This window comes from Paramormyrops kingsleyae, unplaced genomic scaffold, assembly GCF_048594095.1.
Source record: "Paramormyrops kingsleyae isolate MSU_618 unplaced genomic scaffold, PKINGS_0.4 ups29, whole genome shotgun sequence".
Taxonomy (NCBI): Eukaryota; Metazoa; Chordata; class Actinopteri; order Osteoglossiformes; family Mormyridae; genus Paramormyrops; species Paramormyrops kingsleyae.
In genome coordinates, this window is record NW_027325967.1 from 237,952 (window position 1) to 298,899 (window position 60,948).

The 60,948-nt window shown below is 43.1% G+C and overlaps 1 long non-coding RNA gene across 1 annotated transcript; it reads right to left on the bottom strand.

Moving 5' to 3' along the window:
* Nucleotides 1–32,174: 32,174 nt before the first annotated feature.
* Nucleotides 32,175–41,565, bottom strand: LOC140584004 (uncharacterized). The gene is made up of 4 exons (XR_011986055.1): nucleotides 41,345–41,565; nucleotides 39,760–40,679; nucleotides 32,945–32,992; nucleotides 32,175–32,763 (listed from the first exon to the last, which is right to left on the bottom strand). It is a non-coding gene; the product is annotated as an uncharacterized lncRNA (long non-coding RNA).
* Between the last annotated feature and the right edge of the window lie 19,383 nt (nucleotides 41,566–60,948).

Here is a 60,948-nt window from a genome sequence, read left to right on the forward strand (position 1 = left end):
ACTAGTGACATGGTGAATTGCAACAGCAATAAAGGGAATCAATCAATCAATCAATCCAGCACATAGTAATAATGCACCACCAGTACATCCATGAGTTCATTCAGCCTGGTGCACACCTCCAGCATCTGAAGAAATCTGTTGCTAATAGGTCTTATCAAGCTCTTGGAAGGAAGATGGAGCAGACTCTGAAAGTCTGAGAAAATCTCCTTCTGTTTTGGTGACTTCTCAATATCATAATAGACATCGGAGCAGAAATTTTCCTCTTCTGTGCTGAACGGACTCATGAGGGCCTTGGCAGCATTGGAAACCATGTGCACGGTGTCTCCAGATACATCAAGGAGGTATGGGTTCGCCTTCCTTGCTTGAGTTTCAAGGCCAGACTTTTTTCCTCTCATGACTGCACAGTTGTCAAGGAGGATGCTGGTAACTTGTCTCCACTCAAGACCATAAGTCTGCATGACATCTTTAAGTTCCAGCATAAGGTTTGGGGCATTTGCAATGTTGACTTTTCTGCTTGCCAGATGTTGTGTTATTACTCTGTTGCTTTCATTATCAAAAAAGCGAACAAGCACATTGAGTGTTTTATCCATATTCAAGGTTGTTGCTTCATCAACATTGAGTGAGAACATGCATTTTTTTAGCTTCTCAGACAAACATTTTTTGAACTGTAATGCAATTCCATGAGTGTTCATGTAACTCGCATGTTGATTTGAAACCGACAGGCTAGTTAACGCTTTTTTGTCTTCTGCCAGTTTTTTACACAGGGTGACCAGTGGATGCGAAATTCTGAATGCCAAATCATGTTCTGCTATAAATGTGCACAAACGTATTTTTAAATCGCAGACACGGTCAGTCATAGACAACGGTGTGTCAGCTGTAACAGTTGCTCCCGGCAACGTCGTGGTAAGTTTGAGTGCACGGGCAGCGGCTCTATGACCGGAGTCTAAATCATGACAAGCAAGCACTTTCTTACCGCTGCTGGCATACAGTAGCTTCCTCCAGCAAATCGTGCAGAAACAAGCCCCGGGCTCTCTCAGTTTCTTGCACCAACTGCCAAAAGGCTCGCCATTTCTACTTTCTTCAATCCACACCCAGCACCATTTATTTTTGAGTCCTTTATCTATTGCTAGGACATCATCCCCAGGCTTCATAAACTTGCGCTCCATTTTTTTTTCTCCGACAACGCTAACGTGACATTGACGTATGGGTGTCAATCATACCGTGTTGCAAGGACCCGCCCTTCTCTGCTTCTGATAGGCTTGTAACGTTAGTTAAAGCTGCGTTCCTCTCATATGATTGGTAGGTGAAATAAATTGGCTCGAAAATATTAAACCGCATGCGCAGGCTCTAAAATATTATTATTTTTTTCCCTCACGGCCGCACGCCGGAGATCCGGCACGGTGCCGGAATACTTTAAGCCCTGCACTAAGGATCTGGTCTCAGTTTCGTAAACATTATGGCCTAGCCTCCATGTCTGTTTACGCCCCTGTCATGGCCAACCTGCTATTTCCAGCTTCTCTATTAGATAATGCATTCAGACAATGGTTTAAAAATGGAGCGTTGAATATTAAGATGTTATATAAGGATGGCGTCTTCATGTCATTTGATCAGGTTAGACAGGAGTTTGCTCTGCCAGCAAATCACTTTTTCAGATACCTACAAGTTAGACATTTCACACAGAATAACGTCAGTCATTTTCCTTCACTACCTCAGACATCATTTCTTGATTCAATCATAGAAAGTCAGCCAGAGCTTAGGGGAACCGTCTCAAAGCTGTACACAAATATATTTGACATGGAAGGTTCTTCACTGACAATAGTAAAAGAAGGATATGGGTACAACTATTAATGATGGTCAATGGTCTAACATACTTCAAAGAATCCACTCCTCCTCTATTTGTGCGAGGCACTGCCTCATTCAGTTCAAGATTGTACATAGACTTCACATGTCTGGGGTTAAGTTATCCAAGATTTACCCGGGGGTTAATCCTATTTGTGACAGATGTAGACAAGCACCTGCTACTCTCTTTCACACTTTTTGGTCATGTCCAAGTATGACTGCATTCTGGTCTTCAATATTTGAGGTGTATTCTGTGATTTCGGGGGTAACCTTTGACCTTTGTCCTTTTATCGGACTTTTTGGCGTACCATTGAATGATCTCCCATTACGAAAGACACAATTAAATTGTATAGCCTACTCCTCCCTTTTGGCTCGGCGACTCATTCTTTTAAATTGGAAAAATGAGAAACCCCCCCTCCTTTGTTAGATGGATATGTGATGTCATGTTTTTCCTTAAGATTGAAAAGATTAGATATGCATTGCATGGATCAGTAGGAAAGTTTGATATGGTATGACATCCTTTTATTTCTCATATAGAACAGCTGACAATGCACCTTGACTCTCGATAATGTGTGATGTGTACAAAGTAACTGAGTGACTACTTTTTTTTTTTTTTTTTTTGTCTTGTGGTGTTATGTTTATTTGTCTTAATGCTTGTACCTGTGGGGGGTTTTTGTATGTCTGAAAAAACCAATAAAAAATACATTGACAAAAAAAAGAAACAATTGCATAACATAGGATACCATAAAATCAAGATAGGATAGGTTAAAAGAAGAAGTTTAAGATAAGATTGTATAAGATAAAGGATAAGATTAAGATAATGATAAGTAGAGATAAGGTTAAGATAACATTATATAACATAACATAGGATACGATAAAATTAGGATAGCTTACGATAAGCATAAAATAATATATAATAAGGATAGGATAGGTTGTATAACATTAGATAACATAGGATATGATAAAATTAGGATAAGATTGTAAAAATCGAACGCGAGAAATTGTGAAATTTACGTGACGTCCCCTTGTCCGCATCTGAAAACGAACACGGAAAAGTGAAGCATCAATTGGCCTTAAGTGTCACGCCAGATGCGTTAGTTGGCAACCCTGTTAAGCCCCCTAGACCCCATCCATGAAAGAATCATGATGGCCATTGAAAGGATGCAGGCAGACACTGGAAACAGTATTGAACACCTGGTCCAGACCATTCAAAAAAATCCCCCTGGCCCGGCGTCCATGGAGAACATGTGTTTTGAGAAGCCCTGCAGGACAGTGCAAGAGCTTGAGGGATTCAAATTGCAGTTGGAGGGCCCAGAACAAAAACAAAAGATGGAATGTTGATATGCTATATTGCTGTTTAAAAGGGTTTGTCTAATTGCAACACTAAGAATTGTTTTTAAGTATTTATCTTCATATGTTGTATAGATCCGTTTTTTTAGTCTGATGGGAGGCTGCAGCATTGGGGACGTTGTGAGGAGAACCCTCAGAAAGATGGCTACAAACGAGGTCTGGTCACAGTTACAGCCTGAAAGGCCGAAAAGGAAAGCTGTCCTTCTTGGGAACAGCACTCCACCATGTTGTTTTAAATTACCTAGTATGTTAAACGGTTAGATTTCACAAAATGTCCATTACATTGCATAGACCCATTGTTTAATATTTATTAAATACTGCATTTTTTCTAGGAGCTTGTGCTGCACAATTTCCGAGGGTTAGCGAGAAGGACATTGAAAATTATATAGGGGATACCCTAAAACACGCACCTCACCGTGCAAAGATCCACCCAATACCTGTAAGTTTTTTTTGTTTTTCTTCGGAGCAGTTAACACTTAAAACTGCACTGCACATTGATGCCATTTTTAAATTCGTAGTACCTGTTCACTTAAATCGGACAAGCCAAGGTCGTCACGCCCAGCTCGTCCGATCCTCGTGTGTGCCACGTCCCCTCATTACTCACGTGCACTACCCTGATTGTGATCACCTATTTCCTGTTATTTCGGCTTGTCTTGTGTGTTTCAGTCCGCGTTCGAGTCTGTTTCCCCAGGTCTGTCATTGACGTTGTTAACCGAGTGCTCCCCTGTCTGCTTGTTCTCCATAATAAACCCCGTTGCCCTTGGATTGCGGTCTCCCTGCTCCTGCTTTTCCACATCCCACTCGCTCGCCCGTCACCCGGTCGTGACAAAGGTGCTGTAACATTTTATGGCAACACAGGAGGACATCCAAGATATTAGTGTAACTGGTTACTTTAATTACCCTTCACCTTGTCTCTCTATTAAACCTTTGTTTCTGTCACAAATTCATGGACACCTACTCATAGTCTAACCACTAATAATCTCAGTTTTGTCTTATATTTCCACACTTTACATGGCAAACACATTTGGTTAATATGCTAAGTTACCTCATAGCCTGTACACCTAAGGGTAATCAAAAGCAATTAAAAAGTAAACGAAGTGACTGGGAAATATTGTTATTTATGATTTTCAGGCAGCGGAAGAAGAACCTGGGCCATCTACACGATATCAAATTGAAGACAGTGACGGAGTTTTCTCTCAAACGTTTCTTTCTTTTTTATTGATAGTGTTTTTGGATGGTTTCAGCTCAGTTTGAGAAAAGAACATTTTAGATGTTACTACAGTGACTGAAGTAATTGTTTCATGTAAATAATTTGTTTAAATAATTGTTTTACATAATCTGAGTCATTTTTGGTCCAAAACCAAAACATCTCTCTCTCTCTCTCTCTCTCTCTCTCTCTCTCACTCGAATTATGAACAATAAAAGAAATAATAAGAACTGAAATGCATTGGATATAATTGTTTTATAGTGTAAACACGTTTTGGTATTGCATATATTAAACTTTAAGTCACCTAAATGTTGTGCAAAAGTCCCTGTAATGTTACTAAAGTTCTGCAAACGATCTGAGTTGTGCTGTACGAAAAATCCACCTCCGCATCATTGCGATGTGCGCATGCACAATATTACTCATTGGATTAGGTACTGTTTTGTGTCTGTTGTTGCAGCTCGGGGTAACACCACTAACCTATTTGTCACACTATGTTAATTGGTAGATAATAACAAGTCCTATTTCATTACAGGTTATTTTGGGTAATCTCTCCTTTTCTGTTGCATAAAAATCTCAGTATTACTCGTGGAAAGATCACATATGGTGATGTGATCGTACAGCCCTAGCTTTGAGAAGGTGGTGCAAGGACTAAAAAATAACATTCCAGGTAGGTCCCCTAAAGGTTATTGTAATTGTCACTCAAGATCTATAAAAATCCTGGGAAAGTGATGAAAAGACCACATAGGACCCGAAACGTTACCAACACGTCCTGAAAGTTCCCCGAATTTTCCCAAAATGATGTTCCCCGAACGTCTAAAGAACTCCACATCGTGACATCCCGGGAACATTCTGGGAAGGTTACACAGCGACGTCCTTTACACCAATGGGTACGTTCTCTGAACGTACAGGGAACGTACAATTTCCAGCTGGGTAGACTCCATTCCTGTGTTTGTCCCTAAAGAGAACAGCCAGGATAGGAAATGCTGGAAACCCATCCTGACCGGAGTCCATCCCTTCCCGGTGGCACAGTAACCCGAAAGTGTTTGTGAGTGTGGTTTATGTCAGATTAGGAGAGCTGAAATGAACCTTTTGTTGGATGATAGCCGGCGACCAAAACAAGAGCTAGATCACAGAAAAAGTGTTTCAAAAGCGACAGCGTCAAAGTGAAATGCAACGCTGGATGGAAGTTTTCTAGTACTGATGAAGGATGTAGAATCGGAATCCAGATATGTTTCCATACAAGGAATTTGCCTTGGTGGTGCTTTTACATGACATTACAAAGAACATACCACGTTTAGCAAAGACATATGCAGAAAGGTAATAAACAATAGATTGGCAATTAGGTAATATGATAATTACATGATAATTAATTTTATAAATGGCAGTGATGATGGTATTATGATATTTATATATGTGTGTACATAGTAATAATTGTAGTATGAATATAAACTACATAAATGGCATAATAATTTAAAGGGCTCTTAAATGGTGCCGTTATTAATTAGCAGCCAAGTCAACTATATGTGCAAGAGTGCAATATGTATACAGAGTTTGCAGTATGTGTGCATAATGTGCAAGAGTGCAGAATATAATCATAGAGGAAGTTTATCAGTTGTTCACTGGTTATGCTGGTGGATACTTCACTGCAGCTGACGATTAATTGAACGTCCATTCAGAGACTGGTTTGGTTAATGAGAGAGACTACCTGAGGGACTAAGGAACTTAGAAGCTCTTGGCGTGTCTTGTGGTCTTGGTTCTGATTGCCATGAGTCTTCTCATGGAGGGTAAGGCTTGAAAGATGTGGTGAGCAGGGTGAGATGGGTCCTCAAAGATTTTGTATGCCCGTTTCCTGGTTCTGGTGATGTAAAGTGTCTGGAGGGTAGGCAGGTTACTGCCGATTATTCGCTCTGCTGAGTGGATGATGTGTTGCAGTCTGGCCTTGTCTCGTTCAGTGGCTGATCCAAACCAGGCTGTGATGGAGCAGGTGAGGATGGACTCAATGATTGTAGCGTAAAACTGGGCCATCGTGGTTATAATATGTTATTTTGGATCAGGCACAGACAGTTGTGAGAGTTCAGTCCGCATTAGCTCCGATAGAATAGTATTAAATGCAAAGCTAAAGTCCACAAACAGAATCCTAACATATGCCTCAGGGCACTCCAAGTGTCGGAGTAAGAAATGGAGTCCAGTGTTAACTGCATCGTCCACAGGTCTGTTGGTTCTGTAGGCAGACTATAGAGCAGGGGTGTCAAACTCCAGTCCTGGGGGGCCAGAGCCCTGTGTAGCTTAGTTCTTTCCCTGTTCCACCACAAATGATTCAGCTCAAGAGCTGTGTGGTAATTAGCACAAGGAGTTGAATCAGGTGTGTTAAATGAGGGGAAACCCAAAAATGTGCAGGGCTCCGGCCCTCCAGGACTGGAGTTTGACACCTGTGCTATAGAGGGTCAAGCGAAGGGTCGATGAGGACACCATAAACAGTGGTGTCCTCTCACTGTTCTTCGCTTTCTCTTCGCTGTTTAATTTTAGTGACCACTCCTTTTCAGGATTATGTAGTATATGTTTAACATTAGTTCAAAGTGTGGAAGGGAAATTTAAAGTGATGGTAGGCCAGGGTTGGGAGGCATTGTAGGATTGTTCTTGTGTCTCAGGTTTTGTTGTTTTGGGGATGGTGCCGTGTGTCCTTGCCTCGCAGCCACCTGCACGGAACCAGCTTTGCAGGCCACAGACCTTGTAGAACTGGGCTGAAGGGAACATCGCCGGGGGGAGAAAGGGGACCTGCAGGAGGGTAAATGTAGCTGCTGTACTATGCTAGACGCAGTTTGTTGTATGGTAGCATTTGAACACACAAGCAAGTTATGTACCCATAAGGGTTGTATATGTTTACGCTGAAGTCTTTATTTAGGTAATATAGGGTTGGGGTTTCCCTTACTGATAGCGTTGTGAGTCATGCCAGCCATGGACACCGAAGGGGGGGTTGCACCTTTTTGCTGGGTTGGGAGTGGAATTTCCCTAATGTTTAGGGTTTTTGCCCTCCTTCCTAGGCTGGATAGACAGGCTTATGTGTGGGACTCATAGGAGGCCTAGGCCTAACGAGGATTGGAAGTTGAACATCCTTGAAGTAGACCAATAGAGGTGGCGTATTATGTTTGTTGTATGTTCGAAACCTGGTTTGCAGATGTTTGGTAACCAATCAGGACTTAGAAGTCCATATAGAGGAATCCGTCTTATAGTATATTAACCTGCTGATTTCTGGGTGCGGGGTGCATTGCGCATTGTACTCGAGTGTGGCTGGAACACTATGCTGGATTGCTGAATAAAGAAGAAAACTTTGCTCATTACATGCGAGGTCTGGAGTTTGATTCAAGTGTGACAGAGTGAGAGTGATTATAGAGGATTATAGAGTCATAGTTGTTTGGGTTAATTCTGAGTACCACAAAAGTTTACAAGCCCTATTTTGGCAAGAGCTAATCATAAGAGGTAATCCTAATCATTTTCATCCTTGCCGTTTAAATCACTCATGAATAGATGTGTTTGTGAGAAATTGGTTTGTTTTAAGCATTTTCAATTTAAATAAATACTGCAATACTCATTGCAGAAATACATCTTTTCCAATATTGTGCAGCCTAATAATGAAGTACTTACTACTACGAAATATCTAACAACATACGATGCAACATTCAACAGGGGGTAGTGAAGTGATTCGTGGCTGATCAAAGTGCCAATTCGATGTGGGGCAGTGATTAGCATGTGGAGAATGCTGCAGCAGTATTACAAAATCAGCAACTCTTTTAAAAATAATAGTGATATAAATATATTATTTATTAATAAGTATATAGAATCAGTACACAAAGTATAAGTATATAAAGTTTAAGTATATAAAGTATATAAGTATAAAAATCTTAAGTATAAAAATGATATAAGTATAAAAATGTTATAAGTATAAAAATGTTATAAGTATAAAAAATTTAAGTAAAAAAAGTTTAAGTAAAAAAGGTTTAAAGGCCTCAGAGGACTGCTGCTCTTACTCATCAGAGTGGTTCTGATGCTTAAACTTTTTCTTAAGTGCTTCTGCTAAAATGGCAGCAAAGTCCTCTGAGGGCATGGGCGTCCCCTGCGTCGGTCCCCTCCTGGTCACTGGCGTCCCACCTGGCGACCTCTGCACTGGGCGCAGTTTAATGTGCGGCAGCTCCGCCAGAACATCCACCACGCTGGGGCCATTGGTGGGTCCTGTGCCACTTCCCTGAGGATGACTCCTCTTCTGCTTCGGGCCCTGGATATTAGCAGGCGGAGGAGGAGGAGGCGGCGGTGGAGGAGGAGGCGGTGGAGGAGGAGGAGGGGGCGGGAAACAGCTTGGAGCTGAAGTGGGGACTATAAGAGTGGTCTCCGAACTGCTCCGGGGCATATTTGGGTGAGTCAGGGCACCGGCAAGCTGGGAGATCTCGGACCGTAAACGGCCCACCTCGTCTTCGAGGGCTGTAATTTTCTCCCAAACTGCCGCCCACTGATCCCCGTGATCCCCGTGTCCACTGGGGAGGTGGATGCCACTCCCGACCGTTGCAGGGGCGTTGCCATTTATAGCAACCCCCGTTGCAACACTTGAGCATGGTGCAGTGGATTTGCCCACACGAAAGTTGGAACGCTTCAAGCTTCTCAGACAAGTGCGTAGAAAACTACGCAAGCGACTGAAAGGAGCCATTGCCGAAGTTATTTAAAGGAATTGAACAGGAACAGTAATCACCAACCAAGCCCAAATCAAGACTGAGAGAAATAAAAAAAATTACAGCTTCTGCTTCCAGATATACGTAGCAATAACTATAAATTCTAGAATCTCAATGAACCTTCGCTTGACGTCACTCCATTGGCACGCTGATTGGGTGGCTTCAGTTTCTTAAAACAAGAAACGAAAAAAAAAAAAAAAAAAACAATGAGTACGCAGAACCGTTCGAGGTCAACTTAGCCGACCATTTCACATTCTAAAATTTACAGGATATTTGGTTTTGTTATTATTATTATTGGTATTAGTATTATTATTTTAAGAATGAAGCTAAATAATATAGCCGCCCACTAATATGTCATATATGGGTTAAAATGCAGAGGACACATTTCGTCGTTGTGTGATGTGCCAAGAATGGCACTTGATCACAAAGTACAAATACTTTTTACTTGCCAACATTCATAAGCAACGTTATTTTTCAGTACAGTTGCGGTTTTTATAAATCTTGGTGATTAATATTCGCGGAGAGCGTGGGGTTTCCATTTTTCTATAACATTTATATTATTAAAGGAAACACAACTTAGCAAGCTGATTAATTTTAATGACTGATTGTTTTCAGACTAGTATTTGTTTAACATTGGTTTAAAGTTGACTGCTGCTACTTTAGCAACAGCTCGGCATGGGCTCTCTGAGCTGATCCTAATCACTTTCATCCTTGATATTTCAGTCAGTCATGAATGGAGGTGTTTGTGAGAAACTGATTTATTATTATTATTATTATTTAAAAGATCATTTATAAACACTCCAATACTTACTGCAGAAAATGATTTTACGCAATGTCCTGCAGTGCAGTTATGAAATACTAATCTAACTACATACCATGTGCAGCCCACAGAAACGCTGTCTGTGCGCAGCCTGCTGGCAAAAAGCGGAACTACAGTTACAGCAAATAAGGCAGAACGGAAACATCGGCGTCACTCCTTGGACTGATGATAGCTTATAAATAGTTATAAGTAATCGCTTGTGTGATTATAAATGTGCTGTGTGTTATGTCATGTATAGTGGTTAATGTTTATTGTTGTGTGTAGTGTGTGTGTATGTGTGCGTGCGCCCACCGTGTGTATGAGGAATAAACGGGGCGACGTGCACGGTGAGCAGTGCCGGTGTGTGGGTTGTAGTAGTGCAATTGTAATAAACGCATGCATCTGATGATTAAACCCCGAACTATCCCTGCTGTTTTACCCTCTGGGGTCGAGTGCATCGTCGGCGATGCAACGTACTTTTCGCGTCTATTTCAGTTTATATCTCGCTGAAATCTGTTGGAGTAAGTAATCTCCACCGGGTCCGTGGATGAGAAGAGATTCACAGCTGAGACGAGGAGTAGTTGCAAGTCACCAGTTTATTCTCTGACTGATTACAATCAGGGAGCGACTATCTGACATACATTCAGCATGTACAGTAAGAAGCTCGAACAATAGTTATCGGCTGTCTTTTTATAGCCCTCCGGGTACGTGTTCCCCCCTCTTTTGGTATTTTCCCAGCTACGTGACATCAACATGTTTTTACATTTGCTTCTGTTTGTCAGTTAGCACATGTTCCCCCTCCCAGCATCTTATTGTGTCAGCATTTTTGCAGCCCCCTTTTGTTAAGCAAAAGTTAAAATAAGCATCTGTTCCTCTTTTCCAACTGTCTGGGACGAGGTCACCCTGCCCTGCTCGCACACTGTCAGTTCCTGATTTCTGTTAGTTGTATTATTTTAGAATCAACCCCCTCCTTTCATCATGCCCTGCTTTAAGCTATATTCTCCTTTTCCTCTATTCATTGTATGTTCTTTATAATTCTATTGAATCCCACAAATCTTAATGTAGAATCATGAAAAATCCGTAATCTGTCTTCTTTTCAAAACATCCATTGACGGAAGTATTAAAGTTTTTTAAATTAGGTTGAATCGGCAAAAAAGTAAACCATGTCACCTTACTTTGTTTTACCTGCATCGGGGGCGTGTAGCGCGTATTCAAATCGCATTCGCATGGTAATTTGATTAACAGCGCAATGGTGAAACGCGATCCAGATACTGTACGTCCCCATCAGCGCCATAAAAGGGGGGTAGGGACGTGGCCAGGTGACAATGGTTCATTCATACACATTAAAGTTGCTACATATTCAATGAAAGGAGCCAGAAATAGTTACATGAGTTAGGCTTTTCTTATTTATTTATCCAAATGAATGTTGCAACTACACCATTTAGTCATCTTCATGTAGCCAGCATTGCTTACTATGTACTTTTATAATGTTTCTGCAAGTGTTCCAAACTGCATTTTGCAATGTCTTTACTTTGAATGTCAAATTACAAACTTCACATAAATTTGACATATTTACAAAGTACACTAAGATTAAGATGAGTTTGTTGCCAAACCAAATATATAAGAAATAATTTATTTGTCATGAATTAAGTTTATGATATTTGAAGAAATGTGTGACCATGCCCCAGTCAGTGAAAGTGTGTTTCCTACCCCTAGGCTGCAGAGGGTTAATTATTGTGAGCATGGCTCAGCGACCCACTATTAAAATACTTTATTAGAAATATTATAGTGTGTGTGTGTATGTGTGTGCGCCCGCGCCTGTTTGCTAGCCTGGCGCCGCTGAGTCATGTGACAGCTGGGAGCAGCAATTGAGAGCAGCAGCGCGAACACACAGCTGCGGTGCATTCGGGAGAGAGATTGAAACTTATAAGTATCGATCTCATTAAACTGGTATTGATCAATATAAATACCAACATTATTATCGATATTTGGATCGATCCGCCCACCACTATCGGACAGTATTGCTGTGTTATAATCACTTCAGCATAAATGTTAAACCTAGTGTTTCTGTTTCTGTCATGTTGTCAATATCAAACAGTAAACGTTGTAATGGATTGTTTCTATATATGTGCTTTTAAACAGTATGCCTGCATGTGGGGCTAACAGAACACATCTACCCTATAGGAATACATATATACTATAAACCTGTTGTGGGTTATAAAGCCAAATAAGGAAAAATAACAGTGGGCTATAGGTAGCATAGTGAGCACATTAACGTCGCCTCGCTATTGAGAAACATGGCGCAGACATCGGGGGAATGTCGAATCAATGTTCGGTAGCGATGTTTCTGCAACAGAGATGCTTTGACGATGGATTTTCAAGGATCGCGGAGACAATGCCAATGCCTGGTAGTTATATCATTTTAGTGTTGCAGCTGTGACAGTGCGAAACAATACAACTGACAAATTGTCAGTAAGGTCGGATGGCGTTAGATCATAAACCGGAAATTAGCGGAACAGGACGCATTTGTAACTTAATATTTTAACGAAAGACAAAAGTAACAAGTCCATTTAAATTTCGGTACTGTTAATTGTGTTATTTAACTTGAAAGGGTATTTAGCTATATTACTCCTTACAGCCAAACGTAGTGGAATTATAGTAACGTGTTACTTCCAAAGATTACTAGGCAACTGTTTGCTAATGCTAACGTTAGCATTGCGTCATTTTGCTTCTTCCACTCTCAGATAAGATAAAGATAGCTTTATTGTCATTGTGTAAATGAAATGAGATGTCTTTAGAGCAAACCCGTGGAGGCTATGTTAAGGATAAAACTGTAAACATGGGTAAACAAAACATAATATCGGCATAAGTGCATAGACCCACCTCTGTATTTTTAGGAAGATTAGCAATACATGAAAATTTCCTTCAAGTGTGGTAAATATTCAGTTTTAAATGAAAACCACATGTGACATATTATCTGTCCCATTGCATTAAGCCCTCCATCAAACCCCCATGAATCCTAACTGAATGGGTCGCTTTTCGCTGTGAATTCTGGGAGTCTGTACAACGTCGGGACCGCAGCTCTCGCGTTACTTCTAAAAGGGGAAGGAATTATATTCAAAGTCTTTAATAGCGCCCGATTTTAACAAACGACCAAATTATGTCGATATAAACTGTATTGTGTCCTCCTTTATCTGGTTTTGATAATATATCGATATTCCGTAAATATCCGATAAACAGCCCAGCACTAATTGGTCCGTCTTAATTGTTTCATTGTCACCCCGAAACTTGTGTGGATTGCTCCAGAAAACAACCCTGGTTCCATTAGCCCCGGTAAGAATGGCAAAACGATGGCCGGAGTAACTCAACACTTGAAGAATGAAAGTCAGAATAGGGCTGTCTGGTGTTGTTGAGTCTTGTATTCTGTGACAATCATATTGTTTTGGAAGTGTGTGTCTTGGAATACTTAAAAATAAAATGTTCATAAGGGATGGATGGAGTTTTACTTAGAGTAATAGATCGTGTTTGTTACCATGAAACGGTAAACATACGGGGCTCTAATCCACATGGTTACTGTATTGTATAATGGAATCGGTAAATTCTGCTGCTGTGATGTGTTTAAACATCACAGATAATCATTGTGAAATAGTAAGATAACAGGTGAATATGTCCCCATAATGTAAATCAGAAAAGGCAGAATTCTTACTTTAGGTACCCTGAGAGTAAAGAAATAATGGAATTTATGGAAGGCGCAAGATATATGTATATTGGTTTGTATATTTAGTGTCTGTCCTGTGCTGCCTTATGCTGTCTTACACAGTCTTAATTACTTCTGTGTAAGAAGTGAAATTTTCTTTGTGTTATCCATATGTTGACTATGTGCACCTGTCTTTTTATGTCTGCACATTGAGCCTGGAGGTATGCAATTTTGTTCAGCTATGCTTCCGTTGTTGTACTGTTGTATGGTGTGAATGACAATAAAGTTCACTTATATACAGTAAATGATTTGATTGAATAGTCAGTTCCTGATGCCAGCATTTGGATTGAGTGGGCTGTTAGCCTTGGTGCACATGAACCTTTCCAGCGTTGCTATTCTCTATAGTAAATGCTGTTCTGCATATCAGGCAATCTGTGCACTGACTGGTGTGTTTTTATAGGTGAAGTACCCCTACGGAAATGCAGGCAGCCCAATCCGAGACCAGCGCGTAAGTCTCCCAAGCATTCGTTTCCTGTCTCCAATGAGACAATGAGACGGCAGTATTTTTCTCAATGTGCAGTACTGACTGCCAAGTGTGCTGTCTGTCTGTCACTAACAGCCATCAATTGATTTGACTCTTGTATTTTTACACTTTATTTTGCATAATTGTACCGTCATTCTTTTATCAGGACGAAGGAGGAAACCTAAAGGACGGAAGGGGGCCATATACCAAGAACTTACAAAAGCTGCTATTCTCCAGTAACCCCTTCGATTCAACCCATGTGGGATCGCTACCATCCTGCATCGAGTCCCAACAACGTCGCACCCTGAGCCCTACTCACCAGCCTTATCATCAACTTCCTTCTTAGTTCCCTCACCAGTCCCATCCTCTTTTGTTTTACCTCCTTCTCCATCTCTTTTTATGGACTCCCCTCCTTCATCCCCATGCGTAGCCTCACCAGTTAGCCCAGCTCCAGAACCATCTTCAGCCCCAGCCGTAGTTCATCCCACCCCTCTGCCTCACGTTCTGGTGCAGGCCCCCTCATCTCAGCTGGTCATGGGTCCAACACCACCGTTTTTGTCCCCTTCTCTTGTTATTGAAAAAATGGAAAAATTCAATAATTACGATATAAGCAACTACAATAAGATGACCTATGATGCCAAGTGCTATGCTCATTACTGGTGCCAGCAGTTCTGGAACGACTTCATGAGCTCAGCTCACATCTGCAAGCAACAGAGGAATGGAAACTCTGAGGCTCACTATTCGTACGGGGATAATGAGGGTGCCCCTGCGACCGAGACTTGATGAAGATGAGGTCAAATTTCCTAGTGATGTGCTGGACCAGCTGAGTGACATCCCTGGGGTTCTGGAGACGGCTGTGGAGATGGGCTATCTGTCAGATGTAAATAGCGACATTTCACATAACGTAAGATAACATAAGATAAGATAAGATAGGTAAAGGTATGTTTAACTTCATATTATAAGTAGGCACTGTAATAGGCCTACCCTTTGTTGTCTGTATTTAAATGCCAGGAGTATTAGGAATAAAATTCATGATTTAGAGGCTCTTATCTCATCGGACTCTTATGATATTATAGCAATAACTGAAACGTGGTTGAGTGATAAGGATGGACAAGAATATAATATGGATGGTTACACATTGTTCCGTAAAGATCGTATAGGTAAGAAGGGAGGTGGTGTTGCAGTATATGTAAAGGAAAACTTGCAGGCAAGGGAGCTTACTGATATAAGTAAAAGTACGGAAGCTATATGGGTAAAATTAGATGCTACAAACTCAAATAGCCTAATTGTCGGTGTTTGTTACAGAGCACCCAATGTAGCTGCTGAGGAAAGCAGATTGTTATACAGTGATATTAGGATTATGAGCAATAAAAATGATGTGGTAGTTATGGGTGATTTTAATCTACCGGGGATGCAGTGGGACATTGTTGCTGGCTCTTCTGAAAATGAACTTGACATGGTGGAATTAGTACAGGATTGTTTTTTTACTCAGTTTGTTAACACCCCTACCAGGGGAGATGCCATTCTTGATCTTGTTTTGTCTAATAACCAGGACAGGATTGGTAAATTAGATGTTTTAGAACCACTTGACAGTAGCGATCATAACATGGTTAAATTTGAGGTTAAGTTTAGTGCCCGAAGAGCAAAGTCCAAATCAAAAATATATAATGTTAGGAAGGCTAACTTCAATTGTATGAGATTAAAACTAGAAACTGTGAACTGGATGGAGTTAAATAACAAAACTGTTGAAGAGGCATGGGAATTTTTTAAAAGCACATTATTGCAAGTACAAGAGGACTTCATACCTGTTTCTAGCAAGAATAAATCTAGGAAATTGCAACCTAGGTGGTTTAATAGGGACATAAAGTATAAAGTAAGGAGGAAAAGGGCTTTGTTCCAGAGATGGAAAATAACTGATGATGACATAATAAAGCAAGAGTATCTAAATCTACAGGCTGAATTAAAAAATGACATTAGACGAGCTAAAAGGAATGTCGAAAGGAAGATCGCATTGGAGGCTAAGGATGACGTTAAAAGTTTCTTCCAGTATGTTAACTCTAAAAGAGCTCTAAAAGCTGAAATTACTAATCTGCAGGATAGTAAGGGTCTTATAATTGAAAACGACATTGACATAGTAAATGAGTTCAATGATAGTTTTGCACGGGTATTCACTGTCGAGGACACTAGTAACTTACCAGTTCTTATTACTAATGCAACATCGTCTATAACTAATATATATATAACTGAAACTGATGTTTTGCAAAGCCTAGCTAAGCTCAAAATAAATAAATCACAGGGCCCTGATGGCATCTTACCTATAGTGTTAAAAGAGATGAGGGATATTATTTGCCGACCCTTAACATTACTGTTTCAAAAATCCTTATCTGAAGGTGTGGTACCTTCTGATTGGAAGCATGCCAACATAACGCCCATTTTCAAAAAAGGGGATAGAAGTAATTTGTCAAACTATAGGCCAATCAGTCTAACTTGTATAACTGGTAAAGTTATGGAGGCTATAATCAAAGAGAAAATGGTAGATTACCTGGACTCAAATAACATTTTGAGGGATAGCCAGCATGGATTTAGGAGAGGTAGATCCTGTTTAACAAATCTGTTGGAGTTTTTTGAGGAAGCTACTCAGGAAGTTGATGATAAGAAGGCCTATGATGTCATCTATTTAGATTTCCAAAAGGCTTTTGATGTTGTTCCCCACAAGAGGCTCTCACTTAAACTCAAAGCGACAGGTATTTTAGGAACTGTAGCGACTTGGATTGATAACTGGTTAACGGATAGGAAGCAGCGAGTAGTTATAAGAGGCTCGATGTCACAGTGGGCCTGCGTTCATAGTGGGGTACCGCAGGGTTCAATTTTAGGACCACTTTTGTTCCTAATTTACATAAATGATATAGACACCAATATATACAGTAAACTGGTGAAATTTGCAGATGACACCAAGGTGGGTGGTGTAGCAGATACTGAACTAGCGGCTCAGCAGCTACAGCGGGATCTTAATTTAATTAGTGACTGGGCTGACACCTGGCAGATGAAATTTAACATAGACAAATGTAAGGTACTCCATGTAGGGAGCAGAAATATAAAGTACAGGTATTTTATGGGACCTACTGAAATAAAGGTAGCTGATTATGAGAAAGACCTTGGTGTGTATGTTGATGCTTCCATGTCTCATTCTCGCCAGTGCGGGGAAGCAATAAAAAAGGCCAATAGGATGTTGGGGTATATCTCCAGGTGTGTGGAGTTTAAGTCAAGGGAGGTAATGCTAAGATTATACAATTCCTTGGTGAGACCTCACCTAGAATATTGTGTACAGGTTTGGTCACCATATCTTAAAAAGGACATAGCGGCCTTAGAAAAGGTGCAGCGTAGGGCCACAAGAATGATTCCTGGTCTTAGAGGAATGTCATACGAGGAAAGGTTATTTGAGCTAAATCTGTTCAGCCTCAAGCAAAGGAGACTGAGGGGGGACATGATCCAGGTCTATAAGATTCTAACAGGTTTGGATGCTGTTCAACCGAATAGTTACTTCAGCATTAGTTCAAATACAAGAACTCGTGGCCATAGGTGGAAATTAGCGGGAGAACATTTCAAACTGGATTTAAGGAAGCACTTCTTTACACAGCGTGTAGTCAGAGTATGGAATAGTCTTCCTGATAACGTAGTGCAAGCTGAATCCTTGGGTTCCTTTAAATCAGAGCTAGATAAGATTTTAACAACTCTGAGCTATTAGTTAAGTTCTCCCCAAGCGAGCTCGATGGGCCGAATGGCCTCCTCTCGTTTGTATAGTTCTTATGTTATCTGCCTGGTGTCATGAGACTGACGATTTGTTGGGTGAGGGGTAGGCAGTGTAGACTACAGACAGTGTAGGCTTTGGTGAGCCTCCTTAACCAGCCACTCCATGGTCTTTAACCAGTTTAGATCCTAAAACCAGTTGAAACAAGCAAAGCACATAGGCACAGAAACACAAAGTAAGATGGCTGAACAAAGCCAAGGCGGAGAGGGAGGGAGCAAGATGCATAGGAAGCCTCACACTGCATTGCTTGATATGATGAAGGGCAGCCCTGCCCCCTGTTGGTGGGATGGCAACAGCTGTTCAGTGTTTTAATTAAATTTTGCATCATTTTCATTCCAGTGCTGTAAATGCTAGGAAACATGGATGGGTGATATGTAGCTTAATTAATTAAAGTAAGTTAATTCATGTCAAAAGTAAGAAAGCTGAATTTTACACCACTGCATATAGTTAATTAAGTTTAACCTTTTGCATGACTGGATAGGCCAGCTTTACAAATACCAAACTAAACTTCACTAAGATGATTTCGGTCCAACTCGCAATATGCAAGGCTCATTTCAGCAGCATAGACACATGGTTCGAATTACGGGGGGAACTGGGGGGTACAGTAACCCCCGCCAAGACCCAGACTCCCCCAAAGAGACAAAAATAGCAGTTTGGGGGGTCTTAAAACTTTTCTTTTGCTGTAAAGAAAAAAACAAAAGCTAACTTCACCTTGTAGGAAAATTTCTATGTAAAACAATTTCAGACACCGCTAATGTGGACCGTACCATTTTAACCACCTCGGCGCTAGAAACTGCTTAGCCAGTCGGTTGTGCCAGAATTGTGGGAACCCTGATCCAGGATGCACCGGACCCGCGCAGCGCGCCCTGAAGACGCTCCTGCCACTCACTGGCCGTCAAGAGCTCCCTGCTCGTCAGTGAGGAGAATCCGCAGCGGGCGGGGGCTGCTCTGTTGGAGCGGGAGGAGACGTGCTGCAGCTGGGAGGCCCGGCTGGCTGCAGAGCGCCGCGGACTTGACAAGCAGCAGGAGCGGGACCATCGTGACCGTGAGCGGCTGCTGAAACCTGCGGAGGAGCAGGAGCTGGAGCAGCTCAGCGGTGAGTTGACCAACTGGGAGAAGTAGCGCGACCGCCAGGGGTGGCTAGCCGAGGCAGCGGAGGCGGCATTACGGGGCTAGGAGGAGGCCGCACTGCCGGAAGTCTCCAGCAGCCCCATGCGCTGTGTGTCCCCGGAGAAGGGAGCCTGGCTGTGGGAGTCGCTGGGCATGGTCACCCCTGGAATCTGTGCTGGGAAGAAGGTCCAGCGCCGGTGTTCTGGGCAATTCAGTTTCCCCTGTCGCGCGCTGATTAGTACACGGTTTCGCTGTTGTTTTCATGCGGGTGAGGGTAAAATGCGGATTCCGCCGGACTCCGCCGAACGTAAACAAAAGGAGGAGCTCAGCATTGCGGTGCAACTGCGCAGTCAGTACAATACGGATGTCCGAAATCGTATTGTTCTTAATGTTAACATTAATTTCATTGTTAATTTGTTAAACATGTGAAAATGTTCTATATATTATCTGTTGAGCGTTCTCTGGTCGAGGATAATCTGCATTTTTCCCCTCTCTTGTCCCGTCAGACAGATGTGGATGTCCATGGCTACCAACGTCACTGTTCATGGATGCCTGTTCCTGACGAATAAAATAAATCATAATAAATAAATAAATAAATATGTCTTTCACCAAACATGTCAGTATTTTATTGTAATTCTGTATTTCTGTAGATCTCACATCCAAGCACTATTGAACTGTTTTGGTGTTATCTGATTAAATTTTCTCATATAAGTACAGCTATACTGTACAGCTTGAAAGCACTCCTGTGAAATATCTACCTAGAAACGTGGTTGCCACTCTACAAGCCATTTTATCAGAATTAATACACGAAATAAATAAAATAAAAAGGATATTGCAATTAAAGCATTTGTTATATTGAAACATGGAAGTGGCACGTAGAAATCCTGCCCTGGGACATGTGATATATTGCCGGAAAGCTGGCAATTTGTACTATACGAAAATGCATGGAAGTTCCCAGGGCAGGATTTCTAAATGTGCACTTCGCCCTGTACACTGTAACCGTGGGGAAGCTGCCATCCATAATCTTAAACTAAAAGTCCACGGAAGTGGCACGTAGAAATCCTGCCCTGGGACATGTGATATACTGCCGGAAAGCTGGCAATTTGTACCATACGGAAATGCATGGAACTTCCCAGGGCAGGATTTCTAAATGTGCACTTCGCCCTGTACACTGTAACCATGGGGAAGCTGCCATAAATAATCTTCAACTAAAAGTCCACGGAAGTGGCACGTAGAAATCCTGCCCTGGGACATGTGATATTGTGGTGAATGGATGAGACTGTCCAGGAGTAATAAGGAGATTAGCCACAGGTGAAATCAATAACTAAGTGGGGGAGGGGCATGTAGCGGAGTGTGGTGATAAGAGGGGAAAGGTTGGAGACGAGGGAGAGGAATGCCGGTCAGTGTTGCGTGAGGGGCTGATTAGTGCTGGTCGCGGTCATTAGGATCGCTGCCGGCGAAGATAGGTAGGGGGGTGAAATAGGTAGAGGTTGCGCGGATTTATTAGGGCGAGACTGTTGCCGGCGGGTGAGACTACTGTCATTCCAGGAGGAAGTTGGTTCCCAGCCTTGTTTAATCCCTGGGGCTTAGTTGATTAGACCCCGTGGGTGGGTCTGGTAGAGGAAAGGGAAGTGTCCTTTTTAAGATTCTTCTTGTGTATGTTTGTGTGTGTGTGTATGTGTTTTTAGGATGGTCAGCCGATCGGGTCTGTGCAATACGGTGGGTTAAGGGAGGGCTGGATGGGATGGTGTACGCTGCCGCCTCGGAGGGGGGTGTTTGGTGTAATCGGGTGTGAATTACGATTTTGCTTGGCTTGCTGTGCTTCTGTGAGGGGGGTGCTGGTGAACCTACTGAGTTGCTGTGTGACACACTCTGGCGGCGGGGTTACAGCCTGTTTATCTGCTCCCTAGCTGGTTGTATTGTGCTGAGGGGTGATGAATTAATTAAATAAAGTATTTGATCCCTAAATTGGTGGTGTGTATCCCTTGGGCTTGCTGGGTGGGTAACCTGTGGGGAGCGGGCTAGGATAGCTAAAGGATAGATCCTTAATACCCACAGAGGATTTATTACACTGGTGGCAGTGGTGGGATGATGTCTGACCCAGAAGTAGTGGAACAGCCACCGAGGGGGGAGGGTAGCTCCGTTCAGGGTTTGCCAGTAGCAACTCGTCCGGTGTTTATGCCCGAAACGTTTACTGGTACTAATCGGGAATGGTCTGATTGGGTTGCCCAGTTTGAAGTGGCTGCCGAAGTGAATGGTTGGGATGATTCTTTAAAAATGAAATTTTTGTCACTTCTCTTGTCGGGGCGTGCAAGAGAGTTGTATTCCGGGTTGCCTTTGGCTGCTCGCAGTGATTATTTAAGTTTAAAAGAGGCATTAGGCAGATGTCTGGAACCATGTGATAGTGATGACTGGAACAGAGCCAATTTTTTGTCCCGTAGACGATTGCCAGACGAATCGGCTCGGGATTTTGGTATGGCATTGCGCCGGCTTATTTATAAAGCTTATCCTTCTGCCGATAATGTGACGCGTGATATGTTTGCTCGAGACCACTTTGTAGAACATGTTGGGAGTGGCGATTTGAGAATATATCTTCGCGGTCGGAAGCCTAATACATTAGAAGAAGCCATTAATATAGCTGCCGAGTTGGAATTAATAAAGAGTCTGGAAAGGTCTCAGATTAGTTATGATGCCCGGGTGTGTGCTGTTACGGAAAAATCACCTAGGGATCAACAGATGGAGCTCTTGTTGGGGGTGGTGGAGGGTTTAAGGCAAGAGGTTAGAACGCTGCAGCAGACGGTGGCGTCTTTGCCGTCCCCTATCGTGACTGAGATGAGCAGGGGGAGTAATAGTGAGGAAAGGAGGCGTGGTCAGCAAGGTAGACCTGAACGGGCAGCAATAGCAACTGCTAGAGATGCATGTTGGGAGTGTGGATGCACTAGGCACCTGCGTCGTAACTGTCCCTATGTGCAGGGAAACTAGAGGGGGTGGGCACAGTGGGCCAAATGCCCACCCCTTTCTGCAGACTGGCCAGACTGGCTCACAATTCCCCGGATAGCTCCGGTATCTACCTTAATGCAAAAATAGGTGGGTGTTTTTCTCATGTGTTAGAGGCTTGCGCCCCTGTATCTACTATCATCCCCAAACAGAGGTGGTTACAGTTTACGAAGGGGATGGGGGAGTTAACAGCGTATCAGGGTGTAGCATCAGCAGCAAATGGGGGTGATATGCAGGTGGTTGGGAGGTGGCAAACCATTTGTCAATTTGGACCTTTGGCCTTGGTTGTGGATTTCTTAGTGGCTGATGTGTCTACCGAAATTTTGCTGGGGATTGATTTCCTGTCAAAATATGGGGCTGTGATTAACCTTGCTAATAAATGTTGTAGTTTGATGGGGAAGGAATTGCCTCTAATTTCATCATCTGAGGCTAATGAACCAAAACTAGTTACTGTACAGGCAGATACTGTAGTAGGGCCACGCACGGAGGCCATTGTTGCTGGGGTTGTGGAAGGGTTGTTGGCAGGCCGTGCGGTAGGCCTGCTCGAACCGTCTGACTCCCTGTCTTCACATTGTGACTTGATGGTGGCGCGGGTGGTTTGTAGCGCACAGCAAGGGGTGGTACCTGTCAGGGTTATAAATGTGACCGAGGGGCCCTGTGTTTTAAAGGAGGGTATGAAGGTGGGCACCCTTTATACGGACGTCACTGTGGAACAGGATACCATATCTGCAGAGACCGTACAGTGGCCTGTAGATGTTGTTTCACAGCTGGGGTTGGCAGAAAAGGGTTTCTCATCTTTAGAATTGATAGCTATTCGAGAGTTACTTCAACGCCATAGTGGCGTATTTAGCTGGAATGATAGTGATTTGGGGAGGACACACCTGACTCGTCATGAAATTGATACGGGGGGTGTTAGGCCTATTAAAATGCACCCCCGTCGGGTGCCTCTGCATTTGCAGCAGGAGGTCGCGGACCATATTAAACAGATGCTTGAGAATGACATTATACGACCCTCATGTAGTCCTTGGGCAGCTCCGGTAGTGCCAGTACGGAAAAAAGATGGTAGCCTCCGATTTTGCGTAGACTACCGTAAGCTTAATGAAGTTACAGTGAAAGATGCTTATCCATTGCCAAGGATTGATGATGCCCTAGACAGTTTAGCCAATGCGCAATGGTTTTCAACCCTTGACCTGGCCAGTGGTTACTGGCAGGTTGAGGTTGACCCTCGGGACAGGCCAAAGACTGCATTTATCACTAGGCAGGGATTGTTTGAGTTTAATGTTTTAAGTTTTGGCCTATGTAACTCACCCAGCACCTTCCAGCGTTTAATGGATTTGGTTCTGGCTGACTTGCAGTGGTCAACCTGTTTAGTGTATTTGGATGATATTATTTGTTTTGGTCGGACTTTTGAGGAACATTTACATAGGCTGGATGAGGTGCTTTTGAAGTTGGGGCAGGCAAATTTAAAGGTGAAGCCTGGTAAATGTAACCTTTTTGCAACCGAAGTGCGTTATCTGGGGCACATTATTTCGGCTCAGGGCATTATGGCCGACCAGGATAAGGTGGAAGCTGTGAGGAGTTGGCCGGTTCCTCAAACTCAAACAGATGTTAAGAGTTTTCTGGGGCTGGCCTCCTATTATCGCCGTTTTGTTAGGGGCTTTGCGGACATGGCAAGGCCATTGCATCAGTTAACTGAAAAGGGACGGAAATTTAAATGGGATGAGTTGTGTGATGAGGCGTTTCGACAATTAAAGACTACTTTGATCACAGCACCAGTTTTGGCGTACCCTGACCCTCATAAACGTTTCATTCTTGATACAGATGCAAGTGACTTTGGCATTGGAGCAGTGTTATGCCAGGACGGTGAGGAGGGTGTAGAAAGGGTTGTTGCTTATGCGAGTAGGGCACTGACAAAAGAGGAGAGGAAGTATGCAGCCACTAGGAAGGAATTGTTGAGCATGGTATTTTTCACAAAGCATTTTAAACATTACTTATTGGGGAAGGAATTTACCTTGCGTACTGACCATAGTTCACTGAGATGGCTACATAATTTTCAGGGCCTAGAAGGACAATTGGCTCGGTGGGTGGAGCAGCTGGCCGCATTCCAGTATAAAATCATTCATCGCCCTGGGAAATTACATACTAATGCAGATGCTTTGTCCCGTAGGCCTTTGTCCTTACCTGAGGCATTACCAGAGGAAGTGGCTGTGGCTAGCTCCCCTATCCCCTCTTCAGGGCAGAAAGGGCCCTCTGACAGTATTTGTGTAGTAAGGGTGGAGGCCCAAACTCAGACTGGTGGGGTGGAATTTGGGTTGGAGGATGAAGTAAGTAAAGCACAGAGGGAGGATGGTGAGATTAGTGTAATTATTAGTTTAATACAGGGGTTGCAGAGTGGGGTGGATATATGGCAGCAGTATCCCGAGTTGAAGAAATACCAGTGTGTGTGGGGCCAGTTGCAGTTACAAGGCCAGCGGCTGGTCCGGGTCCCACCGAGTTATTCTGATGCAGCCCCCGGGGCCCAGGTGGTGCTTCCTAGGAGCTTGGTACCGGCAGCTTTGCAAATGCTGCATAGTACTGCCACAGGGGGGCACTTAGGAATTCAGAAATTACAAGCTAATATTTCAAAATGGACGGAGGCTTATGCCGTGCCAAACCAGGAAGCAGAATCGTTGGCTAAAGTCCTGGTAGAGCAGTGGGTGTGTAGGTTAGGGGCTCCACGCAGTATACATTCTGACCAAGGGAGAAATTTTGAATCTACATTGTTCAGAGAGATGTGCCAGTTGCTTTGTATACAGAAGACGCGAACATCTCCCTACCATCCTGAATCTAATGGGATGGTGGAAAGATTCAATCGAACCCTGTTGTCTATGTTGGCATTGTTCGTGGAGGACAACCAGATGAACTGGGATGTTCTATTACCGTATGTCCTTATGGCCTACAGGAGTAGTGTGCATGCGTCCACAGGGTTCACACCATATAAGGTGTTATTTGGTCGGGAGATCATTCTCCCTGTGGATGTGATGTGGAATATGGGTCATCAGGAGAGGTTTTCAGCGGTGTCAGAGTATGTGCAGGCACTCACTGATACGTTGTCTACTGTGGTGGGGGCAGTGAAGAGACACCAGGAACGGGCCTCTGCACAGCAAAAAGCGGTTTATGATTTTAGAGTAACTCATCAGCACTATGTTGTGGGAGAGCAGGTATGGGTGCAGAATAAAGCGAGGAAGAGGGGCCGTTGTCCCAAACTACAGAGACGTTATAAGGGCCCTTTTAAGGTGTTGGAAGTAATTTCTGATGTCCTTTATAGAGTGGGCCAGCCTGAAGGGGGTTCGGACACAATAGTGCATTTTAATAGGCTTAAACCTTTTGTCTGTTTGTCTGGTGCAGGGGAACCATCCAGTGTGCAAAAGGAGGATCCTCTGGACAGTAACCCATCTATGGATTCAACACCCCTGCCAAGGTCGTCCGAGCCGGTGGAGGTGGACAGGGAGGTACCACCGTGTATACCAGCAGCTGCGGCCAGGTTGCAGGAGGTGGAAGTAATGGGAGCTGATCGAGGGTTACAAGCAGCAGAGGGCCAGCCAGAGGGACATTGGATCACTGGTGGGGATGAGAGAGTCGGAGACCAGAGTGAAAAGGACAGCAACATGGAGGCCGAGGAAATGGTGCGGCCACTCCTCTCAGGACGAGGACATCTGCGGCGGGAGAAGCGGCGGCCGGTGTGGACGAAGGATTTTGAATTGGGGTTGGACTGACTCGGGGACGAGTCTTTTTTTCCTGGCAAGGGGGAAGTGTGGTGAATGGATGAGACTGTCCAGGAGTAATAAGGAGATTAGCCACAGGTGAAATCAATAACTAAGTGGGGGAGGGGCATGTAGCGGAGTGTGGTGATAAGAGGGGAAAGGTTGGAGACGAGGGAGAGGAATGCCGGTCAGTGTTGCGTGAGGGGCTGATTAGTGCTGGTCGCGGTCATTAGGATCGCTGCCGGCGAAGATAGGTAGGGGGGTGAAATAGGTAGAGGTTGCGCGGATTTATTAGGGCGAGACTGTTGCCGGCGGGTGAGACTACTGTCATTCCAGGAGGAAGTTGGTTCCCAGCCTTGTTTAATCCCTGGGGCTTAGTTGATTAGACCCCGTGGGTGGGTCTGGTAGAGGAAAGGGAAGTGTCCTTTTTAAGATTCTTCTTGTGTATGTTTGTGTGTGTGTGTATGTGTTTTTAGGATGGTCAGCCGATCGGGTCTGTGCAATACGGTGGGTTAAGGGAGGGCTGGATGGGATGGTGTACGCTGCCGCCTCGGAGGGGGGTGTTTGGTGTAATCGGGTGTGAATTACGATTTTGCTTGGCTTGCTGTGCTTCTGTGAGGGGGGTGCTGGTGAACCTACTGAGTTGCTGTGTGACACACTCTGGCGGCGGGGTTACAGCCTGTTTATCTGCTCCCTAGCTGGTTGTATTGTGCTGAGGGGTGATGAATTAATTAAATAAAGTATTTGATCCCTAAATTGGTGGTGTGTATCCCTTGGGCTTGCTGGGTGGGTAACCTGTGGGGAGCGGGCTAGGATAGCTAAAGGATAGATCCTTAATACCCACAGAGGATTTATTACAATATATTGCCGGAAAGCTGGCAATTTGTACTATACGAAAATGCATGAAAGTGCCCGGGGCAAGATTTCTAAATGTGCATTTCGCCCTGTACACTGTAACCATGGGGAAGCTGCCATAAATATTCTTCAACTAAAAGTCCACGGAAGTGGCACGTAGAAATCCTGCCCTGGGACATGTGATATATTGCCGGAAAGCTGGCAATTTGTACTATACGGAAATGCATGGAACTTCCCAGGGCAGGATTTCTAAATGTGCACTTCGCCCTGTACACTGTAACCATGGGGAAGCTGCCATAAATAATCTTCAACTAAAAGTCCACGGAAGTGGCACGTAGAAATCCTGCCCTGGGACATGTGATATATTGCCGGAAAGCTGGCAATTTGTACTATACGGAAATGCATGGAACTTCCCAGGGCAGGATTTCTAAATGTGCATTTCGCCCTGTACACTGTAACCATGGGGAAGCTGCCATAAATATTCTTCAACTAAAAGTCCACGGAAGTGGCACGTAGAAATCCTGCCCTGGGACATGTGATATATTGCCGGAAAGCTGGCAATTTGTACTATACGGAAATGCATGGAACTTCCCAGGGCAGGATTTCTAAATGTGCACTTCGCCCTGTACACTGTAACCATGGGGAAGCTGCCATAAATAATCTTCAACTAAAAGTCCACGGAAGTGGCACGTAGAAATCCTGCCCTGGGACATGTGATATATTGCCGGAAAGCTGGCAATTTGTACTATACGGAAATGCATGGAACTTCCCAGGGCAGGATTTCTAAATGTGCACTTCGCCCTGTACACTGTAACCATGGGGAAGCTGCCATAAATATTCTTCAACTAAAAGTCCACGGAAGTGGCACGTACAAATCCTGCCCTGGGACATGTGATATACTGCCGGAAAGCTGGCAATTTGTACTATACGGAAATGCATGGAACTTCCCAGGGCAAGATTTCTAAATGTGCATTTCGCCCTGTACACTGTAACCATGGGGAAGCTGCCATAAATAATCTTCAACTAAAAGTCCACGGAAGTGGCACGTAGAAATCCTGCCCTGGGACATGTGATATATTGCCGGAAAGCTGGCAATTTGTACTATACGAAAATGCATGAAAGTGCCCGGGGCAAGATTTCTAAATGTGCACTTCGCCCTGTACACTGTAACCATGTGAAAGCTGCTATCTATAATCTTAAACTAAAAGTCCACGGAAGTGGCACGTAGAAGTGAGGCCCCAGCACATGTGATATATTGCCAGGAAGGTCGGAATTTGTACTTTACGAAAATTCAAGATTGAAGATTCAAGATTCAAAAGGTTTATTCGTCACGTACACAGTTGTACACATACAACATGCAGTGGAATGTAACCCTGGTCACTCTGAGCAGCTGTGCATGATAAGAGAGTAACAAAATATAGAAAAAATAAGAAAAATAATAAGATAAAAAATGAAATGTTCAGCTGTACATAATCTATACATAAGTGAAATGTGCAAGAGGCCTGAGGAATGTGCCAATGATTTGGACAGGGTGAAGCAGCACCTAGAGGCATTGAGTATTGTCCTGATTTAGGAGCATTATGACCTGGGGGAAAAAGCTCTTCCTTAACCTTTCCGTTCTGTGGTGCATTTCCCAAAACCATAGTTCGAAGGAACGTTCGCAAACACTGTCCTTAAGTTGCGTATTTCAAACAACTCACGAGCTGTAGTTAGAAGCTTAGTCCCGGGTAAATACGTCAGCGATGGTGGAAAATGCAGTCTAATAAGGGTATAGTCACCGTGTAAGTAAAAAATTGTATAATCTTTCATAACTAATAGGGAATAATTTAGCTCTACGATCACATATAATGTGAAGTTGTCTGAAAATGTTTGAAACGTAATTGTTGTGTGGGTCTCTGGTCATAAGTACGGTAACTGTCGGTAGTGAGCAATAGGGACACCTTGCTGGGTGATGCGGGAAGAATCCTCTGTGTGACCCATCTGTACGTTGACGTCAAACTTCAACTCACCAGTGGCACTTGCACTCTCATCTAGCACATATTGTATGTTCTAGTCACTCTTTGCCTTCTTCTCATGTTTAGAAACATGTGTGAACAGTTTTGAGTCATTGTGTTTAAATGATGACTGGTGGCTGTGCTGAACTTCTGCAGCCTGTGTTTTCTATTTTGCATCAAAGTTCACCACAGTGCAAAATGTGTTTTGATGAATGGGAATGTGTTTAGAGTTTTGCTCAAATCTGCAAATTGTGTTTAAAGTTTCACCAAAAGAGTGATTGATTCAATAAATTAGTTTTGGCAATTGGAAGTTTTGTTCCAAGAATGAGGTTTAGTCTTTTAGCAATTCAGAAAAACTGTAATAGAAACATAAGGCAAGGTAAACTTTAACTTACCAAAGCTCTTTGGGGCGGTCAAACCAGATGTGTCCAGTTTGTACAGATACTGCACAGTTAGAATAGAATAGAATAGAATAGAATAGAATGCCTTTTATTGTCATTATACATTTTTTACATATACAATGAGATGAAAAGCATCTCCTTGGGTCAGTGCTCAAACATATACATATAAAATATAAAAAGAGAAGTAGTATCTAAAGTATGTATAAAATATGTATAAAAATAAGCAATGTAAACAAATAGAAAGTATTAAAGTGACAGTGTAATATATCTTATTGCACTAGCATATGTATATAAAGTGAACGAATGCACAATTTCACATTGACCGGATTATTACACAGTGATAATATATAATAAATAGATGTGGTAAGATTTTTTAGTGTGTGTGTGAAAGGGAGAAAGGGGAGGAAGACCATAGTAGGGGGAGTGATTGTTTTCTGTGTGTATTCAGTGTGTGTACAGTGTGTGTTCAGTGTGTGTTCAGTGTGAGTATGGCTCTAGGGAAAAAACTGTTCCGGAGCCTGTCTGTCCTAGTCCTGATGCACCTGTAGCGTCTTCCTGAGGGCAACAGGTTGAATAGATCAGAGCCAGGGTGGGATGTGTCCTTGATAATGTTCCTTGCTCTGCTGAGGCAGCGGGAGGTGTATATGTCCATAAGAGAGGGGAGAGGGCAGCCGATGATCTTCTGGGCAGCTTTGACAACTTTATGAAGCCTCTCCTTATCTGCCATGGTGCAGCTGCCGTACCACACTGTGATGCAGTACGTCAGGAGGCTCTCAATGGACGAGCGATAGAAGGTCAGAAACAGATCCTGGTTGAGATTCAGCTTCCTGAGGACTCTCAGGAAGTGGAGCCGCTGCTGTGCCTTCTTGACGACCTCTGTGATGTTCTCGGTCCATGAGATATTGTCCGAGATGAGGACCCCTAGGTACCGGAAAGTATGGACCCTCTCCACGCGTTCACCGTTGATGTATAGGGGGGTTAGGTCGGTGCCGTGCCTCCTGAGGTCAACAACGATCTCTTTAGTTTTCTTGGTGTTCAAAGTCAGATTGTTCTCTGAACACCAGGCCTCCAGCTTCAGGACCTCATCCCTATAGGCTGCCTCGTCTCCCTTAGAGATGAGTCCGACCACCGTAGTGTCGTCGGCAAACTTGACGATGAGATTGTTGTTGTGGGTCGGACTACAGTCGTGGGTGTAGAGGCAGTATAGGAGGGGGCTCAGCACACAGCCCTGTGGGGATCCGGTGCTAGTTAGGGGTAAAATGCTGTTATGGGCAGGGTTAATCAATTGTACAGTTGTGCTTAAAATGGGGGTATAAAATCCTTCAAATACTACAAAAGTTATGTAAGAGAACTTTTGTTTTTTGTTTTGTAAACAAGTACACCTACTCTTACAGTTTTAGACTTAACAGGTTTTAAAGAATTTTGTATTATATTATATTATATTATATTAAAATAACATGACTATAGCGAATGTCTGTCAGCCCCTTTTGACAAAATGGCCTTATAGCTATGTTTTCATAGAATCTGAGCCGGAAAAGTCAGATTGCTATGCCAAGAGTACAACTAATTTGAAAACAGTGTTAGTGAAGTCATTTGAAGACTGAATTGTGTTACAGTGGAAAAAAAACACAACAGCACAATAAAGGGCAAGTGACTCAGGCAAAGTCAGTCAGAAGGGTGTGTGAACATGATTGGCAAACTGGGTGATAAGTATAATGATGAATGCCTGCTCACCAGTAAGTTTATGCTTTTTTCCTTACAGTATCTCTTGAGGAGGCCTGCCAATGGTGTGGACAGTTTCAAAATAAAGATGGTGACTGGGTGAGGAAAATTACTGTAGTCATTTGATAGATGTGAAAATATGGCTACTTGTCCTATACTGTATGTTGTTAATCCCACTGTAGATACTCTGTGATGGATGCCAGAGGTGGCAACACCGTGTCTGTACTGGCATGACCAAGAGCCAATTCAAACACATAACAAATGTTAAATGGTATTGCACAGCTTGTGAAGAGGAGTCTTCTTTATAAAAACGCAGCCACACTACAGTAGTATGCAAAAGTCTGCAACCGCTTGTTAATTTAGAATTTTTTCCAACTTTTGACCTTTTACTTTTAACTCCTTCGTTGAGCCAATATATTTATTTGAAAACAGTGTTACAGGGGACACAGTAATAAAAATCAAGTTTTTATTCTAGCTTGGATTTACTTTTCTGAGTTTGTTTGTTAAAGCTCCCATGTCAATTGTCTTATTGAGTAATATGCGTAATGTATTTCTCTGGCCAAAGGTGCAAAATAAATGTGTATACTTCATATATAGTAGAACAGACATGCGTCAAGCTTTCTTCATGTTTGTGTAGGTGGCCTTGAAAAAGGACTTTTTGTGTCTCAGTGATGGCTCAGTATCTGGTGGGCCACACTTTGTTCTTGATCACCTGCCTGCACCATATTGGCATTGAGTGAACCAGTTTGATAAGGTGATCATGGGTGATAACATGATTCCAGGCTGTAATGAGTGCACTAATGGCCCCAGCATGGTGGATGTTCTGGCGGAGCTGCCGCACATTAAACTGCGCCCAGTGCAGAGGTCGCCAGTTGGGACGCCAGTGACCAGGAGGGGACCGACGCAGGGGACGCCCATGCCCTCAGAGGACTTTGCTGCCATTTTAGCAGAAGCACTGAAGAAAAAGTTTAAGCATCAGAACCACTCTGATGAGTAAGAGCAGCAGTCCTCTGAGGCCTTTAAACCTTTTTTACTTAAACTTTTTTTACTTAAATTTTTTATACTTATAACATTTTTATACTTATAACATTTTTATACTTATATCATTTTTATACTTAAGATTTTTATACTTATATACTTTATATACTTAAACTTTATATACTTATACTTTGTGTACTGATTCTATATACTTATTAATAAATAATATATTTATATCACTATTATTTTTAAAAGAGTTGCTGATTTTGTAATACTGCTGCAGCATTCTCCACATGCTAATCACTGCCCCACATCGAATTGGCACTTTGATCAGCCACGAATCACTTCACTACCCCCTGTTGAATGTTGCATCGTATGTTGTTAGATATTTCGTAGTAGTAAGTACTTCATTATTAGGCTGCACAATATTGGAAAAGATGTATTTCTGCAATGAGTATTGCAGTATTTATTTAAATTGAAAATGCTTAAAACAAACCAATTTCTCACAAACACATCTATTCATGAGTGATTTAAACGGCAAGGATGAAAATGATTAGGATTACCTCTTATGATTAGCTCTTGCCAAAATAGGGCTTGTAAACTTTTGTGGTACTCAGAATTAACCCAAACAACTATGACTCTATAATCCTCTATAATCACTCTCACTGAGGGGGCCTGCACCAGAACGTGAGGCAGAGGGGTGGGATGAACTACGGCTGGGGCTGAAGATGGTTCTGGAGCTGGGCTAACTGGTGAGGCTACGCATGGGGATGAAGGAGGGGAGTCCATAAAAAGAGATGGAGAAGGAGGTAAAACAAAAGAGGATGGGACTGGTGAGGGAACTAAGAAGGAAGTTGATGATAAGGCTGGTGAGTAGGGCTCAGGGTGCGACGTTGTTGGGACTCGATGCAGGATGGTAGCGATCCCACATGGGTTGAATCGAAGGGGTTACTGGAGAATAGCAGCTTTTGTAAGTTCTTGGTATATGGCCCCCTTCCGTCCTTTAGGTTTCCTCCTTCGTCCTGATAAAAGAATGACGGTACAATTATGCAAAATAAAGTGTAAAAATACAAGAGTCAAATCAATTGATGGCTGTTAGTGACAGACAGACAGCACACTTGGCAGTCAGTACTGCACATTGAGAAAAATACTGCCGTCTCATTGTCTCATTGGAGACAGGAAACGAATGCTTGGGAGACTTACGCGCTGGTCTCGGATTGGGCTGCCTGCATTTCCGTAGGGGTACTTCACCTATAAAAACACACCAGTCAGTGCACAGATTGCCTGATATGCAGAACAGCATTTACTATAGAGAATAGCAACGCTGGAAAGGTTCATGTGCACCAAGGCTAACAGCCCACTCAATCCAAATGCTGGCATCAGGAACTGACTATTCAATCAAATCATTTACTGTTGAGGGAATAATGAATAAAATAAAGGGAATGATTCTATAAGGCTGTAACTAATCAAAACAAGAACTGACTGGCGCGCCGGCAAGGCAAGGCTACCTAATCGGAACAGATAGGGGGGGCGACAGAGAATATCAGCGGCCCCTACTTATCTTTTAGCCTTCCAGAAGGCCAAGAACAGTACGAGCCGGCTGGAACCACACATGCGGTTGTCACGTACACGGAAGGTACCGAGAAAGGGGGGGAGATGCCCAAAGGGCTTTAAAAGGGATACAGCTGATACATATGGCAGAGCCTCCTCCTGTACATGCTGAATGTATGTCAGACGGCCGCTCCCGGATTGCAATCTGCCAGACAATAAACCGGTGATTTGCAACTTCTCCCCGTGTCAGCTGTGAATCTCTTCTCATCCACGGACCCGGTGGAGACGCCGTGCTCCAACAATTTGGGGGCTCGTCCGGGATCCCCAGGAGATTCGCAAGATTCGGCTAAGGGGTGACGCGGCCTACTTGGACACAGAGAACTGCGAGGCGCCGACTAGAAGAGGTAAGCAGAGCCTGTTACATCAAAATCTGCACATTGGATATGTCAAATTGAGCAGTTTGAAGTGTCCAGTGGCCCGTCGGTAAAGTAAGACGGAGGAGAGGTTGCACGCACTGTGTTTATACAATATATTGTGTTGTGTATGTGTTGTGTATGCATTGTGTCTAGGTATCGTGCGCAGAGAGATAGAACCTTAAGGAGCAGAGGGTATGGGACCCCGCAGGGAAATAGAATTTTAAGGAGCAGAGGGTACGGGACCCCGCAGGGAAATAGAATTTTAAGGAGCAGAGGGTACGGGACCCTGCAGGGAAATAGAATTTTAGGGAGCAGAGGGTACGGGACCCACACAGGGAAATAGAATTTTACGAGCGGTAGAAAAGCTGGGTGGGAGACCCAGGGAATTCAGGACCCCGAACTCTAGATTGGGAGGAGGGAATAAGGTCCCCCTCTCTAACTAAAAAAAAAAAAAAAAGAGAGAGAGGGTGAATCAAAGCACCAGCTTGGGTGCAGTTGTACTGGTTTGTGTGTGAGCAGCGTTGTGGGTTCCTCCTGTTCAGGGTGCTCGCCGCTCGCTCTGTGTTGGTTGAGCTTGCCCGTGGCTCTGCTGTCACTGCTTGCGGTCTTACAGTTTGTCAGAACCGAAGGGGAGTTCTCACAGAACACCCCCTTCCAAGTTGACATTGCTGGAGATCGGGGGGGGTTTCGGCTGGGAGCGGGCCTGTTTGACTGGGATTGAGCTTGTGGGACGTGCCCTGTTCAGGGGGGACACAACAGTAAGCTGCTTTGAATATAGTCTTATTATTTTAGAAGTTGTTGATTTATGTATTGGTGGTGTTTGTTAGTAGGACATTCGACTAGGATAAGGAGGTAGCTGATGCCGGGGAGCGTATGTGTGGGGCGGTTCGGAGCGCCGGATGTCGAGTAGAGGATAAACGCTCACTGGGAGAATTACTGTGGAAAACGGAGAGAGAGCATGCTAGGCAGAGGGATGAAGCAGCACGCCAGAGAGCGAGCGCTAATTTGATGCAGAAGTGGGGAAAGTAATTACGTCCGCAGTTTTGGGTCCTTGTTCAACAGATAAGTTGCAAGTAAAGATGTATAAAGCAGAAATAAGTACAAAGTAGAAGAGATCAAGTTAGCAGGGGTCGGGATAGAGCATTTGTGCATTTCCATAAAACGTCATTGACAGTAGTGGAAGTGCGGGTTGGTAAATTTAGAACTTAAAATCTTAATAATAAATCTTAAAATAATAATTAAATAATAATTAAATCTTAAAATAATGTATTTGAATAAAATATTGTGATTAATAGATTTTATGGATTATAGAGACTAAGTTTAGAGATAAAGGGTATTAAAGCACATCTTTGTGAGAAAAATAACAGTTTATAGACCAGAGGTTTTAGTATATGTGTGCCCGTAGATAATTGGGTGCAGTGTTAGGGATTTTAGTTAGGAGAGGAAATAAGTAGAAAATAAATAATAATAATAATAATAATAATAAATAATAATAAATAATTTAGAGCCACACATCAAGGTGAAGTAACTACTGTCAGGGAGAGAATTAAAAAAAAAAAAAAAAAAAAAAAAGAATAGAGCACGGGTTGACTGTGAGGAACTCTGTTCATTTTTAGACAGGAAAACAGTTCAAGTGACAGTAGAGTGCAGAAAAGCATTAAAATGCAGGCCCTGGTAAAGGCAGCAGAAACACCAGTACAGCAGTTGGGGAGAGAGCACCCCCTGCTTAAAGCGAGGATAGAAAAGATGTGTAAAAAGTGGGGGAATAGAACAAAGGCCCTGGTAACTAAGTGGCCTAAAGGGGGCACATGGGATGTGGCAGTGTGTGAGGAGATGGAGACTCTGATAAAGTATCATAAGGCTAATAAGAACACAGAAAGGCGTAAAAAGAAAAGGAGTGAGGAACTGGAGGTACTGAGGTTATTTAAAGCAAAGGGAGAGGCCTGGAGAAGGGAGCAGAAAGCCATGAGAAAGGCACTAAATGAGAAGAAGGGGGGTGAGAAAGAAGAGATGAGGCAGGAAGAAATATGGCCACTGTCATATCAAAGTCAGTGTCCGTTAGTGGAAGCCCCCCCTCCTTCATACAAGGGTCAGTTTCCAGTAATAGAGGGGAAGGTAGAATTCAGAGGTGAGGTGACACAGAAGGATGAAGGAAGTAGGGAGCAGAAAGGAACGGCAAGTTGTTTAGATGGATACAGGGCAGTGAGTGCATTGCTGCGGCAGGCAGTGCAGGAAGGACTGCGAGGGAGTGAGAGAAGAACAGAAGGCCAGGCATGTGGGCCTGAGAAACAAGGGAGTGAGATAAAGGTGGGGTACGGAGCAAGTGGTAGTAATGCAGAAGGGCTGGTGCATCTGCTGGACACCCCTAACCCTCCATCTAAAGGATGGAGTCAGTTTCAGGAGAAGGAGACAGAAACAGAGAGTGAGGAAGGAGTAGAGGAGGATAATGCAGATCATAGAATAGTGAGAAGCAGGAGGGCTGTGAAGCCCCCCACCAGGGACACTCCGATGCTTCCGCTGAGGGTGAACGGAGCACAGACACAGTAGGTGCCGTGGGCAGGACAAGATCTGGAGGGCCTGATTCTCAGACTCCCAGTTCTGGCAGAAGGGGCCGGAAAATGGATAAAAGCATTTGAGGAGGAAACTATGGGTCGGCTCCTGGCGATGGGGGACATAAAGGCGGTTCTGGCTTGCGTTTTGGGGGTAGACGGAATGGAGAGACTGCTGCGAAGCAGTGGCCTGGCAGCGGCGACAGGGACTCCTGTGAATGATGCATGTCACTTTGACGGTTACCATGCTAACTGCTGGCATCAGCTGCGACTAATGTTTCCTCCACGGCTGAGTGTGGTTAAAATGAAGGTGGAGCCCATCAAGGAGGGGGAGAGCCCAGCTGCCTATCTGCAAGCTCAAGAAAAGCGGTGGCGCACTGAGACGGAGCAGGACCTGCAGAATCCGGCATTCAGAGAGAGGAGGAGGACTTTGCTAAAGAGCGTGAGAGGGAACTGACAAAGAAATGGAATCAGATGCAGCTGGAGGAGCTGACCGCTAAAAAGAAAAAGTCCAGGCACCAGTGGTCTCTCCGGACCCAAGCCCCGGGGGCAGCCTGTGGACAGCCGACAGTCTCCTGTCGCTGGGGCCCCCCATGATACTAATTGGCCTCAGGTCCCTAATTGGAACAGAGTGAGTAGATACAATGGATGGGGGTTTCCTCAAAGGGCACCCATTTACCCACAAATTTGATGATCCCAGACTTTGGAGAGACTGGGGAACAGGCTGGTTCAGCTGGTGTGCTGGAGCTGTGATCAGCCAGGACACACCTGTATGTTCCAAAATCTTGTTTAGTGGAAGTTCAGATAGGTTACAAACATGTAAATATGCCCATACTAATATTAGAGCATATCCCAGTGAATTTGTCAGGCAGAGATGCTTTGTGTCAGCTGCAGATAGACATAAAATGTACAGAGGGGGGCGTAGAGGTGCTCAGTGGACAGTACAGCCTTCTGCGACAAAATTTGTTGTTCAATAGGGGACAGCATAGTTCATAAGGGATTGAAGATGTTACTGATGAAGTTGGGGAAATTCTAGAACAGTGTGGCCCATTTATACAGGAACAATATAGCAATAGGCTGAATTGGACATAGAACAAACATACTTGTTTGTTGCAATGGAGAGATTTCAGTGTGAGGGAATGTGGGCTGCTACTGAAGGTGAGTTGGTGAGAGTCAGTGGAGTGCAGAGTATGTAGGAGACTTGAGAGGTTTGTGGCTGTGGAGCATGATAGGAGGGCAGTGTGAAGGGAAATAAAGTGCAGAGGAATGTTGGCAGGAGACAAAGTGTGGAGGTTAGTTTATGATTTGTGTGCAGCGAAATAGTTAGTGGAGGATCAATCAGTGGGAGATCCCAGTCCTCACACCCTGCTAACAGATGTGCCACCCAGTGCAGAGTGGTTCACAGTTGTGGATTTGTAGATGGCATTTTTAAGTGTGTCCCTAACACAACAGTCACAGTGTTTGTTTGCGATCACCTATAGGGGTCAGCAGTTCATCCATGCGAGGATACTGCAAGGATGTGAACACATGCTTAGGGCAGATTTGGATGGATTGAATCACATTGCTACAGTATGTGGGTGATCTGCTCTGTGTTATATACACAGGCACTGAAGCCACCGTTGCTGAAGGTCTTAGCGAAAGGGGGGGTTGAGGTGCCCAAAGCTAAGCTGCAATACTGATAAGAACAGGCTGCATGCTTGGGGTGTGAGTTCAGCCACGGGAGGGGGCCTTATGAGGCCTGTGTGTGGACACAAAGGGGATGCTAAAGACTCTGATGGTCTGTTTCACGACTGTGATGGATTTTTGGTTGTGCCTTTGTCGTGTGGTTGACACCTTAATAATGCATGCGCATGGTCTTGACCATTGCGCAAGGAGGGAGTGCTATGAAAAGAAAAGAAAAAAAACAAGGTTTATGAGTTGAAGTTGTACATGGGGTGTCTAACTCAAATATGCAAAGTTATTTTCAAGCAGGAAGAGGGGAAAGCAAGACGGCAAGAGAAGAACAGACACAGGAGGTTTGCAGGCAGGGTATGCAGTGGTGGCCAGACAAGGCCAGGATTATGTAACCTTGAAGGCAGACAGACTGGGGGGAGCCCAGTCAGCCCAGAGAGCCGAGGTGATAGCGGTTATCGAGGCCCTGAAATTAGCAGAAGGGAAAGAAGTTACCATAGACTCAGACTCAGCATATGCTGTAGGCGCAGTGCATGTGGAACTCAGCCAATGGCTGAGGGCAGGATTCTTGACCGCGGGAAACAAGCCAATAAAACACGAAGCAGAAATGAGGGAATTGGCAAAGGCCTTGATGCTTCCCAAAAAAGTGGCGGTGGTCAAGTGCAAGGGACATGAAGGGTCAGGAACAATGGTAGCGAAAGGAAATCAGGCCGCAGATGAGGAAGCAAAGAGGGTCACAGGGTACGTGATGTCCAAACAGATGATCATGGTAGAGGAGGAAGTTCACCCAAATTACCGATTGACCCTGGAGAAAGCGTTGGGATTGAGACATGCGTTCGGAACTGTGTATCATCCGCAGTCCCAGGGAAAAGTGGAGCGAATGAACCAAACAATAAAACAAAAATTGGCAGAAATCTGCGCGCAGACCAAAATGAATTGGGTTGACGCTTTACCACTGGCAATGATGTCAGTGAGGTGTTCCATAAACAGGGGGACCGGGTTCACCCCCTTTGAGCTCCAGACAGGCAGGCAGTTCCTAGGACCCCAGAAAGGGTTAACCTGGACCCCCAACGAGAAGGGGGAGCAAAATCCTAGAGCATATTATGATTGTTTGCAAGGTCTCGTTGCAGATTTCTCTAAACAGATCCAGGAGGCGAGACCAGAGAACCAGCCAGCCAAACCACACACGGCGGAGTGGGTCCTCCTGAAAGTCATCAAACGGAAGTGGTCAGAGCCCAGGTGGACGGGCCCCTTCCAGGTTACGGAGAGGACGTCACACGCGGTTCGTCTGAAAGGCAAACGTGACACGTGGTTTCACTGGAGCCAGTGCGCGGCTGCGGAGGACCCAGGGAGAACCACAGCAGAGATCCAGGAGGCCCTTAGGGAAGGAATCCAGGGCGTCAGTTCGGCTGAACTAGACGCAACTCAGGTCTCAACAGAAGGGGCAGAATAATCCCCTGACCTGAGCAACCAGAGCAGGGTAGTCCACCCCTGCTCCAACGACCAGAAAGAACAAAAGCACCTCATCCACCGCCAGACAACACTAGGACCAGGATGGAGATCAAGATAAAAAGGGGAATGTTGGGGGAAACAAGTGTGTTATGTGTGATGCTTAAAATGCTTAAAATGTTAATGATTAGTGGTTTGTGAGCCATGCCAGCCATGGACCCCGAAGGGGGGCTGCGCCTGTGGCGGGCTGGGAGTGGAATTTCCCTGAAGCTCAGGGTTTTTGCCCTCCTTCCTAGGCTGGATGGACAGATTGTGTGTGGAACTCTTTGGAGTCCTAAAGGGGGGAGTGTGCGCTATGTTTGGGGAAGAATGCTGTACTTACATTCCCAACAACACAGCACCAGACGGCTCAGTGACCAGGGCACTCGAGGGTCTCCGGACCGTCTCCAAAACGATGCATGCACACTCCAGGATCAATAACATCTGGGATGCTTGGCTGACCTCGGCGTTCGGACAGTGGAAAGGCTTAATGAGCTCGCTTTTATTATCCTTTGCTACTTTTGCTGCGATTTTAGTTACTTGCGGGTGTTGTTGTATTCCCTGCCTGCGCGCACTGTCAGTTCGTCTCATCACTACCGTGATAGAGAAGCGGGATAGCTCCTATGCGCAGATGATGCCTCTCCTGCCTGTTGGGCCGGAGAGGGGCAAAGGTCATTTGGACAGCTTTGAACTACACCTCCCCCGACAATAGGGTGATCTCCTTGCGGAGACCAAAAGGGGGAATGCAAAATTTCATAAATAAGGGAAAATATTACTAATCAGCATAATCAGGGTGATCTCCTTGCGGAGATCAAAAGGGGGAATTGAGGGAATAATGAATAAAATAAAGGGAATGATTCTATAAGGCTGTAACTAATCAAAACAAGAACTGACTGGCGCGCCGGCAAGGCAAGGCTACCTAATCGGAACAGATAGGGGGGGCGACAGAGAATATCAGCGGCCCCTACTTATCTTTTAGCCTTCCAGAAGGCCAAGAACAGTACGAGCCGGCTGGAACCACACATGCGGTTGTCACGTACACGGAAGGTACCGAGAAAGGGGGGGAGATGCCCAAAGGGCTTTAAAAGGGATACAACTGATACATATGGCAGAGCCTCCTCCTGTACATGCTGAATGTATGTCAGACGGCCGCTCCCGGATTGCAATCTGCCAGACAATAAACCGGTGATTTGCAACTTCTCCCCGTGTCAGCTGTGAATCTCTTCTCATCCACGGACCCGGTGGAGACGCCGTGCTCCAACACTGTATATAAGTGAACTTTATTGTCATTCACACCATACAACAGTACAACAACGGAAGCATAGCTGAACAAAATTGCATACCTCCAGGCTCAATGTGCAGACATAAAAAGACAGGTGCACATAGTCAACATATGGATAACACAAAGAAAATTTCACTTCTTACACAGAAGTAATTAAGACTGTGTAAGACAGCATAAGGCAGCACAGGACAGACACTAAATATACAAACCAATATACATATATCTTGCGCCTTCCATAAATTCCATTATTTCTTTACTCTCAGGGTACCTAAAGTAAGAATTCTGCCTTTTCTGATTTACATTATGGGGACATATTCACCTGTTATCTTACTATTTCACAATGATTATCTGTGATGTTTAAACACATCACAGCAGCAGAATTTACCGATTCCATTATACAATACAGTAACCATGTGGATTAGAGCCCCGTATGTTTACCGTTTCATGGTAACAAACACGATCTATTACTCTAAGTAAAACTCCATCCATCCCTTATGAACATTTTATTTTTAAGTATTCCAAGACACACACTTCCAAAACAATACGATTGTCACAGAATACAAGACTCAACAACACCAGACAGCCCTATTCTGACTTTCATTCTTCAAGAGTTGAGTTACTCTGGCCATCGTTTTGCCATTCTTACCGGGGCTAATGGAACCAGGGTTGTTTTCTGGAGCAATCCACACAAGTTTCGGGGTGACAATGAAACAATTAAGACGGACCAATTAGTGCTGGGCTGTTTATCGGATATTTACGGAATATCGATATATTATCAAAACCAGATAAAGGAGGACACAATACAGTTTATATCGACATAATTTGGTCGTTTGTTAAAATCGGGCGCTATTAAAGACTTTGAATATAATTCCTTCCCCTTTTAGAAGTAACGCGAGAGCTGCGGTCCCGACGTTGCACAGACTCCCAGAATTCACAGCGAAAAGCGACCCATTCAGTTAGGATTCATGGGGGTTTGATGGAGGGCTTAATGCAATGGGACAGATAATATGTCACATGTGGTTTTCATTTAAAACTGAATATTTACCACACTTGAAGGAAATTTTCATGTATTGCTAATCTTCCTAAAAATACAGAGGTGGGTCTATGCACTTATGCCGATATTATGTTTTGTTTACCCATGTTTACAGTTTTATCCTTAACATAGCCTCCACGGGTTTGCTCTAAAGACATCTCATTTCATTTACACAATGACAATAAAGCTATCTTTATCTTATCTGAGAGTGGAAGAAGCAAAATGACGCAATGCTAACGTTAGCATTAGCAAACAGCTGCCTAGTAATCTTTGGAAGTAACACGTTACTATAATTCCACTACGTTTGGCTGTAAGGAGTAATATAGCTAAATACCCTTTCAAGTTAAATAACACAATTAACAGTACCGAAATTTAAATGGACTTGTTACTTTTGTCTTTCGTTAAAATATTAAGTTACAAATGCGTCCTGTTCCGCTAATTTCCGGTTTATGATCTAACGCCATCCGACCTTACTGACAATTTGTCAGTTGTATTGTTTCGCACTGTCACAGCTGCAACACTAAAATGATATAACTACCAGGCATTGGCATTGTCTCCGCGATCCTTGAAAATCCATCGTCAAAGCATCTCTGTTGCAGAAACATCGCTACCGAACATTGATTCGACATTCCCCCGATGTCTGCGCCATGTTTCTCAATAGCGAGGCGACGTTAATGTGCTCACTATGCTACCTATAGCCCACTGTTATTTTTCCTTATTTTGCTTTATAACCCACAACAGGTTTATAGTATATATGTATTCCTATAGGGTAGATGTGTTCTGTTAGCCCCACATGCAGGCATACTGTTTAAAAGCACATATATAGAAACAATCCATTACAACGTTTACTGTTTGATATTGACAACATGACAGAAACAGAAACACTAGGTTTAACATTTATGCTGAAGTGATTATAACACAGCAATACTGTCCGATAGTGGTGGGCGGATCGATCCAAATATCGATAATAATGTTGGTATTTATATTGATCAATACCAGTTTAATGAGATCGATACTTATAAGTTTCAATCTCTCTCCCGAATGCACCGCAGCTGTGTGTTCGCGCTGCTGCTCTCAATTGCTGCTCCCAGCTGTCACATGACTCAGCGGCGCCAGGCTAGCAAACAGGCGCGGGCGCACACACATACACACACACACTATAATATTTCTAATAAAGTATTTTAATAGTGGGTCGCTGAGCCATGCTCACAATAATTAACCCTCTGGAGCCTAGGGGTAGGAAACACACTTTCACTGACTGGGGCATGGTCACACATTTCTTCAAATATCATAAAATTAATTCATGACAAATAAATTATTTCTTATATATTTGGTTTGGCAACAAACTCATCTTAATCTTAGTGTACTTTGTAAATATGTCAAATTTATGTGAAGTTTGTAATTTGACATTCAAAGTATAGACATTGCAAAATGCAGTTTGGAACACTTGCAGAAACATTATAAAAGTACATAGTAAGCAATGCTGGCAGTTTGTTTTGATCCCAGATATCTGATCACCAAAGTCTTGGCTACATGAAGATGACTAAATGGTGTAGTTGCAACATTCATTTGGATAAATAAATAAGAAAAACCTAACTCATGTAACTATTTCTGGCTCCTTTCATTGAATATGTAGCAACTTTAATGTGTATGAATGAACCATTGTCACCTGGCCACGTCCCTACCCCCCTTTTATGGCGCTGATGGGGACGTACAGTATCTGGATCGCGTTTCACCATTGCGCTGTTAATCAAATTACCATGCGAATGCGATTTGAATACGCGCTACACGCCCCCGATGCAGGTAAAACAAAGTAAGGTGACATGGTTTACTTTTTTGCCGATTCAACCTAATTTAAAAAACTTTAATACTTCCGTCAATGGATGTTTTGAAAAGAAGACAGATTACGGATTTTTCATGATTCTACATTAAGATTTGTGGGATTCAATAGAATTATAAAGAACATACAATGAATAGAGGAAAAATAGAATATAGCTTAAAGCAGGGCATGATGAAAGGAGGGGGTTGATTCTAAAATAATACAACTAACAGAAATCAGGAACTGACAGTGTGCGAGCAGGGCAGGATGACCTCGTCCCAGACAGTTGGAAAAGAGGAACAGATGCTTATTTTAACTTTTGCTTAACAAAAGGGGGCTGCAAAAATGCTGACACAATAAGATGCTGGGAGGGGGGACATGTGCTAACTGACAAACAGAAGCAAATGTAAAAACATGTTGATGTCACGTAGCTGGGAAAATACCAAAAGAGGGGGGAACACGTACCCGGAGGGCTATAAAAAGACAGCCGATAACTATTGTTCGAGCTTCTTACTGTACATGCTGAATGTATGTCAGATAGTCGCTCCCTGATTGTAATCAGTCAGAGAATAAACTGGTGACTTGCAACTACTCCTCGTCTCAGCTGTGAATCTCTTCTCATCCACGGACCCGGTGGAGACTACTTACTCCAACAGATTTCAGCGAGATATAAACTGAAATAGACGCGAAAAGTACGTTGCATCGCCGACGATGCACTCGACCCCAGAGGGTAAAACAGCAGGGATAGTTCGGGGTTTAATCATCAGATGCATGCGTTTATTACAATTGCACTACTACAACCCACACACCGGCACTGCTCACCGTGCACGTCGCCCCGTTTACTCCTCATACACACGGTGGGCGCACGCACACATACACACACACTACACACAACAATAAACATTAACCACTATACATGACATAACACACAGCACATTTATAATCACACAAGCGATTACTTATAACTATTTATAAGCTATCATCAGTCCAAGGAGTGACGCCGATGTTTCCGTTCTGCCTTATTTGCTCTAACTGTAGTTCCGCTTTTTGCCAGCAGGCTGCGCACAGACAGCGTTTCTGTGGGCTGCACATGGTATGTAGTTAGATTAGTATTTCATAACTGCACTGCAGGACATTGCGTAAAATCATTTTCTGCAGTAAGTATTGGAGTGTTTATAAAGGATCTTTTAAAAAAAAAAATAATAATAATAATAATAAATCAGTTTCTCACAAACACCTCCATTCATGACTGACTGAAATATCAAGGATGAAAGTGATTAGGATCAGCTCAGAGAGCCCATGCCGAGCTGTTGCTAAAGTAGCAGCAGTCAACTTTAAACCAATGTTAAACAAATACTAGTCTGAAAACAATCAGTCATTAAAATTAATCAGCTTGCTAAGTTGTGTTTCCTTTAATAATATAAATGTTATAGAAAAATGGAAACCCCACGCTCTCCGCGAATATTAATCACCAAGATTTATAAAAACCGCAACTGTACTGAAAAATAACGTTGCTTATGAATGTTGGCAAGTAAAAAGTATTTGTACTTTGTGATCAAGTGCCATTCTTGGCACATCACACAACGACGAAATGTGTCCTCTGCATTTTAACCCATATGTGACATATTAGTGGGCGGCTATATTATTTAGCTTCATTCTTAAAATAATAATACTAATACCAATAATAATAATAACAAAACCAAATATCCTGTAAATTTTAGAATGTGAAATGGTCGGCTAAGTTGACCTCGAACGGTTCTGCGTACTCATTGTTTTTTTTTTTTTTTTTTTTTCGTTTCTTGTTTTAAGAAACTGAAGCCACCCAATCAGCGTGCCAATGGAGTGACGTCAAGCGAAGGTTCAGAGAGATTCTAGAATTTATAGTTATTGCTACGTATATCTGGAAGCAGAAGCTGTAATTTTTTTTATTTCTCTCAGTCTTGATTTGGGCTTGGTTGGTGATTACTGTTCCTGTTCAATTCCTTTAAATAACTTCGGCAATGGCTCCTTTCAGTCGCTTACGTAGTTTTCTACGCACTTGTCTGAGAAGCTTGAAGCGTTCCAACTTTCGTGTGGGCAAATCCACTGCACCATGCTCAAGTGTTGCAACGGGGGTTGCTATAAATGGCAACGCCCCTGCAACGGTCGGGAGTGGCATCCACCTCCCCAGTGGACACGGGGATCACGGGGATCAGTGAGCGGCAGTCTGGGAGAAAATTACAGCCCTCGAAGACGAGGTGGGCCGTTTACGGTCCGAGATCTCCCAGCTTGCCGGTGCCCTGACTCACCCAAATATGCCCCGGAGCAGTTCGGAGACCACTCTTATAGTCCCCACTTCAGCTCCAAGCTGTTTCCCGCCCCCTCCTCCTCCTCCACCGCCTCCTCCTCCACCGCCGCCTCCTCCTCCGCCTGCTAATATCCAGGGCCCGAAGCAGAAGAGGAGTCATCCTCAGGGAAGTGGCACAGGACCCACTAATGGCCCCAGCATGGTGGATGTTCTGGCGGAGCTGCCGCACATTAAACTGCGCCCAGTGCAGAGGTCGCCAGTTGGGACGCCAGTGACCAGGAGGGGACCGACGCAGGGGACGCCCATGCCCTCAGAGGACTTTGCTGCCATTTTAGCAGAAGCACTGAAGAAAAAGTTTAAGCATCAGAACCACTCTGATGAGTAAGAGCAGCAGTCCTCTGAGGCCTTTAACACTAGGTTTGCTAAACCTACGCAAATCTACGTAAAATCCCCTCGGCCCGACCGGAATGGAACTCCGTAACCGATTCATGCTGCAAAAGGCAATGGAAGCAGAGAGGGAAGCTTTTGCAGCTGCTGCATCATTTGCTGCTGCTGTGCCAGGAACTGTTCAGACAACTCAGTGCCAGGTACAAGAGAGCTGCAACAGGAATCGCAGCAGATATCTCTGCGCAAAGTGTTGCAAATTCACCTGCGCCAAATGCAGGCACAGAGGTTACTGGGTCTGCAAACGCTGCAAACACTGACTATGAAACCACTGAGATGATGAAGAGGAACTGAGGGACTGAGAATTTTTTTTTACTTCTTTTATTATTATTATTATTATTATTGATTCTGTTTTCAGTCTATTTTTGACAAATAAAACACTTGTGTTTCTATATTTTGTGAAATTGTGTCTTTCATATTTGTGGGTCAGTCAGAGTGTGGGATATTTTGTATAGATATGGCAAGCTTGCCAGCAGCAGTGGCGGTAAAGAAATGCAAATGTGGCAGGGTTCACAGGTAACTAGTGTTTTTGCACAACAAAAGCAGGAGGACAAAGGAGCTAATGGCCTCTCCACCCGAGGTCGGGCCGAGGGAATTCTCACCAGAAAATAAAAAGCTCAGTAAACCTAGTGTTAAACCTTTTTTACTTAAACTTTTTTTACTTAAATTTTTTATACTTATAACATTTTTATACTTATAACATTTTTATACTTATATCATTTTTATACTTAAGATTTTTATACTTATATACTTTATATACTTAAACTTTATATACTTATACTTTGTGTACTGATTCTATATACTTATTAATAAATAATATATTTATATCACTATTATTTTTAAAAGAGTTGCTGATTTTGTAATACTGCTGCAGCATTCTCCACATGCTAATCACTGCCCCACATCGAATTGGCACTTTGATCAGCCACGAATCACTTCACTACCCCCTGTTGAATGTTGCATCGTATGTTGTTAGATATTTCGTAGTAGTAAGTACTTCATTATTAGGCTGCACAACATTGGAAAAGATGTATTTCTGCAATGAGTATTGCAGTATTTATTTAAATTGAAAATGCTTAAAACAAACCAATTTCTCACAAACACATCTATTCATGAGTGATTTAAACGGCAAGGATGAAAATGATTAGGATTACCTCTTATGATTAGCTCTTGCCAAAATAGGGCTTGTAAACTTTTGTGGTACTCAGAATTAACCCAAACAACTATGACTCTGTAATCCTCTATAATCACTCTCACTCTGTCACACTTGAATCAAACTCCAGACCTCACATGTAATGAGCAAAGTTTTCTTCTTTATTCAGCAATCCAGCATAGTGTTCCAGCCACACTCGGGGACAATGCGCAATGCACCCCGCACCCAGAAATCAGCAGGTTAATATACTATAAGACGAATTCCTCTATATGGACTTCTAAGTCCTGATTGGTTACCAAACATCTGCAAACCAGGTTTCGAACATACAACAAACATAATACGCCACCTCTATTGGTCTACTTCAAGGATGTTCAACTTCCAATCCTCGTTAGGCCTAGGCCTCCTATGAGTCCCACACATAAGCCTGTCTTTCCAGCCTAGGAAGGAGGGCAAAAACCCTAAACATTAGGGAAATTCCACTCCCAACCCAGCAAAAAGGTGCAACCCCCCCTTCGGTGTCCATGGCTGGCATGGCTCACAACGCTATCAGTAAGGGAAACCCCAACCCTATATTACCTAAATAAAGACTTCAGCGTAAACATATACAACCCTTATGGACACATAACTTGCTTGTGTGTTCAAATGCTACCATACAACAAACTGCGTCTAGCATAGTACAGCAGCTACATTTCAAGGCCTCCTGCAGGTCCCCTTTCTCCCCCCGGCGATGTTCCCTTCAGCCCAGTTCTACAAGGTCTGTGGCCTGCAAAGCTGGTTCCGTGCAGGTGGCTGCGAGGCAAGGACACACGGCACCATCCCCAAAACAACAAAACCTGAGACACAAGAACAATCCTACAATGCCTCCCAACCCTGGCCTACCATCACTTTAAATTTCCCTTCCACACTTTGAACTAATGTTAAACATATACTACATAATCCTGAAAAGGAGTGGTCACTAAAATTAAACAGCGAAGAGAAAGCGAAGAACAGTGAGAGGACACCACTGTTTATGGTGTCCTCATCGACCCTTCGCTTGACCCTCTATAGCACAGATGTCAAACTCCAGTCCTGGAGGGCCGGAGCCCTGCACATTTTTGGGTTTCCCCTCATTTAACACACCTGATTCAACTCCTTGTGCTAATTACCACACAGCTCTTGAGCTGAATCATTTGTGGTGGAACAGGGAAAGAACTAAGCTACACAGGGCTCTGGCCCCCCAGGACTGGAGTTTGACACCCCTGCTCTATAGTCTGCCTACAGAACCAACAGACCTGTGGACGATGCAGTTAACACTGGACTCCATTTCTTACTCCGACACTTGGAGTGCCCTGAGACATATGTTAGGATTCTGTTTGTGGACTTTAGCTTTGCATTTAATACTATTCTATCGGAGCTAATGCGGACTGAACTCTCACAACTGTCTGTGCCTGATCCAAAATAACATATTATAACCACGATGGCCCAGTTTTACGCTACAATCATTGAGTCTATCCTCACCTGCTCCATCACAGCCTGGTTTGGATCAGCCACTGAACGAGACAAGGCCAGACTGCAACACATCATCCACTCAGCAGAGCGAATAATCGGCAGTAACCTGCTTACCCTCCAGACACTTTACATCACCAGAACCAGGAAACGGGCATACAAAATCTTTGAGGACCCATCTCACCCTGCTCACCACATCTTTCAAGCCTTACCCTCCATGAGAAGACTTATGGCAATCAGAACCAAGACCACAAGACACGCCAAGAGCTTCTCCCCTCAGGTAGTCTCTCTCATTAACCAAACCAGTCTCTGAATGGACGTTCAATTAATCGTCAGCTGCAGTGAAATGTCCACCAGCATAACCAGTGAACAACTGATAAACTTCCTCTATGATTATATTCTGCACTCTTGCACATTATGCACACATACTGCAAACTCTGTATACATATTGCACTCTTGCACATATAGTTGACTTGGCTGCTAATTAATAACGGCACCATTTAAGAGCCCTTTAAATTATTATGCCATTTATGTAGTTTATATTCATACTACAATTATTACTATGTACACACATATATAAATATCATAATACCATCATCACTGCCATTTATAAAATTAATTATCATGTAATTATCATATTACCTAATTGCCAATCTATTGTTTATTACCTTTCTGCATATGTCTTTGCTAAACGTGGTATGTTCTTTGTAATGTCATGTAAAAGCACCACCAAGGCAAATTCCTTGTATGGAAACATATCTGGATTCCGATTCTACATCCTTCATCAGTACTAGAAAACTTCCATCCAGCGTTGCATTTCACTTTGACGCTGTCGCTTTTGAAACACTTTTCTGTGATCTAGCTCTTGTTTTGGTCGCCGGCTATCATCCAACAAAAGGTTCATTTCAGCTCTCCTAATCTGACATAAACCACACTCACAAACACTTTCGGGTTACTGTGCCACCGGGAAGGGATGGACTCCGGTCGGGATGGGTTTCCAGCATTTCCTATCCTGGCTGTTCTCTTTAGGGACAAACACAAGAATGGAGTCTACCCAGCTGGAAATTGTACGTTCCCTGTACGTTCAGAGAACGTACCCATTGGTGTAAAGGACGTCGCTGTGTAACCTTCCCAGAATGTTCCCGGGATGTCACAATGTGGAGTTCTTTAGACGTTCGGGGAACATCATTTTGGGAAAATTCGGGGAACTTTCAGGACGTGTTGGTAACGTTTTGGGTCCTATGTGGTCTTTTCATCACTTTCCCAGGATTTTTATAGATCTTGAGTGACAATTACAGTAACCTTTAGGGGACCTACCTGGAATGTTATTTTTTAGTCCTTGCACCACCTTCTCAAAGCTAGGGCTATACGATCACATCACCATATGTGATCTTTCCATGAGTAATACTGAGATTTTTATGCAACAGAAAAGGAGAGATTACCCAAAATAACCTGTAATGAAATAGGACTTGTTATTATCTACCAATTAACATAGTGTGACAAATAGGTTAGTGGTGTTACCCCGAGCTGCAACAACAGACACAAAACAGTACCTAATCCAATGAGTAATATTGTGCATGCGCACATCACAATGATGCGGAGGTGGATTTTTCGTACAGCACAACTCAGATCGTTTGCAGAACTTTAGTAACATTACAGGGACTTTTGCGCAACATTTAGGTGACTTAAAGTTTAATATATGCAATACCAAAACGTGTTTACACTATAAAACAATTATATCCAATGCATTTCAGTTCTTATTATTTCTTTTATTGTTCATAATTCGAGTGAGAGAGAGAGAGAGAGAGAGAGAGAGATGTTTTGGTTTTGGACCAAAAATGACTCAGATTATGTAAAACAATTATTTAAACAAATTATTTACATGAAACAATTACTTCAGTCACTGTAGTAACATCTAAAATGTTCTTTTCTCAAACTGAGCTGAAACCATCCAAAAACACTATCAATAAAAAAGAAAGAAACGTTTGAGAGAAAACTCCGTCACTGTCTTCAATTTGATATCGTGTAGATGGCCCAGGTTCTTCTTCCGCTGCCTGAAAATCATAAATAACAATATTTCCCAGTCACTTCGTTTACTTTTTAATTGCTTTTGATTACCCTTAGGTGTACAGGCTATGAGGTAACTTAGCATATTAACCAAATGTGTTTGCCATGTAAAGTGTGGAAATATAAGACAAAACTGAGATTATTAGTGGTTAGACTATGAGTAGGTGTCCATGAATTTGAGACAGAAACAAAGGTTTAATAGAGAGACAAGGTGAAGGGTAATTAAAGTAACCAGTTACACTAATATCTTGGATGTCCTCCTGTGTTGCCATAAAATGTTACAGCACCTTTGTCACGACCGGGTGACGGGCGAGCGAGTGGGATGCGGAAAAGCAGGAGCAGGGAGACCGCAATCCAAGGGCAACGGGGTTTATTATGGAGAACAAGCAGACAGGGGAGCACTCGGTTAACAACGTCAATGACAGACCTGGGGAAACAGACTCGAACACGGACTGAAACACACAAGACAAGCCGAAATAACAGGAAATAGGTGATCACAATCAGGGTAGTGCACGTGAGTAATGAGGGGACGTGGCACACACGAGGATCGGACGAGCTGGGCGTGACGACCTTGGCTTGTCCGATTTAAGTGAACAGGTACTACGAATTTAAAAATGGCATCAATGTGCAGTGCAGTTTTAAGTGTTAACTGCTCCGAAGAAAAACAAAAAAAACTTACAGGTATTGGGTGGATCTTTGCACGGTGAGGTGCGTGTTTTAGGGTATCCCCTATATAATTTTCAATGTCCTTCTCGCTAACCCTCGGAAATTGTGCAGCACAAGCTCCTAGAAAAAATGCAGTATTTAATAAATATTAAACAATGGGTCTATGCAATGTAATGGACATTTTGTGAAATCTAACCGTTTAACATACTAGGTAATTTAAAACAACATGGTGGAGTGCTGTTCCCAAGAAGGACAGCTTTCCTTTTCGGCCTTTCAGGCTGTAACTGTGACCAGACCTCGTTTGTAGCCATCTTTCTGAGGGTTCTCCTCACAACGTCCCCAATGCTGCAGCCTCCCATCAGACTAAAAAAACGGATCTATACAACATATGAAGATAAATACTTAAAAACAATTCTTAGTGTTGCAATTAGACAAACCCTTTTAAACAGCAATATAGCATATCAACATTCCATCTTTTGTTTTTGTTCTGGGCCCTCCAACTGCAATTTGAATCCCTCAAGCTCTTGCACTGTCCTGCAGGGCTTCTCAAAACACATGTTCTCCATGGACGCCGGGCCAGGGGGATTTTTTTGAATGGTCTGGACCAGGTGTTCAATACTGTTTCCAGTGTCTGCCTGCATCCTTTCAATGGCCATCATGATTCTTTCATGGATGGGGTCTAGGGGGCTTAACAGGGTTGCCATCTAACGCATCTGGCGTGACACTTAAGGCCAATTGATGCTTCACTTTTCCGTGTTCGTTTTCAGATGCGGACAAGGGGACGTCACGTAAATTTCACAATTTCTCGCGTTCGATTTTTACAATCTTATCCTAATTTTATCATATCCTATGTTATCTAATGTTATACAACCTATCCTATCCTTATTATATATTATTTTATGCTTATCGTAAGCTATCCTAATTTTATCGTATCCTATGTTATGTTATATAATGTTATCTTAACCTTATCTCTACTTATTATTATCTTAATCTTATCCTTTATCTTATACAATCTTATCTTAAACTTCTTCTTTTAACCTATCCTATCTTGATTTTATGGTATCCTATGTTATGCAATTGTTTCTTTTTTTTGTCAATGTATTTTTTATTGGTTTTTTCAGACATACAAAAACCCCCCACAGGTACAAGCATTAAGACAAATAAACATAACACCACAAGACAAAAAAAAAAAAAAAAAGTAGTCACTCAGTTACTTTGTACACATCACACATTATCGAGAGTCAAGGTGCATTGTCAGCTGTTCTATATGAGAAATAAAAGGATGTCATACCATATCAAACTTCCCACTGATCCATGCAATGCATATCTAATCTTTTCAATCTTAAGGAAAAACATGACATCACATATCCATCTAACAAAGGAGGGGGGGTTTCTCATTTTTCCAATTTAAAAGAATGAGTCGCCGAGCCAAAAGGGAGGAGTAGGCTATACAATTTAATTGTGTCTTTCGTAATGGGAGATCATTCAATGGTACGCCAAAAAGTCCGATAAAAGGACAAAGGTCAAAGGTTACCCCCGAAATCACAGAATACACCTCAAATATTGAAGACCAGAATGCAGTCATACTTGGACATGACCAAAAAGTGTGAAAGAGAGTAGCAGGTGCTTGTCTACATCTGTCACAAATAGGATTAACCCCCGGGTAAATCTTGGATAACTTAACCCCAGACATGTGAAGTCTATGTACAATCTTGAACTGAATGAGGCAGTGCCTCGCACAAATAGAGGAGGAGTGGATTCTTTGAAGTATGTTAGACCATTGACCATCATTAATAGTTGTACCCATATCCTTCTTTTACTATTGTCAGTGAAGAACCTTCCATGTCAAATATATTTGTGTACAGCTTTGAGACGGTTCCCCTAAGCTCTGGCTGACTTTCTATGATTGAATCAAGAAATGATGTCTGAGGTAGTGAAGGAAAATGACTGACGTTATTCTGTGTGAAATGTCTAACTTGTAGGTATCTGAAAAAGTGATTTGCTGGCAGAGCAAACTCCTGTCTAACCTGATCAAATGACATGAAGACGCCATCCTTATATAACATCTTAATATTCAACGCTCCATTTTTAAACCATTGTCTGAATGCATTATCTAATAGAGAAGCTGGAAATAGCAGGTTGGCCATGACAGGGGCGTAAACAGACATGGAGGCTAGGCCATAATGTTTACGAAACTGAGACCAGATCCTTAGTGCAGGGCTTAAAGTATTCCGGCACCGTGCCGGATCTCCGGCGTGCGGCCGTGAGGGAAAAAAATAATAATATTTTAGAGCCTGCGCATGCGGTTTAATATTTTCGAGCCAATTTATTTCACCTACCAATCATATGAGAGGAACGCAGCTTTAACTAACGTTACAAGCCTATCAGAAGCAGAGAAGGGCGGGTCCTTGCAACACGGTATGATTGACACCCATACGTCAATGTCACGTTAGCGTTGTCGGAGAAAAAAAAATGGAGCGCAAGTTTATGAAGCCTGGGGATGATGTCCTAGCAATAGATAAAGGACTCAAAAATAAATGGTGCTGGGTGTGGATTGAAGAAAGTAGAAATGGCGAGCCTTTTGGCAGTTGGTGCAAGAAACTGAGAGAGCCCGGGGCTTGTTTCTGCACGATTTGCTGGAGGAAGCTACTGTATGCCAGCAGCGGTAAGAAAGTGCTTGCTTGTCATGATTTAGACTCCGGTCATAGAGCCGCTGCCCGTGCACTCAAACTTACCACGACGTTGCCGGGAGCAACTGTTACAGCTGACACACCGTTGTCTATGACTGACCGTGTCTGCGATTTAAAAATACGTTTGTGCACATTTATAGCAGAACATGATTTGGCATTCAGAATTTCGCATCCACTGGTCACCCTGTGTAAAAAACTGGCAGAAGACAAAAAAGCGTTAACTAGCCTGTCGGTTTCAAATCAACATGCGAGTTACATGAACACTCATGGAATTGCATTACAGTTCAAAATATGTTTGTCTGAGAAGCTAAAAAAAATGCATGTTCTCACTCAATGTTGATGAAGCAACAACCTTGAATATGGATAAAACACTCAATGTGCTTGTTCGCTTTTTTGATAATGAAAGCAACAGAGTAATAACACAACATCTGGCAAGCAGAAAAGTCAACATTGCAAATGCCCCAAACCTTATGCTGGAACTTAAAGATGTCATGCAGACTTATGGTCTTGAGTGGAGACAAGTTACCAGTATCCTCCTTGACAACTGTGCAGTCATGAGAGGAAAAAAGTCTGGCCTTGAAACTCAAGCAAGGAAGGCGAACCCATACCTCCTTGATGTATCTGGAGACACCGTGCACATGGTTTCCAATGCTGCCAAAGCCCTCATGAGTCCGTTCAGCACAGAAGTGGAAAATTTCTGCTCCGATGTCTATTATGATATTGAGAAGTCACCAAAACAGAAGGAGATTTTCTCAGACTTTCAGAGTCTGCTCCATCTTCCTTCCAAGAGCTTGATAAGACCTATTAGCAACAGATTTCTTCAGATGCTGGAGGTGTGCACCAGGCTGAATGAACTCATGGATGTACTGGTGGTGCATTATTACTATGTGCTGGATTGATTGATTGATTGATTGATTCCCTTTATTGCTGTTGCAATTCACCATGTCACTAGTCACAAGTACCAGCGAAAAGCAGGCCATCAACCCGACCATACATACACAAACATTATAGGGGAGCAGACAGGTCAGGAAGACAGGGGACTGTAGGAAAACTCAGAGAAACAGATTACGTGAGGAGAGTGGAGGTGAATAAAAAAAACAGCCCCCAGACTGTACTCCAGTAGGAAGTACAATATAGGAACAGAAAAAAAAACACCTCAGCAATAAGCACATAGTCACCACATCTCACAACACTAAAGTCGAGACTTGCAACAGGGTAGGGAAGGGAATCCAAATGAAGAACACAAATACAGGTAATGCTAATCATTTTGTAGTATAAATTAAGTATTTTTTAATGTGCTGTCTCTGCAGTTAACCATTTTTATTGTATTATATTGCATGTAGAGTGATGTGCTAGTTTAGAGTGTTGTTAGGTTTTATGTAGGAATAAGCAATGAAAATAGCCACAGTGGTGTGTGTGTGTGTGTGTGTTTGTGTGATACAGAAGGCTTCTTAATGAATTGCTGACGAGATATGCACTAACAGTTGAGGAAAAGACCAGAGTAGAAATTCTTCAACAAGAACAAGCCGCAACATCCCGAATGGGAACACAAGCCAACCTTGACCGGAAGGCACGAATCTCTGTGCTCTTTACAGAGTTTGACCGATTCAAAGTCATGGTCGACATGTTCAGAGGTATCTTGTAGCAGGCTAACTTGTGTAGGCAAAAACTTTAGGCTAAATGTAATGAAAGTTAATAACAGTTGTTGTTTTTTACAAAGGGAACAGCCAGGTCTCTACTACAGCAATCATAACCAGCTTTAGAAGTTATGCAGAGTTATATAGAAGTGTTCAAATAAACAGCAGTTTATTGTTAAAAAAAAGTGAATAAAGAGAAATTATTTTTAATCAGTATGTTATTTCCATATTTCAAATGTAATGGAAAGATTAGACATTCAATTCCAAGGCAAAAAATGTAAAATACTTTATTAAGTGTGCATTTTTTTTTTACAGGAAATGAAGAGAAGGAATATTTATCTTAAGAAAAAAATATAGCAGTGTTGTGAATTTTTTGTTTTCTCTTCAGCCACAAACATTCACATACACTTAAAACATTTTAAAGATTTAACTGATGATAACATCTGATTATGATCTGATTAACATCTGACAAAAACAATGATTATGCACCAAAATATTACTTCAGTAATTTAAAGTTAAGTTAAATCTTGAAAAATGTCTTAAGTTTATGTCAAGTGTTTGAAAAATCTCAACATTGCAATTTTTTTATTTTTTTTTGGGAACAGATTCATATTCCATTTCCTTTGCTTCCAGTAAAAAAACTGCAGACCTGGTCAAATTCGTTAATAATTTGATTTGGAGTAATTTTTCCATTACATCTGATATATGGAAATAAAAGCTATTAAAAGTATTTATACTTTATTCACTTTTTTAAAACGCACTGCTATTTATTTGAACTGTATGCAACTTGTCTTTAATTCTGTTTTCTTGTTGGGTTTTTTTTACGCATGTGAAAATGTCAAATAAAAATAATTTTTTTTTTAATGTTTGCAGGCATACTTTCAACATTTCAGGGATTTTTGAAAAAAATGCAACATGAAAAACCAATGGCGCACTTGCTGCACGTGGAGATGGTGGCCCTAGTTCGAGAGCTCCTCAGCAAATTTATGAAGCTGGAAGCCATCCCACTGAGTGCAAAGGATATCATCAAGGTTGATGTCCGGAGTAAAGATTTGCAACTTTAAGACAAAAGGTTGTCTGTTGGAAGATACTGCTACTCTGCTCTAAACAAGGCCCGTGTGGAGAGGCTGATATGGGTGAGAAACATTTACAACTCTCTCAGAGAAGGGTACATGAAGTCATCAGAGTTCCTTCTCAAAGACCTTCCTCTGGACAACAAGATAATCACCTCACTTTCTGCACTCACTCCCTCTCTGATTCAAGATGACTCCATCTGTGGGGCTTTTATCACATTAGGAGAGGCCTTGCCTAATGTGGTCGCACCAGAAGAGATTGGTCAGGTGGAGGAAGAGATACGGGCGTACCAAATAGAGGTGGACCTGGTAACGTGTGCCCAGAACTACATTGAAGAAGAAGGCCGAGTTGATGTAGATTGGTGGAGCAGAGTTGTATCCATGAAAAATCCAGAGAGAGGTGTGAGATTTCCCATTCTGGGTCAGCTGGTCAAAGCACTACTTAGCATTTTCACAGGCCCCCTGGTTGAGGGATCATTTAATCTCATGGGTGATATTCTTGAAGCAGACAGATGCTCCATGAATGTGGAAACTTATGAGAGCCTTGCAATTGTAAAATCCACGATTAAAGGAAGGGAGTGGACAGCATCGACAATGACAATAGACCAGCCATTAAGGTGGTCTTGCCTGTCATCGTATCAAACATATCAAAAACATCTGCAGAAAAAGAAAGAGGCACAACAGGCACAAAAGAAGAAAAGGGTGAATGAGGCAGCAAGGATTCGGCCATCACAGATGGCAAACAAACTCATACGGCAGGCCAGGAATATCGCTGGATCAGCCAAAGCCTCCTCTAGACGAGTCAAACACTCATCCTCGTCCACTGGACCATCCAGACCTTTTTCAACCTCCTCTGGACCAGCCAGACCCTCACCAACCTCCACTGGACCATCCAGACCCTCACCAACCTCCACTGGACCATCCAGACCTTTTTCAACCTCCTCTGGACCAGCCAGACCCTCAGCCTCCTCCTCTGGACCATTCAGACCATTTTCAACTTCCAATGGACCAGCCAAACTCTTTCTCTCTCCCTCTGGACCAGCCAAAGCCTCATCTTCATCCTCTGGACCAGCCAAAGCCTCATCTTCATCCTCAGGACCAGCCAAAGCCTCATCTTCATCCTCAGGACCAGCCAAAGCATCATCTTCATCCTCTGGACCAGCCAAAGCCTCATCCTTATCTTCTGGACCAGACTCTTCTGGACTAGCCAAACTCTTTCTCCCTCCCTCTGGACCAGCCAAAGCCTCATCCTCATCATCTGGACCAGCCAAAGCCTCATCCTCCTCCACTGTACCAGCTCCATCTTCTGGTCCAAATGTCTTAAAAAGAAAGAGTTTGCAGGACTTTGCTTACAACCCAGAAAAAAAGAAAAAATAAGTGATAATGGCCTTGATTTCACTTCTAATCTTCAGTTTAGCAGTTCAGTTCTTTAGCACTTTGAGCACTTGTTATTTATGCACTTTAAGCACTTGCTATTGTTTAGCAGTTTTTTTTGTACTTTATTTTTGTTATTATTGTCAATATTTGAAGTAAGTCCTTCAAATAAAAAAGTCCCCCCCAAAAAAAAGTTCAACTGTAATGAAAAATAACGTTGCTTATGAATGTTGGCAAGTAAAAAAGTATTTGTACTTTGTGATCAAGTGCCATTCTTGGCACATCACACAACGACGAAATGCGTCCTCTGCATTTTAACCCATATGTGATATATTAGCTATATTATTTAGCTTCATTCTTAAAATAATAATACTAATACCAATAATAATAATAACAAAACCAAATGTAGCCAGGTCTATAAAGCTACCATAAGGCTTTGAAGCTATTATAGAGCGTAATTTGTAAAGAGGGAGACATGAACCTTACAATAAGTTGTGTATACCAAAGTGGGCAGCTGTCTCTTTAAGACGTTCCTGAGTGCCGAAAGGTAGGGTGGGAGTTTTTTTTTTCCGGCGGGTTTTTCTAGACGGAGGAAGGCGGGTAAAGAGAGCGGAAAGAGGAGTGAACGGCAACTTAGGGAAATAAACGTATATATCTACATATATATATTTGTGTAGATGTCAACGTTTAGAGCACTGTTTATTTTTTTTGGCCTAAGCATACAATTGCAGCAATTAGTGGATAGAAAGATTTTGGTGCAAGTGCTCTCTTTTGGATATCCTGGTAGGTCAATTTACCTGTTTGAAAATATAGATATAGGGATCATTAGTGTGAAGGAAAAACAGTCAGGATATGAATGCGAACCTTTGCTGATTGTGTGGTTGATTATTTTCTTTACTAATGTATCATTTTTTGTAGTTGTATGTAAAATGCTAAAGCTACCTATAAGGCTACTTGCTAATTGATCGGAATACGTTGACTGTGATATGGTGTTATTCAGTTTAGCCACCCTGTTAGTACCATTGCAGGTTGAAATGTTTATAATGTGCATATATAAGTATATACATGTATATGTGTATATTAATGTTATTCAGGAAATCTGTGTATGGCCTAATGTGAATCTGAGATTGCGCTGTATGTTAATGGATGATGGAAAAAAATATAATTTTGTGTGATGTTTAAGTAAGACATCTAACTCTCTGTACTTTGTGTGCAGACTGTTTTTTTGGATTTGATTCCGTTCCGAATTCAGTATTTTTTCGGCCAAGGAAGATCGCTTGTTTCACAGAGTCGCTCCCTCTGCGTTGAACTGCGCAATGTAACAAGTTTTTTGCAACTGGAGATTTTTTTCTTTCCCAGTGCTTTGTGAAGAAATCCTCAAGTGTTGCAACGGCATCCACCTCCCCAATGGACACGGGGATCTCCAGCATGCTGCTGTTGCAGCAGAGGCAGGGTCCGAGTGGGCGGCAGTTTGGAAAAAGATTGCAGCCCTCGAAGACAAGGTTCCGGTCCGAGATTTCCATGCTTGCTGGTGCCCTGACTGACCCATATATATCCCGGAGTAGTTCGGAGACCACTGGGACTCCTTTTGTAGTCCCCACTTCAGCTCCAAGCTGTTTCCCGCCCCCTCCTCCTCCTCCTCCTCCTCCTCCACCGCCACCTCGTCCTCCTCCACCTGCTAGTATCCAGGGCCCCAAGCAGAGTCATCGTCAGGGAAGTGGCGCAGGACCCACCAAAGGCCCCAACATGGTGGATGTCCTGGCGGAGCTGCCCTGCATTAAACTGCACCCGGTGCTGAGATCGCCAGGTGGGACGCCAGTGCCAAGGAGGGGCTGACACAGGGGACGCCCATGGCCTCAAGAGGACATTACTTCCATCTTATCAAAGGCTCTGGCGGGTGTGGGCGGCCTCCTCTCTTGGGCCGCGGGCCGGGTGGTGCTTGGCTCTGCTGCGCCGTGGTGGGGCCCTGGCGGGCAGTCCGGGGGATCTTGGGACACTGGGGGCCTTCTAGGCGGATTGGGGGGTTCGGTTTGGGTTGGGCGGGGGGGCTCGCCGCCCGTCCTCCCTCTGCGGGCCTCCCTGTACGGGGGTTGGCGCCCCTTTAGTCCCTCGCGGGCTGCTTCCTGGGTTGGGCGGGTGGTTATCTCCGGGGCACATGGCCGTGGGCCCTTGTGCTGGGGGGGCGGCAGGGTGGCCTCGGTTGCCTGGTTTCTCCTGCCTTCGCCTTCGGCCTTGTGGGGGGGTGGGGTGCTGTCGCTTCCCCCGACGGCATCATATGCCAGCACATCCAATGACAAATCAGTTCACACCTACACTTACACATACATATAAGAATGGTTTAGCGATCAGTATCATTATTATTGTTACTTTTTAGCGTGTGTTATAGACATAGGAATTGAAATATACATGTATAAGGGTAGGATCACGTGTGTGTATGCTACATATATATATATATATATATATATATATATATATATATATATATAATACCTATTTGTCACATTATTAATTATAATTATTAT